Source organism: Procambarus clarkii, chromosome 11 (genome assembly GCF_040958095.1).
Source record: "Procambarus clarkii isolate CNS0578487 chromosome 11, FALCON_Pclarkii_2.0, whole genome shotgun sequence".
Lineage (NCBI taxonomy): Eukaryota > Metazoa > Arthropoda > Malacostraca > Decapoda > Cambaridae > Procambarus > Procambarus clarkii.
The window spans coordinates 6991002-7063090 of NC_091160.1; the positions used below are offsets into that span (position 1 = coordinate 6991002).

The 72089-nt window shown below is 44.4% G+C and overlaps 1 protein-coding gene across 1 annotated transcript; it reads left to right on the forward strand.

The window, feature by feature from the left end:
- Positions 1-9889: 9889 nt before the first annotated feature.
- LOC123758548 (exostosin-2-like) lies at positions 9890-26391 on the forward strand. The gene is made up of 6 exons (XM_069323164.1): positions 9890-9997; positions 12182-12280; positions 12809-12999; positions 21100-21315; positions 22781-22984; positions 25252-26391. Exons 1-6 carry the CDS (start codon positions 9995-9997, stop codon positions 25457-25459), a joined length of 921 nt encoding a protein of 306 aa, XP_069179265.1. The 5' UTR covers positions 9890-9994; the 3' UTR covers positions 25460-26391.
- The last annotated feature ends 45698 nt before the right edge of the window (positions 26392-72089 follow it).

Below are 72089 nucleotides of genomic sequence, written 5' to 3' on the forward strand. Positions count from 1 at the left end.
AACAGCGGAGGGCCGCCACTGAACACAAAAACGACACCCCCCCGGCCCGACCAATGAAGCACCAACAAACCCTGGACCCCTCCAGAATGCAGCAGCCCCACCCCGCGCCAGAAAAGATGGAGACTACTGCCACCAAACAACCAAAACGCTAAAACCGAAGGGGCACTACCAACCGAGGAGAAGACAGAGCACGGTGACCAGAGACCAGGATGGTGCAAGCGGCGCACGAACAGGCCGGAGGTGAAACGACGCACAAGACAGCTGACTAACGGTGCAGAAGCAACACCAAGACCGAAAGCAAGCTGAAGCGGCTCCGCCCGCGCCGCACGAAAAGAGGCGACAGTATGCGGCAAGATGACGGCCCCCAACCCCCACCAGAAAACCAAGCCGAGAGTAAACCAAGCCAACAAGAGTAACCACCTAAGAAGGGACAGGAAAAGGAAGGACCGCCAAAATACCCCATACTGCCGCCAAGAGAAGCACGCAGGTGGGACACCTACCACGAAGCCACCCGACCACCAACCGGAGGCGAGACCGCGAGGCAGAACATAAGCAGCCCCGACAAGGCCTCTCCGAGCCCAGGAAACAGGCGGAGCCGCGGGAAGATCTCGGGCGCAACCACCGAAACCCAGGCGGTACAAGGAGATGGAACGTCTGCCGAACAGAAAATCTCCCCAAAGCATGCAAGCCCGGCAGGAGTTCAGAAACGACGGGTCCGACGTGAGACATCGCAAGACCCCCCCCAAAAAAAAAACAACCAGCAGGGCAAGCTAGGAAACCAAAGAAGGCGGAAGGGTCGCCGCCAGAACAGTACCCGAACCAAGGGGTACGAACAACTGCAATAGACCGAGACAAAGAAGCACATCACAGGACACAGGCTGACCAACACCTAAGAACACACGCAGAATATCCCTGCTGCAGAGGAGGCAGGAAGAAAGAGCAGAAGCACAAAAACCCCAGGAGAACAACCAGGGGTGGACAATCAGGCAGGGACAGAAAAACCCCCACGCAATCCCCAGGCACAAAACGGCAGCAAAGTGCCACTCCACAACCGGACACAAGAACAAGGACACGCCACCGTGAAACACGGTACCAATGCACACGTGCAGCAGCAGCAACAGGCACCACTGCAACATGCAACATGTAAATAGCAACTCCCTTCTGCAAAGGCAGAGAACGGAGCATGCAGACCCCAGACAGGGCCAACGGAGACACAACAAAACCCTGCAGGCCCAGAAACCTGCACCAGGCGACCGACGGCGGAGAAAACCTCGCTCGATACCTGCTGGATGAGGTACTGGGACCTCTTTCACACCTCAAGCCCGGCCCAAGGCCAGGCTAGAACGGCCAGAGGGTGGCCCACCAGGCAGCTGCTAGGAGCAGTCCACCGGCCCACATACCCCTACAACCAGGACGGGCCGGAACTGCCATACAAAAACAGGCTAGTGCGCCCTGGAAGTCCACAGACGAACCAGCAAGAAAGCTTATGCTCGCAAGTAGGTCGTGTAACAAGCACAGACCTCTGATGGTAATACAGTGTTCCCCAAAAGTGCCAATAGCACCACTGCACTCCACTGGTACTATCCCGCAAGTTCTACCAGATAGGCGGGACCCAAGAGCCAGAGCTCAAATCCTGCAAGCACAGCCAGGAGCCTTACCAGGTGAATACAGAACCAACCCTACAACCCCCACAACTCACAACATTAAAAAAGGAGGGTCCCCTGAATGACTCCAGCATGGGTTGGACATGCACATGAGGGGGACAGGAAGATGTGAAAAAGGGACAGTCACTGATGTGCGAACGGTCTCAGTCGTACAAAAGATACCTAAATAAAGACAGGTAAATAAACAACACCGCATCCAGCGCCCGGCCAAAAGACGCCAGACCGCAGAAACTCACCTGGCGAATGGTGGCACGAACTTGACACGATGCAACCGTGCCCAGAAGAACCTGGGAGCACCGCCAGGTGAAGACGCCAGAGCCGGACCCTGCCGGACCCGCAGGAGAGCAGGGAGAGGCGAAGGAGGCGTCTACACCCATGACACAAGGAAAACCGCGGTGTCCTCCCCACAACTGGGAACCAGGACACCCCCGGCGCGAAGGGGCACATACCACAGCCAGGGAGAAGAACGAGAGGCGAAGCACTGTAGCAAAAAGGGCGCAAAACACCAGCACTAAAACACCGCCCAGACCAAAACAAACTCCACGGCGCATGCGCATAACACGCTGGCCGAACCGCACACCCTCCCAGCGGGAAGGCGCCAGCCAGCATCACTGCACGAGAAAAGTAGCCAAAAGAGGAAGCAGGAACAATAAAACCGGCCAAAGAAGCAAAGAGCCCAAAAAGGACCCCAACCGGCCGACAAGTAGCCCAACCGGGCGACAAGTAGCCCAACCGGGCGACAAGTAGCCCAACCGGGCGATAAGTAGCCCAACCGGGCGACAAGGAACCCAACCGGGCAACAAGTAGCCCAACCGGGCGACAAGTAGCCCAACCGGGCGACAAGTAGCCCAACAGGGCGACAAGTAGCCCAACAGGGCGACAAGTAGCCGAACAGGGCGACAAGTAGCCGAACAGGGCGACAAGTAGCCCAACAGGGCGACAAGTAGCCCAACAGGGCGACATGTACGAGGAGCCGACAGACGTTCCAATAATGCGGGAAGTAGCGAAAAATCTTCCCGTACCCTCGAGAACACAGAAAATACTCAGAACACAAGGGACACAAGGGGCAAGAACGAAGGCACCAGGTAGATAAACAAAAAGAAAAAGAAAACCCCGCAAAAGGACAGCATACCCAAGCGGAACAGAGCCGGCCGCTATGATTGGTAAAGACAAGCTGCACAGTACCCTGCGCCCCACCAGTGCAAAAACTGCCCCTTACTCTAAGGCGAACAAGGGAGACAGAACACCCGAGCACACAAAGAGCGGCCGAAAACCAAGCAGTAAACTGCCAAGCAGGGGCAGGACCCAAGGAACTTGTGGAAGGTGGCCCCAAGCCCCAAGGGCAGTACTTACAGGGCACCTAGGGAAGGGAACCCTAGGCGCATGCAGCCCGAGTACTGGAGAATCACTCCCGGCTCACGCACCACCTAGAAAACAGACACCACACTCTAGGTACAGTGCTGAAACAACCACTGGAGCCGGAGCACATAACCATTGCCTATAGCATCAGCCGAAGAACTGATGGGTGGATAGCCGGCGTGGGAGGTCTGGGGCTCCCCCTTCCCCCTCCCGGGGAGGGGGGAGCTGCGCAGACAGCGGCGCGGTGATGTATGACGTCTTGCTAGTTTCCTTGTTTTTTATTGAAGAGTTCTATCCTCTAGTTCGGCTTTAGGTAGCAATTTTCACCAGAATAGGGGTTTGTTTTGGAATGCTTACCTTTCTGGATGCTTGACCCGGTCGATGGCAGACATAGAATGCTTCCAACCACACGGGGGTTTCTATAGGCCATTGCTCCCCTTGCCTCTCTGAGGGGGCCAGGTTCTAGCTCGTGGTCCCCGGTAGGCCCTAGAACTCCATACACATGACTGATGCCAAAGTCTGACATTAGCATATCAGCCGGTTAAGCTCCGGGGAGCCGACCGGGCTCCCCCCAGAAAATAACTGAAATACAGTATTAAGTTTAGCTTTACCAACTCCTCTCATTTCTGGTAATCTCATTATCATTTATTATGGTTTCCCAAGATGCACCCCACAACAGTGTACTAACTCCATGTTACTTATTTACTCTTAAGTGAATAGAGCCATTGGATGTTAAGTAAATCTTGGATAAATTGATTATGAGCCAATATCTATGTACTCTTACAAGATAAACAGATGTGTGATATCACACTGACATTTTAAGTTGTATCCTGGAATTTTTTTGGATATTACTGTACCCTGCTCAACTGTTAATCGCTGACGAAATTGCTGCTTCAGCAAGTATCTAGTTGCAAAGTGGTTAGACCAGACCACACACTAGAAGGTGAAGGGACGACGACATTTCGGTCCGTCCTGGACCATTCTCAAGTCGATCGACTTGAGAATGGTCCAGGACGGACCGAAACGTTGTCGTCCCTTCACCTTCTAGTGTGTGGTCTGGTCAACATTCTTCAGCCACGTTATTGTTACTCATCGCCGGCAAAGTGGTTAGTTCAGTCAGCTCAAAGTTGATTTGACCTGGGTTCAATTGCTGGGCAGGCAAGAAGTTCGGACACGTTTCTTTACACCTAATGCCCCTGTTAGCCTAGCAGTAAGTCGGTACCTGGTAGAGTAGTTAGCCGACTCTTATGGGCTGCACCATAGGAAAGTTCAGTTGTTGGCTAAGGGGATCTTGATAAGCATGGCCATATTAAAGTTGTACATTACTTGGTTGCCATAAAATGCTGTACAGTTTAAGTAACACATGTACATTACTACTTGTATAATCTAAAAGTGATTATATTGCAATTTGTAAGTTTTATATGTGGTGTATTATGTTCTCATTACTTAGTAAAATAAAATCCAGCCCATCAACTGTGAAGAGCTCAGTCCCCCAGGGTACTGTGCTTGCTCCAGTACTTTTTCTCATCCTTATATTGAACATAGACAAGGACACAAGCTATGGCACTGTATCATCCTTTGCAGATGACACTAGGATCTTCATGAGAGTAGGCAACATAGAGGACACGGCACACCTCCAATCAAATGTAGACCAGGTCTTTCTATGGGCTACAGAAAATAATATGGTGTTTAACGAAGATAAGTTCCAGCTCATGCACTACGGAAAAAATTTAAATATAAAAACGGAAACCACGTACAAAACTCAGGCAAATCATAACATAGAACGAAAAGGCAATGTAAAGGATCTGGGTGTACTCATGTCGGAAGACCTTACCTTTAAAGAACACAATAAAGTAGCCGTCACAACTGCAAGAAAAAAGGCAGTTTGGATAACAAGAACTTTTCACACTAGAGATGCTGTACCGATGATGATACTTTTCAAGACGCTAGTGCTCTCTAGAGTGGAATACTGCTGCACAATGACAGCCCCTTTCAAAGCTGGAGAAATTGCTGACCTGGAGAGCGTGTAGAGATCCTTTACTGCTAGAATCCACTCAGTAAAACATCTAAACTACTGGGACTGACTAAAGAGCCTAAATCTATATTCCCTTGAGCGCAGATGGGAGAGATACATAATAATCTATACGTGGAAAATAATAGAGGGGCTGGTCCCAAACATGCACACAGAAATAACATAACATGAGACCAGAAGGCATGGCAGGATGTGCAGAATACCCCTGTTGAAGAGCAGAGGTGCAACAAGTACTCTGAGAGAGAACTCCATCAACATCAGAGACCCGAGACTGTTCAACACACTTCCACTACACATAAGGGGCATAACTAGCCGACCCCTCACAGTGTTCAAGAGAGAACTTGACAAACACCTCCAAAGAATACCTTATCAACCAGGCTGTGACTGATACGTCAGGCTGCGAGCAGCTGCGTCCAACAGCCTGGTTGATCAGTCCGGCAACCAGGAGACCTGGTCGACGACCGGGCCGCAGGGACGCTAAGCCCCGGAAGCACCTCAAGGTAACCTCAAGGTAGTTAAGCACCACTGGGTCTGACAAGCAAATGTCTGGGTGACTGCATATTAACTTGGGGACTTCAATGAGGCTTTCTGTCCCTCACAATTGTGTACCATCTTACATACGATGTACCATACCATTTCATACTGTATCACAGGGGTAGATCAGGCAATGTATTCCATAAATTTATGAGATATTAATTTGAGCTTGATTTGATTTGAATTTTGGGGAAACTTCAGGGTTATCTGAATTTGTAAAATAGTGGCAGACAAGAACATGAAATTTTGCGTTGATGTTATTGTAGGGTTATTTTATGAAAAATTTAGACCACAACAAGAGCTTTAGACCAACTAGTATGCATTTCTGTCCAGTACATACATATTTTATATTATATTATATTATATATATATATATATATATATATATATATATATATATATATATATATATATATATATATATATATATATATATATATATATATATATATATATATATGTCGTACCTAGTAGCCAGAACTCACTTCTCAGCCTACTATTCAAGGCCCGATTTGCCTAATAAGCCAAGTTTTCCTGAATTAATATATTTACTATAATTTTTTTCTTATGAAATGATAAAGCAACCCTTTTCTCTATGTATGAGGTCATTTTTTTTTATTGGAGTTAAAATTAACGTAGATATATGACCGAACCTAACCAACCCTACCTAACCTAACCTAACCTATATTTATAGGTAAGGTTAGGTTAGGTAGCCAAAAAAAGCTAGGTTAGGTTAGGTTAGGTAGGTTAGGTAGACGAAAAAACATTAATTCATGAAAACTTGGCTTATTAGGCAAATCTGGCATTGAATAGTAGGCTGAGAAGTGCGTTCTGGCTATTAGGTACGACATATATATATATATATATATATATATATATATATATATATATATATATATATATATATATATATATATATATATATATATATCTATATATATATATATATATATATATATATATATATATATATATATATATATATATATATATATATATATATATATATATATATATATATATATATATATAAAAAAGGGTACCACCTCTGGTGCCAATGTGGGGACCCATAGCCTCGGAGAAGAAAATAAAAAGTATTCAGAGGAGACCTTGTGGTCTCTCACTGAACACTAATATTATCTTCTCCATATATATATATATATATATATATATATATATATATATATATATATATATATATATATATATATATATATATATATATATCTATATATATATATATATATATATATATATATATATATGTCGTACCTAATAGCCAGAACGCACTTCTCAGCCTACTATTCAAGGCCCGATTTGCCTAATAAGCCAAGTTTTCATGAATTAATGTTTTTTCGTCTACCTAACCTACCTAACCTAACCTAACCTAGCCTTTTTTGGCTACCTAACCTAACCTTACCTATAAATATAGGTTAGGTTAGGTTAGGTAGGGTTGGTTAGGTTCGGTAAAATATCTACGTTAATTTTAACTCCAATAAAAAAAAATTGACCTCATACATAGAGAAAAGGGTAGCTTTATCATTTCATAAGAAAAAAATTATAGTAAATATATTAATTCAGGAAAACTTGGCTTATTAGGCAAATCGGGCCTTGAATAGTAGGCTGAGAAGTGAGTTCTGGCTACTAGGTACGACATATATATATATATATATATATATATATATATATATATATATATATATATATATATATGTCGTACCTAGTAGCCAGAACTCACTTCTCAGCCTACTATGCAAGGCCCGATTTGCCTAATAAGCCAAGTTTTCATGAATTAATATATTTTCTCTATTTTTTTCTTATGAAATGATAAAGCTACCCATTTCATTGTGTATGAAGTCAATTTTTTTTATTGGAGTTAAAATTAACGTAGATATATGACCGAACCTAACCAACCCTACCTAACCTAACCTATCTTAATAGGTTAGGTTAGGTTAGGTGGCCGAAAAAGTTAGGTTAGGTTAGGTTAGGTAGGTTAGGTAGTCGAAAAACAATTAATTCATGAAAACTTAGCTTATTAGGCAAATCGGGCCTTTAATAGTAGGCAGAGAAGTTCGTTCTGGCTACTAGGTACGACATATATATATATATATATATATATATATATATATATATATATATATATATATATATATATATATATATATATATATATATATATATATATATATATATGTCGTACCTAGTAGCCAGAACGCACTTTTCAGCCTACTATGCAAGGCCCGATTTGCCTAATTAGCCAAGTTTTCACGAATTAATGTTTTTCCGACTACCTAACCTACCTAACCTAACCTAACCTAACTTTTTCTGCTACCTAACCTAACCTAACCTATAAAGATATGATAGGTTAGGTTAGGTAGGGTTGGTTAGGTTCAGTCGAATATCTACGTTAATTTTAACTCCAATAAAAAAAATTGACCTAATACATAATGAAATGAGTAGCTTTATCATTTCATAAGAACAAATTTGGACAAAATTCATTAATTCGTGAAAACTTGGCTTATTAGGCAAATCGGGCCTTGCATAGTAGGCTGAGAAGTGCGTTCTGGCTACTAGGTACGACATATATATATATATATATATATATATATATATATATATATATATATATATATATATATATAAACAATCTCTTTCTGGAACCCGTAGGTGCGGGGCTCAAAATTCCACCTCCGACCGGCTCCTCGGCCGAGCGGGAGCCAGTCGGCTGAGCGGACAGCATGCTGGACTTGTGATCCTGTGGTCCCGGGTTCGATCCCGGGCGCCGGCGAGAAACAATGGGCAGAGTTTCTTTCACCCTATGCCCCTGTTACCTAGCAGTAAAATAGGTACCTGGGTGTTAGTCAGCTGTCACATGCTGCTTCCTGGGGGTGGAGGGCTGGTCGAGGACCGGGCCGCGGGGACACTAAAGCCCCAAAATCATCTCAAGATAACCTCAAGACAAGATCCTGGGGGCTCGTGCAGCCCAAGCTCTCCTTCAGGAGCCTAGGATCGTTCTTGGCCTTGCTAGGTTGGTTCTTCTCTGGCCCCAACCACTACGGTCTCCGGGTTTGGAGTCCTTGTGCCCTCTTTTCACCAACATCGAGGTAACCTCCAGAGATGGAACCCCCTAGGGCCGTTTGTTATTGCCTTCAACCTCGTTCTAACAGTTCCTGCGATGGCGCTGGAATCAATTGTATTGGCGTTTGCCTTTCCATTGGAGAGACTCGGCACCGTGGAGAGGGGGGGACGTGCTGCATGGGTGACAATCTCTTCCCATATCCACCTACCCTGGCTTTGCGCCCTGGAGAGGTCACTCCAGACCGACAATCAGAGTGCAATTCCCTAGTCTCTTGAGACTGATGGATGCCTACTACAATATATATATTACACACAAGAAGGTACACTGAGTTTGTGAGAGTACATAACATTGGTGTTTTTACATTCTTGCAAAGCCAATAACCCACATAAGTGTTTCGGCCAATTACATGGAGCAACGAGGCAGAAAGACGTACTCACCCATACTGGCGAATCAGACCTGCATTATATATGCAGTTAGATTTACAGAAGGCCCACCCTGCAGGAGTAGGGCCGTCTCCCCAGCTCCACTACTCTGCTTTGACTCCTCACCACCTTCCTTACAAGCACATACCTGCCAGTGATTAGATATATATATATATATATATATATATATATATATATATATATATATATATATATATATATATATATATATATATATATATATATATATATATATATATATATATATATATATATAACCGAGCCATGTATACGTGATAGCTTAAATATGTTTGACCATTTTATGAGTGATAAAATAAGCATTTCGGACTATTTGTGCAGGTAAACAAATATTGGGTCATTATGAAGCTTCGATCTTGTTTGACATTTTGACTCGAAACTGGTTTCATTCACTTTGGAACACATGTTTAAAGCATCAATATATAATAATATCAATGAATAGTTGATAAAATATTCTCTCAACTGGTTACTAGCTGTATTAGACAAATACTGACATTAATATCTTCGACAGTAGGTAGTCGCACAATTAGTTGTCCTATCTTGTGTGTACACAGTCAGCTGTTGGGGGGCGGAATCCAAGTCAGTTAATATTACGGATGAAACATTAATCATTACTGTTGTTCTAAAATAAGAACATTATAATGATCTAAATTGAATACAAATTTATCTAAGATTTAATTGTAGTGTTTTTGTTACGTTAAAACTGTTCTGAATTACGGTTATGGTTGTTATTGTAGGTGATGTCTTTATCCATATGAGTGGCACACTTGACCGTATATGTGTGTTTTTGGGTGTAGCGTCCCTGACCCTAAGTGAACTGTAGCATGGTATTGTGCCAGTATACTGTGTTTGTGAGGCCCTCACTATGGTAAGATGTGTCTTTCATCTATGTAACCTCTGTTACAACAAGTAGAAATGGTACAAATGCTTTAAGTGGACAAATTTTGGTTTAATCATGTTGCAGTAATCTTGCTTTTCTTTTTTGAGTATCTGTAAATTGCCCAAATTATTAAGATTAAATTTAGATTAAGTTAAGGCACCTAATTCTTTCCTAATACTGAGATGTTATGTAGTTAATGCTAGAACATTTTCTTTGCAAGATTCGCCCTATACACATCACACTGGTATTCACATGTCCTGGGCAATATGGTGACGACCTCCTCCTTGCAGGGTCAGCTTTCGATCCACAGTGGTTAAGCACTCTCTCAATAATTGTCTTGGAATTAGGCCAAGTCTCTTGTTCCATAGTAGGGCTTAACTTTGTAGTGTAGGCCCAATGGCCAACACTTATTTTTGTATCTGGATAATCATTTTGTATACTGTATGTTGTCATACATTGTAGCCTTGTGTACTTAGATGATTATTATTCGTTATTGTTTTGTAATCCTTCAGTGTGGCCACTTATGATAGTGTACCCAAATAGTGCAGTATCCAAATAACTTATATCCATGCCTTAGGTTAAGTAAATGGTACTCAGGTTTGTTTAAACTGTTACTGGTATATGCTGTTAGGAGTACCAGGCCAACTCAACATTTTATAATTACAGTGGCTTACAATTTGAGAACGTGGTGGAGGCCAAAACCGTCGGTAATTTCAAAGCTCGTCTTAATGAGTGCCTTTTCGCTCCGGCTCTTCTGCTGGATATTGGGTCGGTGACAGAGTACTGGGAAGATCATCATCCATCCCAACTAGCCTCCCTTTTCTGGTATTAGGTCATTTTGTTTGGTTAGGTGAAAATATTTTGTTAGTGCAGGTACTGTGCATGGTTAGTTTTAGTCTGGAGCGAATTGGAGTAGAGATAATGACAAACTGTGGCTATGCTTGTGTGTCCAATTTTAGCAAGACCTGATCAAATGCCATTTTTAATTGTATGAGAGGTTATAAGGCTTGTATCCTCTCATTTGTATGTACAATTAAGTGCATCATCCTGTAGTTGCTTCACAAAACAAATTTAATACTGTAGTTGCAATGAGGAGAAAGTGCAAAACAGGTATGAATATATAGCACATGAAAGGGTTACAAGGATAGAATGGGAGTTGAGATAAGGGGGACAGAATGTTGGAACAATGCCCAACCTCTTGAACCATCAGGGATCAAATGCTGACCTGCAAGTAGCGAGGCCTTTGCTGCACCGACAAGTCCAAGTGGCTTTAGGAGTGATCGAGGTATCTATATGCAAATGTCAAACCTGTCTTTGAGAAAGGCATCAATGTTCAAGCAGAACATTGCAGACCAATTACCCAAACTTCACAAATTGACAAGATCACAGAGAATCCTAAGAGAGAACACCATCACTCTTCTTGGCGCATAAACTTGTAAAAGCATCACAACATGATTTTGTTATACTGTAAATAAATCCTGCTTAACTAACTTGCTCACATTTTTGGAAACAGTAACCAACTTCACAGACAAAAACATGCAGTAGATGTAGTGTACGTGGACTTCCTAAAACTTTTGATAACGTACCACATGTAAAAGACTGGCACAGAAACTGGAAGCACATATCTTAAGGTTATCTTGAGATGATTTCGGGGCTTTAGTGTCCCCGCGGCCCGGTCCTCGACCAGGCCTCCACCCCCAGAAAGCAGCCCGTGACAACTGACTAACACCCAGGTACCTATTTTACTGCTAGGTAACAGGAGCATAGGGTGAAAGAAACTCTGCCGATTGTTTCTCGCCGGCGCCCGGGATCGAACCAGGGACCACAGGATCACAAGTCCAGCGTGCTGTCCGCTCGGCTGGCCAGCTCCCCATATGGATTACTCCATATGGATTTACTCCATACATGGAGTAAATGGAAAAAAGTACTAGAATGGTTGAAACAAAGAAATCAAATGGTCACCTTAAAATAAAAATGACTGACTGGGAAAAGCTGCAAGTTTCCATCTAAACTTAGTACGTAGGTTAAAAAAAAAAAAATACAGTACATTATCTGGATATCCAGATATAGTCTGGATTATTTTATCATATTAACTTTGAAGCCGAGTTTCATTTAGCATGTTTGAATTTATGATTAATATTTTGTATTGATTCTTCTGTGTGTCCTTTGCAGAATTCCTTCGATAATTTATTCTATCGGAAATACCGCAACTTCTTCATCTCGGTGTTGATTGTCCTTGTGTTTGCCATCATCCTTTTAGCCTGCATACAGGTGAGTCCTTTTAGCATGCATACAAGTGATTCTCTTTACCCTGCATATAGGTGAGATCCTTTAGCCTACATACAGGCAAGATCTTTAGCAGCCTTCATTCAGTCAAGCCCTTTTAGGCAAGGATGAGTCTCAAAAGCATGGTTCTTCTCCTTAAGGTGTGGCTAAGTCGACACTTGGCTCATTTTGGAGACCTACTCAGGGCTTCACCAGTAAAGGGCATTTCACTATGTTCAATGCTTAAATTTTAATTATTATTGTTATTACACAGAGTAATCACACTAACGTGATGTTTCAATGATAAAATCTGTAGGAGTGCTTGGGAACACCCACCGCATAGGTTTGAATTCTCATCACAACTCCTACGAATTTTCTCATTATTGTTATTGTTACAATACTGTATATAATGACCTAGGAAAATCTATTTAATGGTTTTAAATATACTGTACTTTAAATTTCTCCTTAGTTTATTTTGGCATAATTTAGTTAAGCATGATGTATTATTAACAAGCTGCTTCTGCCCTGCTTTAGCTGTTGACTACGGGGCTTTCTCCGGGGAGCCAAGATGCCCGCCTGAGAATAGAAGCCACCAACCACTGGGAGGAACTAGTAATGGGTGAGGAAGGAGCCCCTACCTCAACAGACACCAGGGATGACTGCCATTATTTCAACTGCTTCAATATGTATCGCTGTGGCCGTAGTGGGACCCAACGTATATCAGTGTAAGTCTTTTGGAGGGTGGTGAGATGACGTTTGCTTGAATCTTCATACAGTTTCCAAACATTAATTACATATTACATGTTTAGCAATTCCCGTGGCGAAGTGGTAAGACTGGCGTTTTGCTAGCACTTTGGCCTGGGTTCGTATCCTGGCCAGGGAGGATTGACGGGGCACCAATCCTCAACTGTTGCTTCTATTCACCCAGCAGTGAATGGGTACCTGGTTGTTAAACGATTTGGTGGGTCATATTCTGTGGAAAATTAAGATTAAGGACTTGCCCGAAACACTGTGCGTGCTAGTGGCTGTACAAGAATGTAAGAACTCTTGTATATATAAATAAAAAAAATAAAAAATAAAATTAAATTATTTGAGTACTGCATATTAAATATGAGCATTGGTTGAACAGTATTATATTACTGTAATAGTTTTTGTAAATTTAGACCTGGTAGCAGGTCTAAACCTGATATTTAATTCTCTAAGCTGAGCCTCATACATAACGAACTGAGCCTTACACATTGTGAACTGAGCCTTACACATTGTGAACTGAGCCTAACACATTGTGAACTGAGCCTTACACATTGTGAACTGAGCCTTACACATTGTGAACTGAGCCTTACACATTGTGAACTGAGCCTTACACATTGTGAACTGAGCCTTACACATTGTGAACTGAGCCTTACACATTGTGAACTGAGCCTTACACATTGTGAACTGAGCCTTACACATTGTGAACTGAGCCTTACACATTGTGAACTGAGCCTTACACACTGTGAACTGAGCCTTACACATTGTGAACTGAGCCTTACACATTGTGAACTGAGCCTTACACATTGTGAACTGAGCCTTACACATTGTGAACTGAGCCTTACACACTGTGAACTGATCCTTAGGGGCTCTCTTCAGCCTTTCCCCAAGTTTGGTTGAATCTTCCCTCTGTTTTCCTTCATCCCAATCAGCTGTTTTTTCAACAACTGATCAATGTTATTGGTATTTTGTTTACTTCAAGTGGCTGGTCCTTCTCCCTCCCCGATTTTTCTCTCCATCCGTCTTGAATCCAGGCATGGGGACATCTGTGGAATATTCCCTTGATATGCTGGGTTGTGTGTGGGGTTCTCCCCCCCCCCCCGTAGATACAACTACGATGTTTTGTCTCTTCTTCTGGCCTTGGCGAAGTATTGCAATTCCTAGTGCTGTGTGTTTTCCTGGTTCCCCAAGTTGGGTGCCATTGCCTATTAGCCATGCCTCAAATCTTGTTGGGAATATGGAATGTAACATAAAAATTGTCTTTTTCCAATTCCATAATAAAGAAGAGTATTAAAATTGATAACAAAGTTTTAATACTCTTCTTTATTATGTGATTGTTCATATAAGTTGAAATAGGCAATTTTTATAACAAAGTTTTAATACTCTTCTTTATTATGCAATTGTTCATATAAAAATTACCTGTTTCAACTTATATGAACAATTGCATAATAAAGAGGAGTATTAAAACTTTCTATTATCAGTATAACTTGTACTTCAGTAAGGAAACTCACAAATTAAGACAAATGCTGTTTAGGAAGGTTACTTTTCTGGGGGACGGAGCCCCTATGGCTCCCCGGAGCCATCCAGGCTGATAGGGATAGTCCTAACTTTTGGCATCAGTTGATGTAGGTGGAATTCTAGGCCTACCGGGGGCAGTTGCCAGAGCCTGCCCCCTCCCCCCCAGAGAGGCATGGGTAGCAATGGCCTATAGAAATGCACATATGATTTTGGAGCAGTCTGTATCAGCCATCGACTGGGACAGGCACCCAGAAAGGTGAGCGCTTCAAAACAAACTCCTATTCCGGTGAAACCAACGAAAATAACGAAACAAGTGGACAGAACTCCCCCAAGAGCAAATGAACAAACAAGCATGACGTCACACGAGCCGCGCCGCATGTCTACGCAGCTTCCCCCTCCCTGGGAGGGGGAAGGGGGAGCCCCAGACCCTCGTGCTGGCGATCCACACCTTCAGTTCCTCAGTTGTTGGGATTAGGCTTAGTCGGTGTGGCTCCAGCTCCAGATTCTCTTTGTCCTGTGCCTGGGTTCAGTACTTCTCTTCAGGGGTGTGCGAACTAGTCCCCGTCCTAGTCCTCTACCAGTCCACGTGGTGTAGTGGTAAGACACTCGCCTGGCGTTCCGCGAGCGCTTTGTCATGGGTTCGTATCCTGGCCGGGGAGGATTTACTGGGCGCAAATCCTTAACTGTAGCCTCTGTTTAACTCAACAGTAAAATGTGTACTTGGTTGTAACAACGATTCTTCGCGGCGGGGATCGTATTCCAGGGACCTGCCCGAAACGCTACGCGTACTAGTGGCTGTACAAGAATGTAACAACTCTTGTATATATCTCAAAAAAAAAAAAAAAAAAAAAAAAAAAAAAAAAAACTAGGAGTAATATTTACAGGTACTTGGGCTGCATGCGCTTAGGGCGCTCCCTTCCCTAAGTGCCCTGTAAGTACCACCCTAGGAACTTGGGGTTACCTTCCACAAGTCACCTTGGGATTACCTCTGTTGGTCTTTCGCTGCTTGGCAATTGACTGCCCCGAGTGTTTTGGGGGATTCCTCCCTTGTTTGCCTTGGGGTAAGTGGTAGTTTTTGCACTGGTCGGGGCGCGGGGTACTGCGTAGCTAGTTTTCACCTATACAAGCGGCCGGGTCTGTTCCCTCTGGGTACGCTGTCCTCTTGCAAGGTTTTTCTTTTCTTTTTCTTTTTGCCTGGCAGGGGGTCTGCCTTGGTGTCCCCTCCCCCTTTATATTTGGATTGTTTGTGTTTGGTGGTACCCCCTGCTTCGCCCTCGTGAGTGGACACGTCCCGAGGGTTCAGCTTTAGCAGTGTTGGTTGGTAGCTTGGGCGCTGGTTAGCAGTACCCTGCCTGGGTAAACCCTTAACAGACGCAGGGTAAGGGCCCGGGGAAACCCCACGGGGCGCTTGGGTCCAATGGATGTGACTCCTGAGTCTCCTTTCACTTGTGCAAGTTTGAGGGTTGCTCTGTTCCCTTGTCTCAGGGCGACGCTCTTTGTTTTTGCCTCTGTCATGCTGCCTGTTGGGTCGGTGACACATTCGACCCAGAGTCCTACGAGCTTTGTTGCTTGTATGTGACTCGGTTCACCCAATCTAATGATGATAATATTAGGGTGCAGGCACCTCGCACATTGCAGGATAGGTTTAGGTTGCTGCAGTGCGGTAGGTTAAATGCTTCCCCGGATGCCCCAGGGCTGCCTCGTTCTTTCCCTGCTGTGGTTCATTCGTTCCCCCCCCCCTCCCCCCACACTTCCATCCTAAGTGTCTGCGGGCTTCAGGGTCGGGGCAGGGTTTAGAGGTTTCTGAGACTCGGCAGTTTCGGGGGTTGCTCTTCCGGGGTAGCTGCGGAGACATTTGAGTCTCTTTCTCCAGCTGTATCTCCGGGTTCTGACCAGTGGGCCCATTCCCTTCCTGCTATTCCAGCTGCCCCGGCTTTTTCTTGTGAGGCTGGGGCTTTGGAGGACAACTCTGCCCCGGGGCCTGACTGGGAGGTTCCCGGGGTTGGGGAGGAGCTGGCCTGGGGGCCTTGGGCCCCATTGGACCCTGCCTGGGTTTTCCGACCCTCCAAGCAGGGCTTGCTGTTACAAGGAGTGGGGTTTTCCTTTCCTCCCTCAGCGTACGACTTGGATTTGGGTTCGGTTCTGTGTCCCTGCGGGTCCTTCGTTTCTGTCCTTATGGAGGTTTTCAGCTTCCCGCATCTCTCCGGTTAAGGTGCGGGCGGCCATTGCAGCTTACCTCCTGCGCGACCTGGATTATGCCTCTATAATGGATCCGTCTTCCTTCAGGTTTGGGTCTTCGTCTCCATACTGGGTTGATTATGAGGTTCCAGAGTCGTCCTGGCTAGTGGACTGCTCTTTGTTTTCGCTGGATGCTTGGGACACCTTCTGTCGTACCCGCACGCTTGAGTGGCGTGAAGCATTGACTGTGGTTCAGGTTTACCTGGGGGGCGACTTTGCTCACCTTAATGAGTGGTTTTTTTGCTCCAGCTCTTCTGCAGGATGTTCACGCGGTTCAGCTTCATGTGCAGGTTCCCTCCTTGTCGGCAGTGCTTGTTGCTGAGGACTTGCACGCCCAGGGCTCGTTGGCTTCGGTCCTGCGTTTCTTTTCCCTCCTTGAGCTGTCTTCGGATTGACTTGCGGAGGATGTAGAGGCACTTGCGGCTGTTCTTGGGTCTAGCGCCTTGGCCTTGGCTGCTCGTGCATCGTCTGCCCTTTTGAAGCTGTTTGCGCCGGTCCTGCGGGATGCGCTGTTTCAATTTTTCGCTGTGCACCTCGCATGTTGGCAGGTGGTGCTCACTTCTTCCTTGGAATCCGCTTGGGCCCTGGCTCTTAGATTGTCTTCGCCCTTTTGTCCTTTGCTGTTTGCTGCTTCTGCGGTCGAACAGTACCTGTATATCCAGGCGGCCTCTTCCAGCTGCCTCCCGATGTCTGACCTGTTGGTTCTCTGGGGGTCCAGGGTGGGTTCCTCCCGGAGGGGGTCATGCCAGGGCCAACGGTTCCACCCATCAAGGTGAGCCACAGGTGCCAGTTTCGGAGCCGGTGCAGCCATCGGTCCTGGCTGCGCCTGGTCGGCGCAGTGCTCGCTCTGTGTGCAGGTCAGGTTTTCGTAAGGGGCATCGGCCCATTTGCAGTTCGCCCCATTGATGGGGTGATTGGGGGGGGGAGGCTTTCTCTGTTCGCTCACGTCTGGTCCCACGATTAGTGGGCTTTTCGGGTTGTTTCTTGTGGTCTTCGGTGGCGTTAGGTGGCTAATCCTTTGGTGGGGGGGATCAGGGCTGACAGGGCAGACCTCTTCTCCTGCGCTCTTTCGGGTTGTCATGGAGTGGGTGCACTTGGGCGTGGTTGAAACGACAATGTCCCTCAGGTGGGTTTCCCATCTGTTTCCAGTCCCGAAACGGGGCTGTGTGGACCTGCAGTTCATTCTGAACTTGTCCCATTTGAACCCCTGGGTTTTTTGTCCCTCCTTTCGGATGACCACTCGGTCCCAGGTCTTGCTTCTTTTGGAGCCGGGCGGTTGAATGGTGTCCCTGGACCTCAAGGACGCGTATTGGCACGTCCCGATTCATCTGAGGTTCAAGGACTGGCTCAGTTTTGATGTGGGGTGTCAGAGTTACCGCTTTCGTTGTCTCCTGTTGGGGTTGAACCTGGCATCTCGCGGATTCACACGTCTTACCCCCGGTCATTGTGGCCCGTCTGTGTCTGTTAGGTGTTCGGGGTGTTGGCTTACCTCGACGACTGGCTGGTTTGGGCTCCCAGTCGGTCCGTGTGTCTGCTAGCCAGGGGTGTGGTGCTTTCCCAGCTAGCTGGGTTCGGGTTCCTGGTGGACTGGCGGAAGTCCCATCTGGTTCCCTGCCAGGTTCGGGCCTGGCTGGGCCTCGTGTGGGACTTTCGGACTGCTTCCTTGTCTCTTCCTGAACTTTGCGATTATGGTCTACCCGCCGGGTCGGGTTTGGCTTCATCGGCTGTTCTGGTTCCTTCGGGGATGTCCCTTCTTCCTCTTTCGCCATCACTGGATTCGGCCCCTGGGGGCGTTATGTCGGCTGCTGCGTTGCCGGCTTCCTCTTCAAGTTTTTCGGGTTTCAGTATCATAGCGCCTACCCAAGCTCTCACTGGATGCGTTCAGGGATGAGTCGTCTCTTGGCTGCGGCTTTGTGACCAGGCCAGCCAGGGGCGGTGGGGTCCGTCCTTTCATCGGGCCCACAGCATGGTGCAGGAGTTTGCGGCAGTGTGGTTTGCACTTCGGAGGGTTCAGGTCGCCAGTGGATCGACGATCCAGCTCCATTTGGACTGCTCCCCGGTGGTTGATTGTCTGAACCGAAGGGGGTTCGATGCAGTCCTTGGCTCTTTTGGGTTGGTCGCTTCGGGTGACTCGTCTGCTGAGTTCTCAGGGTTTGGTTCTCCTGGTGGAATTCCTTTCCTTTCCACAGAATGGACGATCGATGCCGATTCTTTCAGTTGGCTCTGCCAGACGTTCGGGCACCCGGAGGTGGACCTCTTCGCGTCGGTGTGATCAAGGCGTCTTCTGATATATATGGCGCCCTTCCCCGACCACGAGGCTGTCGGGATCGACGCCTTTCTGCAGGACTGGTCTAGGTGGGGGTTCCTGTACCTCTTTCCTCCGGTTCAGCTGTTGCTCCAGGTCCTGGCTTGCTTGGAAACTTGCTAGGGGCGAGTTGTCCTCTTGGCCCTGTGGTGGCCGGCCCAGCTTTGGTTTCAGGTGCTGCTTGCCCAGTGTCCGAACCCGGGGTTTTTTCCGCAACTCCACCTCTTCCAGAAGGTCGGCCCGGTCTGTTACGAGCTTGGTTCGCTCTTCTCCTCGAGTCCTTGTATTTGGTATTTTTGACTCGAGTTTATCACCATTTGTATGGTGATCAGGTGGCTTCGTCGATGGTGTCCCACCTGTGGGCTTCGTCTTGGCATTAGTATGAAGTTTCCTGGCGGTCCTTCCGTTTCTTTCTGACTCTTCGTCATTGTACTTCGCTTTCGGTTCGGGTGATGGTGTCCTTTCTCTCATGGTTATTCCAGGACCGTCATCTTATGCAGAATACTGTCGCCTCATATCGTGCGGTGCTGGCGGAGCCGCTTCAGCTCGCTTTTGGTATAGATGTTACTTCTGCGCCGTTTTGCAAGCTGTCTCGTGCGTTGTTTCACTTCCGGCCTGCTCATGCGCTGCCTGAGCCGTCCAGGTCTTTGGACAGAGTGCTCTCCTATCTTTCTTCTCCTCGGTTTGTTGTGGCCCCTACGGTTCAGGATTGTTTTTCGAAGGCTCTTTTTTTCCTGTTGGCATTGGCCCCCAAGGGTTGGGTCGGGGAGCTTCATGCTCTCCTCTGGCACAGGAGTTTCTGCTCTTTCGGTCCGGCAGATAGGTTGTTCGTCTGCAGCCGTCTTCTTTATTTCTTGCGAAGAATGAGACTGCTGCTTTCCGGAGGGGTCCTTGGGTTATTGATGCTTGGTTGGTCAGGCCGGGGGTGCATCATGTTTTGTGTCCGGTTGGGGCTCTCCGCCATTATTTGCGCGCCACGGCTTCTGTGTTCTTGGACGTACTTTGGGTTGATCCGGTTTCCCTTCTTCCTTGTTTGTGGGTACGGGTCTCTCAGATTGTCCGCAGGGTTATTAAGCCTAGCCAGCCTGCGGTCTATCCCCGTGCCCATGACGTTCGTTAGTTCGCTGCTCTTGCTGTCATTTTTGGGAACATGTCCTGGGTTGACATTCGGGCACGGGGTTTTTGGCGGTTAAAACAGGGTCCTGGCTGCACGCTACCTCGTGAACGTTCCTGGGCCTAGTCTGGCCTGTGTTGCTTTTGGTCGGCGTCTGCAGCCTGTCTCGACTTCGAGTTGAGGTGTGGAGCACTGACCGCCTCCCGGGTAAGTCCCCTTTTTCCTCAGTCTTTGGTGAAATAGCTCCAGGGAGCCATAAGGGCTCCCCCCAGAAAACCAGCGTTGAATGTAATAAAACGTAATTTTCTGGGTGAGTCCCGGAGGCTCCCCAGCAACCCTCCCTCCTTCCAGTCGACAGTTTTCACGTCTTTTGATAGCTAGTCTCGGAATTGGAGGTATGGATCGCCGGCGCGGTTCTGGGGCTCCCCTTTCCCCCTCCCAAGGAGGGGGGAGCTGCGCAGACATGCGGCGCAGGTCATGTGACGTCATGCTTGTTTGCTCTTTTCCCTTGGGGGAGTTCTGTCCACTTGTTTTGTTATTTTTATTGGTTTCACCAGAATAGGGGTTTGCTTTGAGGCGCTTACCTTTCTGGGTGCCTGTCTGGGTCGAAGGCAGATATAGAATGTTCCAAAATCTCATGTGCATTTCTATAGGCCATTGCTCCTTGTGCCTCTCTGAAGGGGCCAGGTTCTGGCCGTGGTTCCCGGTAGGCCTAGAACTCCACCAACATCGACTGATGCCAAAAGTTAGGACTATCCCTATCAGCCTGGATAGCTCCGGGGAGCCTCTGGGACTCTCACAGAAAATGACGTTTCATTACATTCAGCACTGTTTTTTTCGGGTACTGTATCATATTACTATAGTACAGGTACAAAATTCTGTAATTGGTGTCCATATCAACAGATACGTTTATCCCATGACTCGCTACGTGGATGAAGACCACATAGCCATCAAGCCAATGTCTCGCGAGTTCTTTGAAATCATCGACACCATACTCAACTCCGAGTATTATACTCCCAATCCTCACGATGCGTGCATCCTCGTTCCTCCAGTAGACACATTGAATGAAAATAACCTGAGGAAGGATAAGATCGCTCAGACACTGGCCATGCTTCCTTAGTAAGTGAATTTTGCTTTTATCACTATTCAGTGCCAATATGTGTTTTCTTAGCACCATTAAAAAGACCATGTAACATGAACACTTCATTATCATACAAAATCTTATTTTGACACCATCTTCTGTTAATGAAATACAGTACTTGCCACCATCTTGGCTGTCATTTCTTTGAGAATGTATAAATATTGCTGCTGGTTACCATTGGCTGTTTACAAAAATATACTTGACTATGACAGTAAATGTTGGTGGAAAGCCTGAATATAGAGAACTAAGGAATTTACAGCATTGCAATAAGGGGAGGCATTAAGAGTTTATAAGGTTAATGGAGAGATGAAGGAAGTGATGTGATGTTCCATTGAGTTTGGTTGGGTACAAATAGGGGTTGCTGTACATAAGCCAATTGCCCTTCTGCATTGTTATGTTCTCTTGCGTGTGGATTGTCGAGGGGCATAGCCATTTGAGTGTAGGGTCAGCCGTGTGTCGTGGATTGTGTTGGTCAGATGCATAGTCGCTCAGTACCAAGTATGTTAGCATATGTTAGCATTAACATTGGTGTGCTCATTAACAAAGACCCGGGGGGAAGCAAACACGGGGTCTACTCGGGAGGAGCATTTCTTTCCAATTGATGCTCTATTTTTACTCTAGGAAAAAATCTGATTATTATTTGAGTGTGGAAACAAGCAAAAATATATATATTCATAATTTTTATTAAGAAAAGTGATACCAAACTTCATGAAAGGTTCAGAATGCTACTGAGCTGAATTTCAAGGTTATATTGTACAGTATGTAGTATTTGGGTCTTGTACTGTACTTATTTTAACCCATGATTTAATTTTAGATTTTTTCCATTATTTTTTATATTTTTTATATTATGTAAGGTCTTTCATGTCTGGTAGACAGTTCTAGTTAAAGCGTATACAACCAAACTGCAGATGCCAATATATATAATGACAAATATTTTAAAACTGCAGTACAGTAGTGTAATTACAAAGATACACCCAACATTACAAAGGCTGCTTACCAAATGTTAGCGAGAGAGGTAAACTAATGTGTTTTTGGCTAACTTTTGAGCCAGTACAGTAATTGCTTGAGGCCAAGACAGAAATGGTTGGGCACATTTTCTTTCACCTAATGTCTCTGTTGCCCTAGTAGTAAGTATACCCGAGAGTCGAGCAACTGTTGTGGGTTGCATCGAGGGGGAAGGTCAGTATATTTATATACATATACAGGCTTTCTATCCCCAACAACATGAATTATTATATACATTAAAGCCATGTACACCCTCCACTAGTTTAGACTGTAATTTGCTTAGCTAATTGAATTTTTGGGTTCAGTTCCTGAACCTATTATATGCCTTTATAATTTTGGGAATAGGTTTGGGATGCATAATAATAAATGAACTAAACTAGAGTACAGTCATATTGATTTTTTTATACTGTTGAATATAATTTTGGTTATATTCCACAGCTGGTCAGAGGGTGAAAACCATCTCCTCTTCACCATGTTGCCGGGAACACCTCCAATATTTGACACAACACTGAACTTGGCACGTGGCAAGGCACTCATGGCTGGCGGAGGATTTTCCTCGTTTACATATCGTCGGGGATATGACGTCTCCCTACCCGTGTATAACCCAGCCCACCAAGACTCCCCTGTAGGAAGAAAGCCAGTGTAAGCCTGGCGATTTCCAAATCATTGGGTTTTCCCTTGTGCCCAAATACAGAAGCGCCACTCTAAGGCTTAGTCGTGATAAACTTATGGAGCAGATGTGTAAATTTGTGGCTCTCAGATAGTGTACTTTTTTTTATCAAAGTTGAATATTACAGTAAGCTCTTGATTACATACCTGGTTTTGATTCATTATTAGAGTTGTATCTTTTATGTGTTAAGTTTTGAAGAATATATATTATACTAGGAGGGGTCCCTGGGATAGTCTCTCCTCACACCCCTCCATTCCAACTTTCTTCTTTCCTCCTCTTCCCTCCCCTCATTACCCCTCTTACTCCCCTTTTCTTGCCCTTTCCCTTCTCCTCCTCTTCCCTTTTGTCTCCCCCTTCACCCTCATCTCCCTTCCATCTTGAAACAGATTGAAATTTTAATTCATATACTGTATATATAAAGTAAATCATTACAGTGCATGGGTAAGTGGCAGGAATAATGTTAGAGAGAATGGACCACAAATGTTAACCCTTGTGTTGCTCAGGGCTAATTAGCATTTGTCACCCACAGGCATATACCAAAAAAAAAAAAATTATTTTTTCTTCTAAACCTGTAATTTGTGTTCTCTGATCATGTGAAAAATAATAAAAAAGTCGTAAGTGGCATATATTGCCCGCTATAGGGCGGGGAAGTCTGGCAAAAAACAGGCGCTGACTCAGCGTGCGTCCTAGATGGTCTGTTGCTCCCAGCTGTCAGGCAGGAGTGGCCACAAAGAGATAATTACCTAATTATTTCAATGTCTCTGATTTTTTGTTGTTTTTGCTGTAATATTACTCAATAGTGTGTAGTGTGATATATTTATATAATAAAATGAGTGAATCATCGATGTACTCAAAAATATGGTGTGCATATTGCTGATTCAATTATTATGTTCATCAAACAGTGAACAAATACTTTGTCGGTTATTACACTATATACACAGGTTATATGTATCTGCATGTTTTGTTCACCATAACGAACCACTAAGTTGGTATTGTGAGTCAAATCAGGATACGAACTTTTCATTGGGATACGAGTTTGTTGATACGCGTACGGCCGACCTAGAGCGTGGTGGCATGGCGATCGCGCCTCAGTTTACCAGTGCCTCACGCCCAGTGACTATCCCGCCTGATTTCTTCACAAGAATTACAGTTTTTTGTCAGATTTTTGGCCATTTGAGCATAAAAGTTGTTATTGTATATCTCGTCATGGGGTCCCAAGAAAGCCAGTGGTAAGGTTCAAAGCAAGAAATCACATGTGAAAATGAGCATAGAGGAAAAGCGAGATCATTCATAAGCATGAAAATAGTACTCGTGTTGTTGAATTAGCTACGAAGTACAACAAATCTTCAGGAAAGGAAGAGGAGGCAGTAGAGAATGTGAATGTCCCTTCCTCATTAATTAAGAAAATGTGTGCAATATGGGAAGGACTGCAAAGTTTTGCTGAAAAGAATCACCCAGATAAAGCTGTAGTAGGCCATTGCATTGATCTTTTTAATGACAATGTGATGCCTCACTACAGACAAGTGTTGCAAAGAAGGGAAAAACAATCTTCAATGGAATGTTTCCTTGTGAGAAAAGTGAGAAAATCAAGCCACAACCAACCACAACCAGGATCTAGTTGAGCCACAACCAGGACCTAGTGGAGCCACAACCAGGACCTAGTGGTATGCAGACAAAATGTGCCAGAGAGTGCACCCCAGAAAAATCATCACTGTCTGATGTTATAATGGAAGGGGACTCCCCTTCCAAACAGTAACACCTCTCCTCCTCCCCTCCTCACCATCTTCCATACGTCAACAGGAGTCATCTGCAAGGGTAAGTAATAACTTGAACATACTTTTATAGTGAAGATTTGGGTGAATTAGGTATAAAATTTACTTTGAAGTGAAGTTTTTGGGGAGTCAGGAATGGAATAATTCATTTCCCATTATTTCTTATGAGGAATTTTGCTTCGATTTATGAATTTTCGGGTTACGAACCGTCTACAGGAATGGATTAAATTCTTAAACCGAGGTACCCCCTGTATTATATTTATAATAGACCTACAAAAGTGAGGCTCATTAGGAAGTGGTGTTTAGGTATTACATCAGACGATTGTCTCGGTTTCTCTCTCAACAGCTCACACACGAAAAAATGGCATAATTATCATTAAGTACTGTATATGATTGTTCTGTATTTCATATTTGCTACTGCAAGCAAGAAGCGCATGAATTTTAAATTGTTTGTGTACACACAACAGGGCGTCCCGTCGCTGGTTTGTGGTATCATCACAGATCAACCTACATCGAGACTACCGTGAGGATCTGGAGGGCCAGCATAAGAACAAACAGATGCAGCATAATGATTTGCTCATCTTGGACAAGTGTCAGCCCTTCACTAACCTCACAGTCAGGTGTCATGGGTCGAAGATATTTTCCTACCCAGAGGTGCTAAGGGTAAGAGCTTGAGGATGCGCACAAATTATTTCATGTTTGCATTCAGTAAAACATTTTTACTTATACTTATTAGTGGATAATTTTGGATTTTGGATAGCTGGTTACATCCTCTCGTCTAATACATTACATTTGTTAACGAATCAACAATCCCTTAAAAATGCGATGTACAGTACTGTATTGGTGAAAGTCAAAGCACTGTAATATTGATGTTTTCTGTTCCTTGGCCATGATAAGTGTGCTTCAGGCCGGGCTCGGGGAGTAGAACAACTCCAAGAGCCTTCGCCAGGTATGCTCCAGATAGGATAGGTGGATTGCTTGGGTTCATTTGTTTCTGGTAAGGCTTGTTTGTTTTTTTTTTTTTTTTAGCAAATGTAGAGAACAGACTGGGTTTACTTCCTCTAGAATGTAAAACAGCTTTTGTATGTTACTTGTAAGAAGCCTGTTCATGAAATTAAAGAATGGTGATACCTGCTTGATTGGGTTCTGGGAGTTGTTCTACTCCCCAGGCCTGGCCTGAGGCCATGCTTGACTTGTGAGAGTTTGGCTATTATATATTATATAAGTATATTATAAAAGGCTATTATATAATATATAAAAGATTAATGACAATGACACATGCCAGTTAATTTGTAAAAAAAAGGATGAAGGAATAAAGAGCATAAGGAATGAGAGACTATAAATGCTAGAAAAGTGGGGGTTTCCCCCTCCAATATCTCTCTCAAGTAGTATTAAGCAATCAGTGAAGTAGATTTAGCTTTAATCTTCAAGACATGACAAAATATATAGATTTAATTATAAAAGAATAAAATATATTAAATATATCTCGCTACAATTCTGGAGAATTTTAAAAGTGAGCATGAGCAAGGGGATGAAAAATAAACTTATATTTGTGTAAAAGGAAGATCATTGAAGAGACATGAAAATACATTGAATCATTGAGCAGTTATTGTAATTTTGTTCATTAAATTAACCATGTGTTTGCTACTAACAAATTTGCATAAGGTAGAAATTTAAAAAAAAAAAAAAAGGCACTGAATGTAATGAAATGCTTCTTTCTGGAGGAGCCTCAGTGGTTCCATGTAGCTATCTTGCTGATCGCAAATGGAGCAATAGATTGCTCCATTCTAAAAGGTCCTGTTAGTTGAAGAAATTTTGTTTGGTCCACAGGGACTAGAGCCAGAACCTATTCCCCTTATAGAGGCACAGGGTGGAGTGAGAGTTCTCTACCTCATTGGAAAAAAAGCCTCTTGAAAGTTAGTGAAGCTTTAAAGACAGCCGGAAGGTTCACAGAAAATGAAGCCTTGAAACTGCCCAGTAACTCTGCAAATAATTCACACAGAACTAAAACCAGCTTTAAACTCGTTAGTACTGATTAACACCACCAGGTAGCCAAGCCTCGGCCAACAGCTGACTCCCCAGCTTGGTCCAGGAGCTAATGATCAACAACTCCATGATGAAGCAACAATCCTGGAGGGAGGGAGGAGGAAGAATGAGGGAGTCACCAGGGCTTCTCCAGAAAGAGGCATTTCATAATACTGGTATTCTATGGTGATTTTCTGGGGGGAGCTCCCCAGTGGCTCCCTGAAGCTAAGAAGAAAAATGGGTCTTCCCAGGGAGGAGGAGAGGCAGGAGACACCATGATGAACAGAATCCAGGCTAGGAAACACTGTCCAAGTAATATAACCAATTGAGATCAGGAACAGTGACTAAATACTGATCCATAAGAATCCTGTTAGAATGCCAAAACCAATGAGCCCAAATATCAACCCAGAACATGTGAGAAAAGACTGCAACCAAAGCCTCATTCTTGTGAATATCTTGGGCGATCAGAACATGATATTTGTGGAGGGTAGACCACAAACTGGCTAGACTTGATGACACTGTGGACAACCTGAGTGTGTGTGAAGTGTGACAACACTTCAAAAACTCCAGATGTGAAGAGCAGAGCAGTTCAAACTAGTGAAGTACCTGTACATCGCTGGGCCAATCTGGTGATAAGAGACTGAGCCAAGGAAAAAAGCTCGGGTTTGGACACAGGACCAGAAGAGCCAGAAACGAAGGCTGGGCTGGCCACCAAAGAACCCAGAAGGATCACCTTCCCCAAGTATGACTCCAGACTGGACAGCACCCTGAGCAACAATTGAATGCGGAAAAGGTAAATGCACCTCGACCAGTCCATTCACAAGGCATCCACCATGAGAGCCTCATGATTGGAGATTGAGGCCACGTAAGGGAGAAGGTGCTGGTTCCATGCTGATGTGAAGAAGTTCACCTCGGGGCAACTGAACATCTCACAGAGACAACAGAAGATACAGCATCGATGGTCCATTCCATAGAAATGGGGCAAAAACAAGATCACCAGTCCACAAGAACATTAGATGCACCCCGCATGTGAACACACTGAGAACCAAGCCCAGGGAATCCAGAAGCCAAGTTACTTAAACATCCAGCTCCACAGGGCAATGAAATGAAGCATCTTCCAACAGTTCAAGCAATGAACCATTGGGGAGCAGTCAGAAAGAAGCCGGAGTACAGAGCCTGGAGGAAGCCGAATACTCCTCAGGGCATGCCACACAGCCACAAACTTGTGCCCCTGAAGTAATAGGCCCGACCGCTGATGCTGGGCAGCCTGGTGAGCATTGGTCACATAATGGGGGGGGATGGCACCTTGGAACTGAACCCCGACAAACCCAAAGGGGAAACTAGAGAAGCAAGAGCTTACTTGAACAATATTACAACACTGGTGATCTGTTATCTTATGTGCAATCAAATCTTCTTAAGCTAACGCTTGAGCGAAAAGGCATTTACGATCAAATAATTCAAACTTTCCATAATGGGTTTGGAGAAATCATTTTAGATGCGTCAGGAGGATCTGTAAAACCTTTCTAATTAGATTGATTTTGGCAGCATTTCGATCTTAAAATGGCATTACCTTAGCTCTTGCATCGTCCGGAATAGCTGCGACATTGCTACCAGGTGGAAGAACTGCTACTTCGGCTTTGAAATTGCCATTGAACATGCGATTCATTGAAACTTCCACGTGCAACATTTTCAAAGCATCCGGCATGGGAAAAGTATTGCAGAAATGTAAACTTATTGTTTGGGATGAAAGCACAATGGCCCATAAAAAAATCGCTCGAGACTCTTGACCGATCATTGCAAGATTTGCGTGGTAACATCAGACAATTTGGGAATGCATTAATATTACTTGCAGGAGATTTCATGCAAACATTACCTGTAATTCTTAGATCAACACTAGTGGACGAAATAAATGCTTGCCTGAAATACTCTACTTTGTGGCGCCACGTAAAGATGTTAAAATAAACTACAAATATGCATGTCCAACTGCAAAACGACTCATCAGCTGAGATATTCTCATATCATTTTCTGGAAATTGGGAACGGAAACGTGCTGGTTGACCTGACCTCAGGACGAATTTCATTGCCTCATAACTTCTACAATTTAGTGACGTCAAAAGAAGAATTGGTTGAAAAAGTATTTCCAAATATTCAAGCCAATTATAAGAATCACGATTGGCTGAGTGAACAAGCTATTCTTGAGGCCAAGAACAAAGACGTCTAAGAACTTTACAATATTTTTCAGTCTAACGTACAAAGCAAGGCAGTCACATACAAGTCCGTCGACACTGTGGTGGAAGTAGATGAAGCGATTAATTATCCAACAGAATTTTTTAATTCACTCGATCTGCCAGGAATACCACCACTGCACGAACTGCAATTAAAATTCGGCGTGCCAATTATCATGTTACGAAATATCAACCAGCGAAAGCTTAGCAACGGCACGCGGCTTGCAGTAAAAAGTTATTCAGCAACGTCGTAGAAGCAACAATCTTGGCAGGACCTTTCAAAGGTGAAGATGTCCTCATTCCTCACATTCCTATGATTCCAACGGATTTGCCATTTCAATTTAAGAGATTGTAATTTCCCAATTCGATTGGCGTTTGCAATCAACATCAACAAAGCTCAGGACCAATCTTTAGAATTGTGCGGTTTAGATCTAGACACTGATTGCTTCTCACATGGACATTTATATATTTCCTGTTCTACAGTCGGCAATCAGAAAATCTCTATATCTTCACAGACAGTGGAACAAGAAAAATATGTTATATACACACAAACATTGTGAAATTAAACAAGTTAGAAACATGAATTTTCTGTTTTCTTTCTTTTTCATTTAACCAGAGAGAGCCACAGCAACGCGTGGCAGGTACAGCTTGTATATGTATATGTCGTACCTAGTAGCCAGAACGCACTTCTCAGCCTACTATGCAAGGCCCGATTTGCCTAATAAGCCAAGTTTTCCTGAATTAATATATTTTCTATAATTTTTTTCTTATGAAATGATAAAGCTACCCATTTCATTATGTATGAGGTAAAATTTTTTTTATTGGGGTTAAAATTAAGGTAGATATATGACCGAACCTAACCAACCCCACCTAACCTAACCTATCTTTATAGGTGAGGTTAGGTTAGGTAGCCGAAAAAGTTAGGTTAGGTTAGGTTATATATATATATATATATATATATATATATATATATATATATATATATATATATATATATATATATATATATATATATATATATATATATATATAACTGAAAACTCACACCCCAGAAGTGACTCGAACCCATACTCCCAGAAGCAACGCAACTGGTATGTACAAGACGCCTTAATCCACTTGACCATCACGACCGGACATAATGAGGTGATAGCCGAGGCTATTTGAACCACCCCACCGCCGGCACTCGGATAGTAATCTTGGGCATAGCATTTTACCAAATCACCTCATTCTTTGGGGCACACGTGAGGAACACAAATGCGAACAAGCCTGAATGGTCCCCAGGACAATATGCAACTGAAAACTCACACCCCAGAAGTGACTCGAACCCATACTCCCAGAAGCAACGCAACTGGTATGTACAAGACGCCTTAATCCACTTGACCATCACGACCGGACATAATGAGGTGATAGCCGAGGCTATTTGAACCACCCCACCGCCGGCACTCGGATAGTAATCTTGGGCATAGCATTTTACCAAATCACCTCATTCTTTGGGGCACACGTGAGGAACACAAATGCGAACAAGCCTGAATGGTCCCCAGGACAATATGCAACTGAAAACTCACACCCCAGAAGTGACTCGAACCCATACTCCCAGAAGCAACGCAACTGGTATGTACAAGACGCCTTAATCCACTTGACCATCACGACCGGACATAATGAGGTGATAGCCGAGGCTATTTGAACCACCCCACCGCCGGCACTCGGATAGTAATCTTGGGCATAGCATTTTACCAAATCACCTCATTCTTTGGGGCACACGTGAGGAACACAAATGCGAACAAGCCTGAATATTGCTTGTTCTGGGGACCATATTGTCCTGGGGACCATTCAGGCTTGTTCGCATTTGTGTTCCTCACGTGTGCCCCAAAGAATGAGGTGATTTGGTAAAATGCTATGCCCAAGATTACTATCCGAGTGCCGGCGGTGGGGTGGTTCAAATAGCCTCGGCTATCACCTCATTATGTCCGGTCGTGATGGTCAAGTGGATTAAGGCGTCTTGTACATACCAGTTGCGTTGCTTCTGGGAGTATGGGTTCGAGTCACTTCTGGGGTGTGAGTTTTCAGTTGCATATTGTCCTGGGGACCATTCAGGCTTGTTCGCATTTGTGTTCCTCACGTGTGCCCCAAAGAATGAGGTGATTTGGTAAAATGCTATGCCCAAGATTACTATCCGAGTGCCGGCGGTGGGGTGGTTCAAATAGCCTCGGCTATCACCTCATTATGTCCGGTCGTGATGGTCAAGTGGATTAAGGCGTCTTGTACATACCAGTTGCGTTGCTTCTGGGAGTATGGGTTCGAGTCACTTCTGGGGTGTGAGTTTTCAGTTGCATATTGTCCTGGGGACCATTCAGGCTTGTTCGCATATATATATATATATATATATATATATATATATATATATATATATATATATATATATATATATATATATATGTCATACCTAGTAGCCAGAATGCACTTCTCACCCTACTATGCAAGGCCCGATTTGCCTAATAAGCCAAGTTTTCCTGAATTAATATATTTTCTCTATTTTTTTTTCCTATGAAATGATAGAGGTACCCATTTTATTATGTATGAGGTCAATTTTTTTTTATTCGAGTTAAAATTAACGTAGATATATGACCGAACCTAACCAACCCTACCTAACCTAACATTTGCCGACCCTACCTATTTGCAGTTGCAACACATTCTTTTGATAACTTTGCATTACAGTATCTGTAATGTCTCATACAGGAGGAAAACAATATCCTTGCATACACTACTGAAATTAAGTTGCTTTGTCGTCTACAATTTCAAGTCAAAGCTTTAGAATGTAAATTCAATACAATGCAGGATATATAGTATCATACACAAATTTTACACCTTGAATAATGCAGGCAATATGAAAATAAAGGAATTTTAGTAATGAACAAATTTACAAAATTTTTATATATGTCGTACCTAGTAGCTAGAACGTCGTACTCGGCCTACTATGCAAGGGCCGATTTGCGTAATAAACCAAGTTTTCCTGAATTATTATATTTTCTAAATTTTTTTTTATGAAATGATAAAGCTGCCCATTTCTTTATGTATGAGGTAAAAAAATTTTATTGGAGTTAAAATTAACGTAGATATATGACCGAATCTAACCAACCCTACCTAACCTAACCTAACCTATCTTTAAAGGTTAGGTTAGGTTAGGTAGCCGAAAAAGTTAGGTTAGGTTAGGTAGGTTAGGTGGTCGAAAAATCATTAGTTCATGAAAACTTGGCTTATTAGGCAAATCGGGCCTATATATATGTATATATATATGTATATATATATATATATATATATATATATATATATATATATATATATATATATATATATATATATAAATATATATATAAATATATATATAAATATATATATAAATATATATATAAATATATATATAAATATATATATAAATATATATATATATATATATATATATATATATATATATATATATATATATATATATCTTCTTAATATATTTCCTATGTTCCTATTGTGTTCCTCACGTGTGCCCCAAAGAATGAGGTGATTTGGTAAAATGCTATGCCCAAGATTACTATCCGAGTGCCGGCGGTGGGGTGGTTCAAATAGCTTAGGCTATCACCTCATTAGTCCGGTCGTGATGGTCAAGTGGATTAAGGCGTCTTGTACATACCAGTTGCGTTGCTTCTGGGAGTATGGGTTCGAGTCACTTCTGGGGTGTGAGTTTTCAGTTGCATATTGTCCTGGGGACCATTCAGGCTTGTTCGCATTTGTGTTCCTCACGTGTGCCCCAAAGAATGAGGTGATTTGGTAAAATGCTATGCCCAAGATTACTATCCGAGTGCCGGCGGTGGGGTGGTTCAAATAGCTTAGGCTATCACCTCATTAGTCCGGTCGTGATGGTCAAGTGGATTAAGGCGTCTTGTACATACCAGTTGCGTTGCTTCTGGGAGTATGGGTTCGAGTCACTTCTGGGGTGTGAGTTTTCAGTTATATATATATATATATATATATATATATATATATATATATATATATATATATATATATATATATAGGGAGAGGAGAGGCCTAGGGGACGAACGTATGGCGGAGGAGCTGCTGCCTTCTCAGCCATTACCCTGAGACATCTTGGCCTCACCGTGCCAAGACTCAACCATATTCACCGTGAATACACCAAGCAGACGTGGGAGTGGCCGGAAGTGCCTACGGTGTACCATCTATGTGAAAACTTATCAAAACAGGTGTGTTGGCAGTGTGGAGTCATGGAGGCTGTAGTGAGGGGCCAGGATGGACCCTGCAGGCCTCCCATAGTGAGGGGAGGTGGGGGGGTGAGTGAGGGGTGTTGTGTTGTCAGGAGAGAGAGGTGGGGGTTACGCGTGTGCCAAATAAATAGTGTTTTGTGTTTTTCTTTTTTGAAAGTTTTGTTGAACAAGTTGCGTTGTCAGCGATAATTGGCGCAACATATCTATCATATTGTGAGTACATCACACGTGCAGTGAGTCAGATTACAAGTGTGTGATTCATTCATTATTGTGCAGTGATATACGGGGAAATTATACCAGTGTTAGTGTCGCCCTGACCCCCGCCCCCACCCAGCGCCCAGGCCGGGAAGTACCTGCTCTCCCCCTCCTACCCACCCCACCACGTCGCCTCCCCACCCACGAGGCCACCTTGCCACCCGCCCATAGAAGCCGGGAGGCTCCCATGTGTGTCTACGCTACCCACCCACCCAATGTATACCCACATATTGTGTAGTGGGTGTATACCCCACACTTTGTATAGAGGAGGTATATGTATTACCACTCACCTGAGTAGTAAGTGCCACGGCCAGCTGATCACCCCCCCAGCCTCCAACCGCCGCCCACCCTCCAGTCTCCACCCGCCGTCCACCTTCCCGCCCAGCGCCCGCCCAGCGCCCGCCCATGTCGCAGCTCTCAACAGATAGCCAGGCTTCTCCAAGCCAAGATGAGCCATCAAACAGGGGTAGACAAGGTAGATGTCAGACGTGTGACCGGGTATGCTATATCCGGTTGAGTGACGATAATGTGCGCCTTCATTACCACAACGGAGCCAGGTGTTTGGGTTCTGGGCGCCCTCCCAGGAGAACACCAATCAACAGCCCACACCGCCCGTAAGGCAAAACACCTCCCAGACCTTCATTCCCACAGAAAATTTATTAGAAGCTATCAAAGCAACATCGGCCAGAACCTTGCAACACATCCCTAAAGCAGCCCGCCCCCATGCAGCAGCCAAATTATCTGCCCTCCTGAGAAAGGTCAACGACTCTCCTGGAACGACCCAAGCATGGCACAACCTCCTAATGTTTGGCAACATATGTCTAGCCAACCCTGCAAGGAGAGACAAAACCTTAGCTGCCTCAATCATCAAAGCTATAAATGATTTTCCCAGGGAGGACAACCAGGTGCGCCTTCCCACTCGCGCGAGAAACACCCACGGCAGGAAGAGCAACAGTGGCATATCCGAGACATCAAAAATCAGAACATCAGTCACCAAGAAAATAGAAGAAGGAAACACTATTGGCGCAATACGAGTCATCACCAGTGAGGACTCAATTGCCGACAGAGATGTCGCAACAGCTCAAGCCCTAAGGGAGAAACACCCACCCAGGGCTCCGCGTGAGGACGACATTGTACAAGTGGGGGCTACCGGAGCAGAACCTCTCTGGGTGGCTGAATCTGTGGTCCATAAAGCAGCCATGTCCTTCCCTACAGGATCAGCAGGTGGGTTCACAGGACTAAAACCCAACCACCTCAAGCAAATGCTCAACCCTGCACTGGGTGATATTGCAAAGAACCTCTTGGTGGAACTAATCAGATTCACCAACACATGTCTAGCTGGCAACATACCAGCGTTCATAAGACCTATCTTTTTTGGAGCATCTCTCTGTGCTCTAAAGAAAAAGGATGGAGGGATCAGGCCAATAGCTGTGGGCAATTCTCTCCGGCGTCTCGTCGCAAAGGCAGCTGCAAGAACAGTTAGTGATGCAGCGGCCAACATGCTGAAGCCAAAACAGCTCGGGTTTGGCATTCCACAAGGGTGTGAGGCGGCAGCCCATGCAGCTCGAGCCTTCATCGCCAACATCACAGACGAAAAGGCCCTTATCAAGCTAGATTTCAAAAATGCCTTCAATTTGGTGCGGAGGGATGCTGTACTCCGTGCGGTTCATAGTCATTTCCCTTCCCTCTACCCTTTTGTACATTCATGCTACAGTATGGACCTTAAGCTACTTTTTGGCGAACATGAAATTGACTCGCGAGAAGGAGCTCCTAGGAGCTCCCCTGGGGTTGAAATTCATCGATGAGGTCCTTGATAAGAAAATCGCCGACCTTAAGAGGATGGATGGGAGGATTGAGGATATTGATGCTCATGATGCACTCTACCTCATCACCAGATGTCTGTCCCTCCCCAGGTTAACCTACTTTCTGAGGTGTTCACCATCTTACAGTAGCCAAAAACTAAGTGAGTATGACCGGTTACTGAAATCAATGCTAGAAAAAGCCCTTAACCTCTCTCTCGATGACCTACAGTGGAAACAAGCCTCTCTTCCCATAAGACTTGGGGGCCTCGGAGTTCGAACAGCAACGCAAATCGCTGTTCCAGCCTTCCTGTCCTCCTTATCAGCATCCGACGACCTTGTGAAGGAAATTCTACCTGCCCACTTACATCAGCTGGCAGGTGTACATGATCCCAATTTTATACGCTGTGCCACAGAGTGGGCCTCTCGTGCAGGCCAATCACCTAAACCACCATCCCCAAAAGCCCACAAGCAATCCAGCTGGGATGGTCCCATTGTAGACCAAGTTGCTGCAGAGTGCCTGGGTGCTGCAACAACACAACACGACATTGCTCGCCTCACAGCAGTAGCAGCACCACATGCAGGGGATTCCCTGTTAGCAACCCCAATGTCGGCAACTGGCACGCGTCTCACACCACATGCCCTCCGAATTGCTGTGGCCCTCCGCCTTGCTGCCCCAATCCACACCAGATATAGGTGTATTTGCGGCGAGGTGGTGGCTGACAGGTATGGCCACCATGGCCTACTCTGCCAAAGCACAGGGGGATGGCACTCGAGGCACAGTGAAGTTAACGACATCATCAAGAGGAGCCTCACCACAGCTGGATGCCCAGCTGAAAGAGAGCCCCGTTACCTAAAGCCACATATCTCTGATGCTCTTATTGGTCGCCCGGATGGTATCACAGTGAACCCCTGGAAGAATGGCAAGCAGTTGGTATGGGACTACACGTGCGTATCAACCCTGGCTAACACCTACATTAACCTCAGTGTTGCACAACCAGGTGGCGCTGCCACCCACAGGGAAGCAGCCAAATCCCGTAAGTATAGAGAACTGGATCACCACTACAATTTTGTCCCCATTGCTTCTGAGACACTCAGCGCCTGGGGTAAAAGTGCTACCAGTTTTTTGAAGGAACTGGGTTCTAGGCTCATTGAAACAACAAGGGACCCGAGAGCTGCAAGCTTTCTTTTCCAGCGCCTCAGTGTGGCGATACAGAGGGGAAATGCGCACTGCATCCAGGGTTCCTGTCCGCCATCTGAGGAGCTGGAGGAACTCGACAACCTATGATAACCATCTTTGTAACCCATATGTAACTCCTTTTTTGTAACAAAGTTCAAATAAAGTAAATATATATGTGTACATACAAAAGAATGGGGGTGGTAGGAGAAGATAATATTGGTGTTCAGTGAGAAACCACAAGGTCTCCTCTGAATACTTTTTATTTTCTTCTCCGAGGCTATGGGTCCCCACATTGGCACCAGAGGTGGTACCCTCACAAATTTTTATATATATATATTTATATATATATATATATGTCGTTCCTAGTAGCCAGAACGCACTTTTTGGCCTACTATGCAAGGCCTGATTTGCCTAATAAGCCAAATTTTCCTGAAATAATATATTTTCTCTAATTTTTTTCTTATGAAATGATAAAGCTACCCATTTCATTATGTATGAGGTCAATTTTTTTTTATTGGAGTTAAAATTAACGTAGATATATGACCGAACCTAACCAACCCTACCTAACCTAACCTAACCTAACCAATCTTTATAGGTTATCTTTATGTCGCACCTAGTAGCCAGAATGCACCTCTCAGCCTACTATGCAAGGCCCAATTTGCCTAATGAGCCAAGTTTTCATTAATTGTTTTTCGACTACCTAACCTACCTAACCTAACCTAACTTTTTCGGCTATTTCCCCAAAAAATAAAAAAAAAACATGTAAAGACATAAACAGGGAAATACAGAGATAACAAACACAACAATGCCACACACCTCATAAAGCAATGTCACAAGGACAAGATAATAAACACACACACACAAGCGACATACACAACAACACCGCCCGCCACCCCAACACAATACACAGGGCGAGCGCAACGACACGAAAGAAATAACACCAAACGCCCACAACCGCACACAAACACACACACCAAATGCAAAGCACAAAACATACAAGAAAACAAGCCACGCAGGGGCAAGAACAACACCCACACCACCCACACGCACAGACAAGGACACCCACCTGTGCACGCAGGCACCGGGGAAACATCACACACAACACAGACAGAAATCAAACACACCAATAAACCAATCACTCATACTTCTCTGGGTACTCCTGAGCAGGAAACCATAAACAATAAGCCTCCCAAACAAGTTGGTCACTTTCAGGAATTGGGCACCCAGGAGCTGCAGTAGGCCGAGGCATCGAATTTGGCACTCCCGTGACAAAACATTGCGCTCGTGGAACCCAGATGGTAGAAGGGCACCAGGGAACAGGACGCACCAAGTCAGTACACTTAAAAGTCGTAGTTGCTGTAGATCCGTCGAGCACCTCGCCGGTCGAGAGGACAAAAGGGACGGGTTTCCCCCGAGGACGCTGGACACACGGGCGCACACTGGGAAGCACATCTGACTGCACGGCAGGGCACACACCGGCCCGCCCACTAGGGCGTGCACACCGTTTGGTGTCAGGAACCGCACCGAGACCCGTGGAGGGTGGGTCTGCAGGGGCCCCAGAGCCCCTACCAACCGGAACAGGAGCAGAGGCCCCCCGCCTCACATCATTCGTCAACACCACCACAAGGTCGCTCTTACCATGGGCAACAGCCCACTGAGGGGGAGCCACCAGCAGGAGGCACAGCATCCAACTCAGAAGGCACCACAGGAGGCAACACAGCGTCGGCCATATCATCATCCTTCATTGCATCACGCTCCTCTGCCCACGACCGGCTAGGTGACGCACCCCGAGCCGAGCGACGGCGCTTAAAAGGAGGCTGCTGATCGTCGGAGCTGTCACCCCCAACAAGCGGTGTCCCAGAAGAACCATCGACAGGCGGCCCCAATTCGGGGCAGCACGGTCACGCAGAACAGCAGCCTCAACAACACGGAGCAAAAAGCCACCACCAGGAACGGAGACCGGAGTCGGAGAAGGAAGAGACAACAGGCGGGAGGGAAGACGTCAGCACACGTGAGGTATCCAGGGAGGGCGACAGAACATGCAGAATAGAAGAGGTACTCGTCAACGAGGAAACTCCCAGAGGCGACACACATACCACCGCACCGTCAGCCCCGGGAATCACATTGCCTCCAGCAGGAGGCGCAGGCACCATCCCTACAGCATCCCCCAAGGCCATCGGATGCGGATGCACCTCCACAGTCACCGAACGATGAAGGTCCGAAACAGGCGCCTCCAGGTCCCCCGAGTTCACCGGCGGGGCAGACACATCCGGTCCAGACGTAGCGACATCCGGAACCGCCGCGGGATCCACACCAGGCACCTGCACAGAGCGAGAAACCGCCGGGGAGTCCACACGCACAGGAGCGTCACAACCGGCCACGACGTGGCCCTCAGCACCACACCGGAAACACGTTCGGGTCTGCCCCTGATAGAAAGTCCTCAGAGACAGCCCACGATACGAGACCCTGGACAGTATAGGGCTCGTGAGCCGCATGACAAGCGTGCGTGAACCCAGCCGGACCCCCTTCAGTCGGCCCGCACTCAAAGTGTTGAACCGGTGCTTCACCACCGACCCAAACTGCGTAAACAAGGCCATGAGGGCCGCCTCGGGGAAGGTCACCGGCACGCTGTGAATACTCACAAACGTCAAGGGCCCCCAGGGATCCGAGATCTCTACAGACACAGCCGAGGCCGGGAGAGGAAGCGTGCAGCCATTCCAGCGGGCCACAAACTCCCGGTATACATGTGACGTGGTGAATGACACCGCAACATGGGCGGGCGACAAATTCTCTGAGCGCAGGAGCTCGGGGACGTCAACACGGAGGACGTCGAGGAGGGCAACTTCAACAACGGGCCAGTCCACATTAGTAGAAAAATCCAACCGCACTGTGTCTATTCTTCGAATACGGCTAGTACCAGCCCCGTCCATATTGGCAGGTGGGGCCCCGACCAGCGGGAGCTCCACACCCCCCCACAGCATCCACCACTAAGCAATGGCAGACGACCACTGACAGCCAGAGCTCGACGTCTGCACCCTCTAGTGGCGCAGCCAGCACTCATGCAAGCCGAGTTGGTAGCGATCAGACGTCTGGAAGTAGTTGTTGTTGTTGTTCTTGGCTGCAGTTCTTGATTATATAGATTTGAATGAGTAGAATAGGTGATAATGGAGTAGGCCGAATCTCTTCCCAGAGATTTTACCATGACAATATAAACTGCATAATTCTAAAGATTGCCTCTGAGCTTTGTTGATTGCAAACGCCAATCGAATTGGAAATTACAATATCTTAAATTGAAATGCCATATATGTTGGAATCATAGAAATGCGAGGAGTGAGGACATCTTCACCTTTCAAAGGTCCTTTCAAGAGTGTTGCTTCTGCGACGTTGCTGGTAAATTTTTTTACTTCAGGGCACAAGGCGTTGCAAAGCTTTAGCTTATTGATATTTTGCAACATGATAATTGGCACGCAAATTTTCAATTGCCGTACGTGTGATGGTATCCCTGGCAGATCGAGTGAATTAAAAAAACCTGTTGGATAACTAACCGCTTCATCTGCTTCCTTATCAGTGTCGACGGACTTGTATCGAGAAATTACAGGTAATGTTTGCCTGAAATCTCCTGCAAGCAATATTAATGCATTCCCAAATGGTCTGATGTTTCCACGCAAATCTTGCAATGATCGGTCAAGAGCCTCGAGCGATTTTTTGTGGGCCATTGTGCATTCATCTCAAACAATAAGTTTACATTAGTGCAATACTTTTCCCACGCCGGATGCTTTGGAAATGTTGCACGTGGGAGTTTCAATGAATTACATGTTCAATGGCAGTTTCATAGCCGAAGTAGCAGTACTTCCACCTGGTAACAATGTCGCGGTTATTCCGGATGATGCAAGAGTTAAGGTTATGCCATTTTGGGATCGAAATGCTGCCAGAATCAATCTAATTAGGACGGATTTACAGTTCCTCCTGGCGCATCTAAGAAGATTTCTCCAAACCCGTTATTGACCGTTTGAATTATTTGATTGTTAATGACTTTTCGCTTAAGCGTTAGCTTAGGAATATTTGATTGCACATACGACAACAGATCACTCATGTAATAATTTGGTTCACAACGCAATTCTACATTGAATGAAGCAGCAGCAGATCGATTCGGTGATGGCATTTTCAATTGATTTAGAACCTTGTTCGCGATTTCTAAGCACAAATATTCAATCATTATCAATGCTTCGTTGTAGATTTCTGCTGTGAAATCCATGTTCATATTTGAATTTTTCTTGTGTATTTGACGGATAATATCTTCAGCCATGTGCGATTTATATTTCTCCCATAACTCTGTTCGAGATGAAGGAGTACAGGCGGTCAATATGATTGCAAACAATGAAATAATTTGATTTGGATGTGACGTGTTGGACGCATCATTAATGCATACATCTCAGTGTCAGTCGATCTCCAATAAGTTCAGAGCTTGTCATGTACTACGGAAAGTGGCATGTGTTACGTCGTTGACACATCTCAGTGGCTGGACAGACGTTGGACCGGGCGTATTTATCTACCTTTCGTAGTTTATTTGAATAAGACAGGTTGTCCGTCGAACCACACTCCTCGTTTGGGTCGTTAAAATGATTTTCTACTGACATTCCATGTGTAATATGTAGGCACTTCCGAATACAGCAGTGTTTTCGCAAACCCATCATTTTGACATAATGTGAAGAAAGCAGTTAACGTTGTTGTAGCTGGTGGATTCTGTGACGGTGTTCCCCCCCTTATATTTCTCCTACGCCTGCTGTAAGAGTCATGTCCACTTTACCCGAGCGTTCTCTACGTCGCAGGCATCAGTTTGATATATGTGGGAGAGTGTAGTGTTCTCGAGGTGGCGAGAAATTCGTGAAAGAAAAGTATTTTGGCCTGTGGTATAGGCCCTTTAGGATGCCAATTTGGCGCGGGCTCCTCCGTTTTGCCGCCAAAACTGTGTGACGTCAGTGGCACCAGATTGGTCACAGACAGCGATGTGGCACAGGGAGCCAATGAAAACCTCCCTTGGCAAATATGACGTCACGAAGGCAGGGGGGTCCGGTCATAGCGCCACGGCGGCGCCATCAGTCTGACACGACATGTCAAGGTGGACGGATGTGTGAAGGCTGATCCTGTCGATCTGAAAGCAATACGCCACTCCCGTGGATCTTACGCGTCACCCGTAGTCTGCCAGTACGCCGGGAAGTCTTCCTTCATTCCATGTGTGGACCGAAGAGGGAATTGATGGAATATTGAGCATCAAGTGCTCCAGGGTCGAGTGCTGTGCAGGTGAAGTCTAGGCAGTATCGTCTGGGACGTCTGATAGCTTCACAGTGATGACGTAGCGGCTGGGCCAGTCCACTGGGAAGCAGTGAAAGAAGACACTAATTGGGAATCCGAACGACTGCAGCCGAGACGTAGGTAGGCAGCCGTAGGTGGGAGGAGAAGTTGACGGCCGGGAGACCGACTCCAACCCTACAAGACGTGGAAGAGGAGCAGGGACCCGCGGAGGACAGAACACGGAGACGACGCGTTTATTTTGGGACGTTGATTGAGTTCCTGGAGGACACGACAGGGTGTGTGTGGGGGCATTCCCTACACGAGGCAGGAGCCTGGACCAGGAGCTACAACTCAACTCTCACCGGAGGATAGGTGGAAGTAGGTGATTCTAGTTTCCCTCCCAATTCCCCTTTAGTCAGCTATATTATTTAGCCAGAGTATTTTGTATGTCGTGAGCAAGGCTCACCTATGTCACAGTAAGGCATAAGCAGAGTGGGGCTACATAGAGCACTCACGGTATTTATTATTATTATTGGTGTGTGCAGTCACCCGGAGTAATTGATGAATTTACTGTGTTGATAATGTCTTTCATGAGACTTTAATATGATCATTTAGTGAGAGAATATATATATATATATATATATATATATATATATAAATGTACCAGTATTTGGTGTTAGGCTATGTGCCCAGTAACTATATTATTACCATTATTCATATCTATGATTTATCTATATATATATATATATATATATATATATATATATATATATATATATATATATATATATATATATATATATATATATATGTCTATGCTTGTGTATTGAATAACCATTCATGTGTGCAGTGATCAATTGAATATTCGCCCACAAAAGGAATTACTGAGACCTCCAGTAATATATATTTGCATGCGTTATCATTAAATGGGGTGCAGTGTGTTTTACCATGATAGTGAATTATTGTGTCCATTAATATAGAAATGTTTGATTGAGCTCAAGATCAGTGCAGCAGAGTATTTACGTTCTATTGCTATTGATATTGTGTTGTTTGAACATTTAGTGATCCTTGAGAATTTAAAGAAACAGGCACCTCACGCCAGGCAAACAGATAAACGAACATTCGCGCGGTGGGAGTCGCCCAGCTGATTTTGACATTGACGTGAGGGGGAGCATTGCCAGCTTGGCGTTTTCATGATTATTTGTGAGAACGAGCGACTTCCGCATGAAATAGCTGTTTGCTTATTGATATAATTATGTGATGTCTTGAGTTTTAAGTAAAACACAAAATACATTGGCGTTTGTATCATCCCCTCCATGTTTCTTGTGGCTATATAATACATGAAAGGAAATAGAGTGATAGGAATAAATACCTGCCTGATATCAGATCTATTGAGTGTCTTCTTGCACTGCTACCACAATTCAACAAAACCACTGACGTGTTACTGGACACAGGAAACACCAATTGGCGACCTTGTGGTTAGTAGTAGAGCCTAGTGTCGGGGCGGGCACACAGCTGTAAAGAGAACAAGCAGTGTTCTCACTCATTCTCGATCAGAGGCCGGTTGGGATTGACTGGGATACTCTCCTGGCGTACAGTGGCGCCGCGAGGATAGAGTGAAGACCCGCAGGGCTACGGTGAGTGACCTTGGTTATACTGTTACTCGCCCCTCTTATGGTGAACCCCGACAATTCATAGCTGTTTGTTGTACATTTGCAGCTATGAAATATAACGTGTTTTTCATTTTCTTGTTTTCAAAACATAAACAAAAAATACATACAAAATATTTCAATTCAAATGCAGATCAATCGAAACAGTTCAATTTCACCACCAATTGCACTAAAAAATAAGAAGAACAGTTAAAAAACGAAATAAAAAACAATGAAAAAAGAAACAAATAAGCTATACTCACGAAATGAACAGCATGTTAAACAACACAGCTCAATTCCAACGCAACGTCACATAAAATAATTAAATCAAAATGAAAATAAATCAAAATCTATGAAAATTCAATTTATCAATGCAATCAGAATCATTGAAATGGAATCGTAACATATTTTGTACTTCGTGTGTTGCTCTTACGTCCTAAAGGTAACGCCGTTTTTTAAAAAAAACATGTTTTTTCCTGTCACAGATGAGACATGTATAGCAGGTATATAAAAACTCTCGACTATTCGAATGCAATGTTGTGTCAAAATTTCAAAGCAATCAGTAAAGAGGTTTCGAAGATTTCGTTCGCATAAACAACACACGAAAAACACAGTTTTTTAAAAAAGCATGTTTTTTCCCGATGATGATTTTTTTTTATCACATCTGTGATATCTATTATATAGATATCACAGATGTGATATCTATATAATATGTATGTAAAAATCCGCTCGGATGCAAAGGGAAGGTTGTGTGAAAATTTCAAGGCAATCAGTGAAGAACTTTCGGAGATTAGCGATTTTAAATTTTGAACAAACGAACATTTCCATTTATTTATATATATATATATATATATATATATATATATATATATATATATATATATATATATATATATATATATATATATATATATGCGAACAAGCCTGAATGGTCCCCAGGACAATATGCAACTGAAAACTCACACCCCAGAAGTGACTCGAACCCATACTCCCAGATGCCACGCAACTGGTATGTACAAGACGCCTTAATCCACTTGACCATCACGACCGGACATAATGAGGTGATAGCCGAGGCTATTTGAACCACCCCACCGCCGGCACTCGGATAGTAATCTTGGGCATAGCATTTTACCAAATTACCTCATTCTTTGGGGCACACGTGAGGAACACAAATGCGAACAAGCCTGAATGGTCCCCAGGACAATATGCAACTGAAAACTCACACCCCAGAAGTGACTCGAACCCATACTCCCAGATGCCACGCAACTGGTATGTACAAGACGCCTTAATCCACTTGACCATCACGACCGGACATAATGAGGTGATAGCCGAGGCTATTTGAACCACCCCACCGCCGGCACTCGGATAGTAATCTTGGGCATAGCATTTTACCAAATCACCTCATTCTTTGGGGCACACGTGAGGAACACAAATGCGAACAAGCCTGAATGGTCCCCAGGACAATATGCAACTGAAAACTCACACCCCAGAAGTGACTCGAACCCATACTCCCAGATGCCACGCAACTGGTATGTACAAGACGCCTTAATCCACTTGACCATCACGACCGGACATAATGAGGTGATAGCCGAGGCTATTTGAACCACCCCACCGCCGGCACTCGGATAGTAATCTTGGGCATAGCATTTTACCAAATCACCTCATTCTTTGGGGCACACGTGAGGAACACAAATGCGAACAAGCCTGAATGGTCCCCAGGACAATATGCAACTGAAAACTCACACCCCAGAAGTGACTCGAACCCATACTCCCAGATGCCACGCAACTGGTATGTACAAGACGCCTTAATCCACTTGACCATCACGACCGGATTACTATCCGAGTGCCGGCGGTGGGGTGGTTCAAATAGCCTCGGCTATCACCTCATTATGTCCGGTCGTGATGGTCAAGTGGATTAAGGCGTCTTGTCCATACCAGTTGCGTGGCATCTGGGAGTATGGGTTCGAGTCACTTCTGGGGTGTGAGTTTTCAGTTGCATATTGTCCTGGGGACCATTCAGGCTTGTTCGCATTTGTGTTCCTCACGTGTGCCCCAAAGAATGAGGTGATTTGGTAAAATGCTATGCCCAAGATTACTATCCGAGTGCCGGCGGTGGGGTGGTTCAAATAGCCTCGGCTATCACCTCATTATGTCCGGTCGTGATGGTCAAGTGGATTAAGGCGTCTTGTACATACCAGTTGCGTGGCATCTGGGAGTATGGGTTCGAGTCACTTCTGGGGTGTGAGTTTTCAGTTATATATATATATATATATATATATATATATATATATATATATATATATATATATATATATATATATATATATTGTGACGATAATCTCTTTCAAGAGAGATTGAGCCTGCTCTTCCCTACTCAAGTTACGTCCAGTTAACAAGTATAAGATGCTACATTCAAGATACGTCACCGGTAACACAAAACGTTTTGACCAGGAGGCAAAACGTACCCAAGATCCCCCCTACTCCACACACCCTCCTCGCCGGCTTGTCGTCAACCAGCAAACTACCGATTCCAGCCTGCCTTGCTCCTGATTGGTGACTCGCCGCCCGCGCACCTGCACACTGCACCTCCGCGCCATCTACCTGAATCGACGTCGGAGCTCTGACCAGCTATCAACTTCAGAATAATCTTTGTGCTCTTAGAGTTGACATCTCTCTCTGGCATACTAAGCTCACTGGCTTGTATACGAAGGGAGGTTTCAGCCATAGCCAATATTCTCCGCACCATTTCACCCTTTCACCTTTATACTATTATGTCTCACATTGTCTTTGCATTTATCTTTGTTATTTAATTGTATTTTTCATTCACCCGAGATTTTTATTTTCATTTATTTTCATTTATGTTTAAAGTAAATATATTAAAGTTTCATTGTTCATACTTTGTGTTTTACTTGTTCCTCCCTCTCACTTACCAGACAACAGGCAAGCAGTCTATCTTTCTGCTTTATGTGTGACCAGGCATTGACACTTGCCATTGGAGGACTGCCGAACATCTACGAACATCTACACTCCAACACTTTCCCGTCACAATATATATATATATATATATATATATTGTGACGGGAAATATACAGGCCGGATCACGATACACTCTGTCCGCTATCATCCCGATTGTTTCATCCACAGGTACGTTGGTAAACAGTGATTCTACGTCCAACGAGGCTCTTATCCCTGTAGCCCATGTTCCCCGCAGTAAGTCAACAAATTCCTTTGGAGACTTCAGGCTGAAGGCACAAGGTACATAAGGAGTCAGCAAGCCGTTGAGTCGCTTCGCCAGTCTGTACGTGGGTGTGGGTATCTGGCTGATGATTGGCCGAAGTGGGTTTCCAGGTTTGTGTTTCTTGACATTTCCATACGCATACCCAGGTTTGTATTCCCCAATAATCTTTGGCAGGTGGAGTCCGGATTTCTTGGCGTTCACAGTTTTGATCAATCTGTTTACCTTTGCTTTCAATTCGGCTGTAGTGTCCTTCGTTATCCTTTGGAATTGAGTTTGGTCAGAGAGTATGAGGTTCATTTTCGCCAGATATTCGTCTTTTTTAAGAATGATGTATATTGGCGACTTGTCACCTCTCCTGATGACTATCTCCTTGTTCTCACGAAGGTTCTTAGCTGCCGCTTTGAGCTCGAGGTCTCGAGGTCGAATATGTCGTCCAACAGGATCTCCTACTTCACTTTCCGGGCCATCTCACTTGGTCTGGACATAACGTGACAGTTTATAACCAGATTTAGGAGAGTGACTTGGTCCTCAGTGAGATTGATTCCAGCAAGGTTCAGGAAGCCATCTCTTGGTCGTGGAATCACCATAGGTCCTCCATATAATGTTGTTAGATTCTTGATTATCCACAGCACCGAAACCAGGATAATCAAGAAACTAACAACATTATATGGAGGACCTATGGCAATTCACACCCCAGCAGTGACTCGAACCCATACTGCCAGGAACAACAATGCAACTGGTGTGTACAGGACACCTTAATCCACTCGACCATCACGACCGGTCAAAAGCTGATGGTAGCCGAGGCTATTTTGCCCATCAACCTGCCGGCACTCTGATGGTAATCTTGGGCATAGTATTTTATCAAATCACAGTTTTCAGTTGCATATGTGCCTGTGCATAAGTTTTCAGTTGCATATGTGCCTGGAGACCATTCAGGCTTGTTTGCATTTGTGTTCTTCACGTGTGCCCCAAAGAATGAGGTGATTTGATAAAATGCTATGCCCAAGATTACCATCCGAGTGCTGGCGGGGAAGTGGTTCAAATAGCTTCGGCTATCACTTCCTTATGTACGGTCGTGATGGTCAAGTGGATTAAGGCATCCCTGTACATACCAGTTGCGTTGCTGCTGGCAGTATGGGTTCGAGTCACTTCTGGGGTGTGAGTTTTCAGTTATATATATATATATATATATATATATATATATATATATATATATATATATATATATATATATATATTTATTTATTTCAGCGTCTCAGTGTGGCGATCCAGAGGGGAAATGCTTGCTGCGTCCTCGGTTCCTGTCCAGAAGCGGAGGAGCTTCAAGAGATCCATAACCTTTAGGCATTTGTCTTGTATGTTTTGTAACCTTTAAATACACAATAAAGGAAAAAAAAAAAAAAGGGAAGGGGGTGGTAGGAGAAAAGCACACAGAAACTGTATTGGAGGGGACCTACATTCCCTCCAATGCGTTATGTGTGGTTTCCTCCGAGGCTATGGGTCCCCCTTCTTCCAGCCAGAGGTGGTACTCTCTTCCCTATTTAAAAAAAAAAAAAAAAAATATATATATATATATATATATATATATATATATATATATATATATATATATATATATATATATATATATATATATATATATATATATATATATATATATATATAAGGGGGGTACCACCTCTGGTGCAATTATAGGGACCCACAGCCTCAGAGAAGGGAACACAGAGCATTCAGGGAAAAACTTGCCATTTAACTCTGAATACGTACGAGTGTTCGCTTCTCCTATCACCTCCCTTTTTTTATAATGTACACTTTATTATGCAAATTTATACAGTTACATATCTGATTTTATACAAAAAAATTAGCATTAAGAGGACACAAAAAAAAGTTCGCTTCCTAGAGGCTGTAGATTTCCTCAAACTCCTCCGACGCCGGGCAGGAACCGAGGATGCAGCGAGCATTCCCTCTCTGGATCGCGACACTGAAGCGCTGAAAGAGAAAACTCGCTGCTCTAGGGTCTCTTGTAGTGTCAATGAGCTTGGAACCAAGATCCAAAAGAAACCTTCTTGCACTCTCTCCCCATGGGCCTAGGGTCTCAGACCCTATTGGAACGAAGTTGTACCGATGATCTAATTGCCTGTACTTGGCTGACTTATCTCTTTCTCTGCGTGTCGCCGCGGCTCCTGCTGTGCCGGCAGAGAGGTTGATGTATGTGGTTGCCAGGGTGGATGCACAAGTATAGTCCTATGCCAACTGTCTGCCACCCTTCCACGGTCGCAGTGTGATTCCGTCTGGTCGGCTGGCAAAGCTAACAGAGTCACGGTTCAGTAGGTTTCGGGGCTCTCTCTCCGCTGGACACTGAGCAGAGGCAAGGCTTCTCTTAATGATGTCATTGAATTCGTCGTGTCTAGTGTGTCAACCACCAGATTTTCCATAGTGCAGGCCATGCAATCCATATTCGTCAGCATCTGCCTCGCCGCAAATACACCTATGAACAGTGTGGATAGGGGCAGCAAGACGGAGAGCGACTGCAATACGGAGCTCCTGCAGATCAAGACGTGTGCCTGTCGCAGACATAGGGACTGCCAAAAGGAAGTCCCCTGCATGGGGAGCCTGCACAGCTGTGAGGCGTGCACGATCACTGGGGGTTGTTGCTGCCTCCAGCAAAGCTGTGGCTTCTTTGTCTACAATGGGACTGTCCCAGCTGGATTGTTTCTTGGCTTTCGGCATGGCTGGTCTGAGTGCTGGGTCTGCCATAGAACCCTATTTCGTGTCGCATTCCGTGTAGTAGGGGTCCTGTATCCCCGCTACATCACTCAAAGTGTTAGGTAGAATTTCCTTAACCAGGTCATCTGATGCTGAGGAGGAAGACAGGAAGGCTGGGACAACAATTTGGGTAGCAGTGCGGACACCCAAGCCACCGAGCCTAACAGGAAGAGTGACTTGTTTCCACTGGCATTCGTTGAGGGAGAGGTTAACAACTTTTTCCAGCATGGTCTTCAGTAAGAGGTCATACTCTTCAAGCTTTCGGCTGTCGTAAGATGGGGCGCATCCCAGAAAGTAGGTTAGCCTCGGAAGGGATAGGCATTTGATGAGGAGATAAAAAGCATCGTGGGCATCGATGTCACCTATTCTGTCTTCCATCCTCCTGAGGTCTGCGATTTTCTTGACAAGGATCTCCTCAATGGCGTTAGACCCGAGGGGGGCTCCAAGGAGGGTGCTGTTCTCGGCCCTAATGACATGGGCTCCAGGCAAGGCAGACCTTATTCTAGCTACGATGTCTGGGTTGGAGGAGACTACTTCACACTTGGAAGGGTTCAGGACAAGACCCAGGCTTACTACTTGCTTCCTTATTTTCCTGATATCTGCCAAGAGATGGTCTACGGTGCCAGCTATAGTGCCATCATCCAAAAACCAGATGTTGAACTCGCTGGACAAGCTTTCTGTGATTTCTTTTAAGACTAAATATATTTTAAGACTTTTAAGAGCCCATGACATGGGCTCCAGGCAAGGCAGACCTTATTCTAGCTACGATGTCTGGGTTGGAGGAGACTACTTCACACTTGGAAGGGTTCAGGACAAGACCCAGGCTTACTTCTTGCTTCCTTATTTTCCTGATATCTGCCAAGAGATGGTCTACGGTGCCAGCTATAGTGCCATCATCCAAAAACCAGATGTTGAACTCGCTGGACAAGCTTTCTGTGATTTCTTTTAAGACTAAGCAGAAAATAAGGGGAGCAAGTGGATCACCTTGCTGAACACCTTCACATGATCTGATTTCATGTTCACCAAAGAGCAGTTTTGACTCACCACTGTAGCACGATAGTATGAACGGGTAGAGGGGCCGGAAATGGCGATGTACGGCACAAAGTACTGCATCTCTTCTGACCATGTTGAAGGCATTCTTAAAATCCAGTTTGAGCAGGGCCTTTTCATCAGAAATGTTGGTGATGTATGCTCGTGCTGCATGGACAGCCGCTTCACAGCCTTGGGGGATTCAAGTGGATGGATTGGGAGCAAGTGGATGGATTATGTTACGGCCCTCTCGGGTCGCAACCAGGTTCTTACTCTGATGTTGTTAGAGGAAGGGTATCCGGCCCCAAGCCAGTAGTGGCTTTCAAGCGATGTGATCCGTAACGCAAGTAAATTAAAGGGGAAGGGAAATAGTCAAAAACTTAATATAATATAATTATCACCGTCACCAATAAATAAGATATAAACGATTACACGGGGGGGGAGGGGTATAAACACTATAATACACGATGTAGTCTTCCTCTGAAGACCCTGGACGTTCACGGTGCCAAGCTCTTGGTGCTCTCGTGGCCTCACGACGAATCCTTCGAGAATCTTGAGTCTACCTCGGCCACAGGCCAGCCAAAACACAGTTCCACTGGGGGCACTGTCGTGGAGGCCGTCAACCACAAGCCCACAAGTTGATGAGGAGATAAAAAGCATCGTGGGCATCGATGTCACCTATTCTGTCTTCCATCCTCCTGAGGTCTGCGATTTTCTTGTCAAGGATCTCCTCAATGGCGTTAGACCCGAGGGGGGCTCCAAGGAGGGTGCTGTTCTCGGCCCTAATGACATGGGCTCCAGGCAAGGCACACCTTATTCTAGCTACGATGTCTGGGTTGGAGGAGACTACTTCACACTTGGAAGGGTTCAGGACAAGACCCAGGCTTACTTCTTGCTTCCTTATTTTCCTGATATCTGCCAAGAAATGGTCTACGGTACCAGCTATAGTGCCATCATCCAAAAACCAGATGTTGAACTCGCTGGACAAGCTTTCTGTGATTTCTTTTAGGACTAAGCAGAAAAGAAGGGGAGCAAGTGGATCACCTTGCTGAACACCTTCACATGATCTGATTTCATGTTCACCAAAGAGCAGTTTTGACTCACCACTGTATCACGATAGTATGAACGGGTAGAGGGGCCGGAAATGGCCCCTTTCTGTGAGTTACGGACCTGAATCCAGCGTCCGAGCCTGGAGCAGTGACGATCACGCCATCTGTGGGTCAGCTCCCGAAACCCCCTCCAAATGGACGACGACACCTGGGGAGGATGAGGTGTACTGGCCACAAGGGCTAGTTTCCACTCCTGATTAGCTCATAACACAGCTGCTGCTGACCTCTGGTGAGGTGGAGCTCAGACAGCAACGCCATCTAGGGAGTGGATAGGTGGGCGTTTGGGTCTGAGCCGGTAAGTGACGTGCCCTAGTGTGTAATCGTTACTGATGACGTGTCTGATTACAGAGTCGACCTGGGACTGCTGTAACGAACGTTTAGTCAGTCTACCCAAGGCAGTCGTCTCGTCTCCAAGTGTTTGCTGCAGCAGCCGTGAGTCGCCCCCGGATGAACACTGTGGTGTTGACCTGCCTGTGAAGTGGCAGTTGAGGGATTGTCATATCCGGGACTGACTGGAGGAGACGCTTAACCACTGGGGAGTGGTGGCAAGGAGAGTGACCTGTGGTATCACACGAGGCTCCTGACTAGGGTTTCGCTACCTTAGTATCGACCGTGGAGTGGCCTAACTAGCGTCGCTGATTTGGAACCTGCCAGCTATCTGCTGGACTTGTGGTTGACGGCCTCCACGACGGTGCCCCCAGTGGAACTGTGTTTTGGCTGGCCTGTGGCCGGGGTAGACTCAAGATTCTCGAAGGATTCGTCGTGAGGCCACAAGAGCACCAAGGGCTTGGCATCGTGAGCACCGTGAAGATCAAGAGTTTTCAGAAGACAACAGTGTATATAATAGTGTTTATACCCCCCCCCCCCTGTGTAATCTTCTTATATATATTTATTGGTGATGGTAATAATTATAGTATTAAGTTTTTGACTTTATTTCCCTTCCCCCTTTAATTTACTTGCGTTACGGATTTCATCCCTTGAAATCCACTACTGGCTTGGGGCCGGATACCCTTCCTCTAACAACATCAGAGTAAGAACCCGGTTGCGACCCGAGAGTGCCGTAACATAATTGGCATCCCCAGCGGGATTCGACCCCTTGTCAAGTATGTTTGACAGGGGTGGTGAAGTGGCGTAATCCCTGTAAATAATTCCCCCTGTGTGTGACTATTAGGACGTTATACGTCCTGTGCGGTGCTCGGAGGGACTAAGTGCAATATTGTGCAGTGCGGTGCTCGCTGTGATTAAGTGCAATATTGCATAGTGCGGTGCTCGGTGTGATTCAGTGCAATATTGTAGAGCGATGTGCTCGCTGTGATTAAGTGCAATATTGTGTAGCGCGGTGCCCGGTGTAATTACGTGCAATATTGGCAAGTGCAGTGTTTGGTGGGATAAAGTGCAATATTGATGTAGAACAGTGCTCGGTGCGTTAAGTGCTAACGTGAAAGCGGTGTGTTAAGTGCTAGTGCTCCATCTGTGACAATGGCAGAAAAAGCTACCATCGATGATCTGGACGATGTTCAGGCTTTTCTGAACAGAGAGGACTGTCTTGCCAGATTAAAATATCTGAGCAAACAGGAACTTGTACTAGTTAGTGCCTACCTGGAGATAAAGATACGTGCCAGTGATTCCCGTGTGGAGATCTTGTCCAAGGTTCACCGGCATTTGAAGGCCGAAGAAAAACAGGAAGGTGAGGCACAAGGTACAAAAGAAGGTGAGGAAATGGCTTCCACTGAAAAGGAAGATAAATGCAGTGACATTGACAGCGATGCAGGTGAGCTGAATATTAGCTTTCTTACTGTCAAAATGCGTGCCTTAGAGATAAATCGCGAGATAGAATGGAAGAAGTTAGAATTTGAACGAGAATTAAAAGATAAAGAAATGGAGATGAAAGATAAAGAATTGGCGATGAGGCGTTTAGAATTAGAACGAGAAGAAAGAAGAGAAGAGCGAGAAAGAGAAGAGAAACGAGAAAGAGAACAGCGAGAGAGAGAGAAGAAAAGGAAAGAGAGAGACAACATTTTATACTATTTATTTAGACAATTTTATAACTGCTGCTGATAATGTCAACTGGGAGTCCGAGTTAGGTAACATAGTGGACATCAACCTAGCAGTGCAATCTTTTCTTCAAAAAACTCTTAGCCTTTATAATACCCACTGTCCTATGCTTACAAAACAAGTCACAACCAAAAGGCTTAACAATCCCTGGCTTACAAAGGGAATACTTAAATCTATTAATAAAAAACATGACCTTGAGAAGAAGTATAGGTTAGGAATTGTCTCCAAAGAATTCTCAAAGAATTACTCATTATTGCTGTCTAAGATAATTAGACGAGCCAAAACTAAATACTACGAAGATAAATTTACCCAAATAAAGAGCAACATTAAACAAACTTGGAGAACAATTTCTCAAATATTGGGATCAAAGAAGTCTTTAAATAACAAACCGACTCTCCTGTCTAATAACGATGGTCAGCTTTCAGCCTCTGATTCTGCTACTGAGTTCAATAGGTTCTTCTCTTCCATTGGTTCATCCCTTGCAAATGATATTCCATCTTCCAGTACAGACATTAATGACTATCTTTCAGGTAACTATCCACAGTCTCTGTACCTAAAGCCTATTAATTCCACTGACGTCAATGAGATAATCCTTTCCCTTAAAACCAAGTCTGGTGCCCTTGAGGAGATACCAACTTTAATTTACAAAAAAGCCTCCAGATCTTTAGCCCCTGCTATTGCTTTGCTCTTCAACAAGTCACTTGAACTCCAAACCTTCCCAGATATTCTAAAAAAAGCGAGAGTAACGCCTGTCCACAAATGTGGTAATCTCACAGATGTTAACAACTACAGACCTATATCTATCCTGCCAAACTTGTCAAAAATTTTTGAAAAACTAATCTATAAGCAGCTTTACTCATATCTAGCCAAACTCAATATACTTAGCCCTTGCCAATATGGCTTCAGACCCAAAAAAAGCACTAACGATGCACTTATTAGTATGATTAACTCGATTCATACAGCTCTTGATAAAAATGAGTTCTCTGTTGGGTTGTTTGTGGACCTGCGTAAAGCTTTTGACACTGTCAACCACCAAAACCTTCTTCTTAAATTACATCATTATGGAGTCAGAGGACACTCCCTACAATACCTCAAATCCTACCTTACTGACAGGCTCCAATATGTTTCTGTGAATAATACAATTTCTCCCACCCTACCCATCAACATTGGTGTTCCCCAGGGCAGCATACTTGGCCCTCTCCTCTTTCTCATCTACATTAATGACCTTCCAAATGCCTCCCAACACCTCAAACCAATTCTATTTGCTGACGACACAACCTTCATTTACTCCAGTCCTGATCCCCTTGCTCTAAATGCCACAGTAAATACTGAGCTAAATAAAGTCCATCTGTGGCTAACTGCCAACAAACTCACCCTTAACATTGACAAAACCTTTTATATTCTGTTTGGCAATAAATCCTCTAATCAAATAAATCTCAAAATAAACAATACCCAAATTTGTAACAAATTAGATGGCAAATTCCTTGGCATTCTCATTGACCACAAGCTTAATTTCCAGGGACACATTCTAAACATATCAAAAAAAGTTTCAAAAACTGTGGGCATTCTTTCTAAGATCAGATATTATGTACCACGCCCTGCCCTGGTGACTCTCTATTACTCCCTTATCTATCCATATCTCAACTATGGTATTTGTGCTTGGGGCTCTACTACCCAAAATCACTTACGTCCTCTAATTACTCAACACAAAGCTGCTATTAGGACAATATCCAATTCTGACCCCAGACATCACTCGGTACCCCTACTTAAATCTCTGAATATGTTAGACATTAAGTCACTGCACATTCTCTCATGTGTATTATACATATATAAAACGCTAAACTATAATGCCAATCCTGATCTCAAAAGCTTCATAGAAGGTTGTATCAGAACCCATGAGCATCACACCAGAAATAAATACAGTTTTGATATTCCTAGAGTACGACTTAATCAAACTAGAAATGCTCTACAAATCAAGGGGCCCAGAATGTGGAATGACCTTCCCAACCATGTTAAAGACTGTACCTCTCTCAACCAGTTTAAGTTAAAAGCGAAGCTATACCTAATAAATTCCCTGTAACCTACCTTACCCTTCTATTGTCAACCAATGTCTGTTTTTTTCTTTAAAGAGCGCTGTTTGTCGACATAATTGTATTTGTGCTGCTTTTTCATCTATGTTTTCATTTCTTGTTTTCATTCTACTCATTATGCTCAATTAGTATTAAGCTTGTCATTTAAGTTTATCATGCCCGAAACGCTTTGCGTAATAGTGGCTTTAGGCATTGTATGTACTAGCTATACCTATAAGTCAAACAATCCTTGTAAATATTTATTGTATGTATGTACCTTACCTAAATAAAATTGTATTGTATTGTAACATGAGCTAGAAGTATTGCGGTTAGGTGGTGGGAGGCAAAGAATGGAAACAAGTAGTTTCGATCCGGTGAGGAACATCAAAATGGTCCCGAAGTTCAACGAGAAGGAAGTTTCAAAGTTCTTCGCGGCCTTCGAGAAAGTCGCTGCCTCTTTGGAGTGGCCAAGGGAGAATTGGGCCATCATGATACAGTCAGTCTTGACTGGGAAGTCCCAAATCGCCTACTCCACGTTATCCCTTGACGACTCCGGCGATTATGACACGGTGAAGAAGGTCGTGCTCATGGCGTACCAATTGGTACCTGAGGCTTACAGGCAGAAGTTCAGGAACCTGAAAAAGACCTCAGAGCACACTTTCACCGAATTCGCCACAATCAAGGAGCGACTTTTCCAGGAATGGTGTGCCTCTCGGAAGGTGGAGACCAAAGAAGACCTCGAGCAGCTCATACTGTTAGAGGACTTCAAGGATTGTTTGTCTGGAGACCTGAAGACGTACTTAGAGGAACAGCAGGTAGAGACCTTGAGTGCGGCAGCCACAATGGCTGAGGAATACATTCTGACGCATAGGCCTTCTGCTAAGTACGTCCCGAGGAATTATCAACGCCGGTTTGACAAACCTCATGACGAAGAGGAGACCCCCGTCCCACGAAGCGCTAAGAAGACGCCCCCAAGTAGCCCTCGAAGGACCAGTCCTAGCAGTCCGAAACACCGGAGTCCGAGGAGGAATATGGTGTGCTGGACTTGTGGGCAGAAAGGGCATGTAGCTGCTATGTGCCGAGGCAGAAGAGGTAGCTGCCCACGTAGGGAGGTGATGTTGATGAGCTGTGTGACACCACCAGCAGGAAGCCAGTCGACGACGACGCAGGAAGGACCAAGTTTGTTCGCCCCTCACACTTCAAGCGGGTATGTAACGAGTGATCACACTGGTAGATCTGTTGTAGTGCTCAGAGATAGTGGAGCAGCCCAGTCCCTGATCGTGAAAAACTCGTTGCCCGAGGGAGTAAGTGTGGACGGGAGACAACAGGTTGTCCTGGTTGGGTTTCCTAGGACGCAGTATGTCGCCCCCTTAGTGCCGGTACATCTCGACTCGCCTTACTTCAGTGGCACATGTGCGTTGGCAGTAGTCGATACCCTCCCTATAGCTGGGATTGACGTAGTACTAGCCAACGACTTGGTGACAGATTGGAGCCACAATCTTCCCAAGGTCGCGGACGAGTCAGACGGAACAGCAAGGTCAGAGGTAATAGCAGGCAGTGGTAATATCCAGGTACAAACAGACCCGGATTTAAATATGTTTAATCCTTCCTCTCGCCTACAGATTGACGACTGAGTCTACAGCATTCTAGTAGAGTCTCCCGATTCTTCTCCCGATAAGGAACATGAGGTTACGATAGCAGAAGCGACTGAGCGAGAAGAGAGGCTTCGTGTGCAAGTACCCACGGATACCAAAGAGTCTGGAGCGAAGGCGGATGTGTACTTGCAGTATGGCAAGGTACAACGTTCATTGAACCGGCCAGAGATTCCCCAGACGACAGAGGTATGTGAGGTATGTTCGAAAGGTCTAGTGCCCTCTTTGGTCCAAACCAGGCTAGTGGATATATATATACATAATATATATATATATATATATATATATATATATATATATATATATATATATATATATATATATATATATATATATATATGCATATATATATATATATATATATATATATATATATATATATATATATATATATATATATGCATATATATTATGCATATATATATATATATATATATATATATATATATATATATATATATATATATATATATATATGCATATATATTATGCATATATATATATGTATATATATATATATATATATACATAATATATATATATATATATATATATATATATATATATATATATATATATATATATATATATATATATATATATATATATATATATATATATATATATATATATATGCATAATATATATGCATATATATATATATATATATATATATATATATATATATATATATATATATATATATATATATGCATATATATATATATATATATATATATATATATATATATGCATATATATATATATATATATATATATATATATAATATATAATGTATATTATATATAATGTATATTAAATCCAACTTCAGAGGAATTCGAAGAAGTGTTTGACTTGCAACAATGATCGAACCCGTCTGTGACATTCATCAATGTTTCCCATTGTTGTGTTTTTCAAGAGATCCATAACCTTTAAGCACCTTTTTGCATTATTATTTTTGTATCAACAGATGTATATCTTGTAACCATCAAATGCATGTGTATATATATATATATATATATATATATATATATATATATATATATATATATATATATATATATATATATTATTAAATATGACCGAAAAAGTAAGATTAATAATTCTAACACGAATTTTCTCAATCTTTCGTACATTACGCTTCACTGTTGGAGGTAAATAAAAAATCACTTCTCCAAAATTCATTTTTATTTCTAGTCTGACGCGACACGGGCGCGTTTCGTAAAACTTATTACATTTTCAAAGACTTCACAAATACACAACTGATTAGAACTTACGTCTCTCTGATATTATATCTACATTTGAGTGAGGTGGGAAGGATGATGTGGCATTAACACAAGACAGAACAGGGGATATTAATAGGGTATTAAAAGTATCAACACAAGACAGAACAGAAAACAATGGGTATTGAATAGAAGTGTTTGTAGAAAGCCTATTGGTCCATATTTCTTGATGCTTCTATATTGGAGCGGAGTCTTGAGGTGGGTAGAATATAGTTGTGCAATAATTGGCTGTTGATTGCTGGTGTTGACTTCTTGATGTGTAGTGCCTCGCAAACGTCAAGCCGCCTGCTATCGCTGTATCTATCGATGATTTCTGTGTTGTTTACTAGGATTTCTCTGGCGATGGTTTGGTTATGGGAAGAGATTATATGTTCCTTAATGGAGCCCTGTTGCATAACATATAATCTCTTCCCATAACCAAACCATCGCCAGAGAAATCCTAGTAAACAACACAGAAATCATCGATAGATACAGCGATAGCAGGCGGCTTGACGTTTGCGAGGCACTACACATCAAGAAGTCAACACCAGCAATCAACAGCCAATTATTGCACAACTATATTCTACCCACCTCAAGACTCCGCTCCAATATAGAAGCATCAAGAAATATGGACCAATAGGCTTTCTACAAACACTTCTATTCAATACCCATTGTTTTCTGTTCTGTCTTGTGTTGATACTTTTAATACCCTATTAATATCCCCTGTTCTGTCTTGTGTTAATGCCACATCATCCTTCCCACCTCACTCAAATGTAGATATAATATCAGAGAGACGTAAGTTCTAATCAGTTGTGTACCAAAATATACTAATATATATATATATATATATATAAATATATATATATATATATATATATATATATATATATATATATATATATAGATATATATATATATATATATATATATATAATATATATGCATATATATACATATAACCCAGCATAAGGTTTCCTGGAGACATCCCCGGTCTAAGCATTGACACCAACTCGATCTGGTGCTTACGGGGCATAACAATCTGAGAAATGTCAAACTAAGACGCAGCTTCCAGAGCGCAGATTGTGACACCGATCACTCTTTCGTCGTTTGCAGAGTAAAGTTCCAGCCCCGGAAAATCCACAGAGCAAAGGAGGGAAGACCACGCATTAACGTAAACAAGACTCGTGACCTTCACAAGTTGGAGGAATTTTTTTTTTGAGATATATACAAGAGTTGTTACATTCTTGTACAGCCACTAGTACGCGTAGCGTTTCGGGCAGGTCCTTAATCCTATGGTCCCTGGAATACGATCCCTGCCGCGAAGAATCGTTTTTTCATCCAAGTACACATTTTACTGTTGCGTTAAACAGAGGCTACAGTTAAGGAATTGCGCCCAGTAAATCGTCCCCGGCCAGGATACGAACCCATGACATAGCGCTCGCGGAACGCCAGGCGAGTGTCTTACCACTACACCACGGAGACTGTAAATTCACTGCGGCGCTGGTAAATGCCCTTCCTGTACCACCCTGCGATAGTGCAAGTGAGAGGTGGTCACATCTCAGGGGCACTATTTTCGACACAGCCATGTCCACCTTCGGTAAGAGGCAGAACAACTCAGCAGATTGGTTCGAGGCCAGTGCAGAGGAACTGTTACCCCTCGTAGAGGAAAAGAGACGAGCTCTCTCATCCTACAAGAACCTGCCCTCAGAAAGGAACCTACAGGCCCTCCATACTGCCCACAGTAGAGTTCAACAAACTTCGAGGCGTTGTGCTAACTATTACTGGCTTCGACTCTGTTCCAGCATACAGACTGCGGCCACTGTCGGCAGCATAAGAGGCATGTACAAAGGGATCAAACAGGCAACAGGCCCTACACAAAATCGGACGGTTCCTCTAAAGTCAGTCACTGGAGAGATCATTAAAGACTGTGATCAACAGATGAATCGCTGGGTGGAACATTACTCCGAACTCTACTGTAGAGTGAACTTGGTCAGCGTGGAGGCTTTGGATGCAATCGAATGCCTGCCCATCTTGGAAGAACTTGATCTTGAACCAACTGTGGAAGAAGTTGAGAAAGCAGTGGATTCATTTTCCTCAGGAAAGGCCCCAGGAGACGACGGGATTACGCCTGAAGTTTTCAAGTGCACTTAAGTGTTCTCAAGAACACTTAAATCTAAGCTTCGTGAACTTCTGTGCCAGTGGTGGAGGGAGGGCTCGGTGCCACAAGACATGAGAGATACAAACATCATCACTCTCTACAAAAATAATGGTGACAGAAGCGATGTAAACAACTATCGCGGCATATCCCTCCTCAGCGTCGTTGGCAAACTCTTCGCTAGGGTCGTCTTGGTCAGGCTTCAGATTCTTGCCGAAAGAGTGTACCCCGGGTCACAGTGTGATTTCCGAGCAGAGAGGTCGACCACTGACATGGTGTTCTCCCTGAGACAGCTTCAAGAAAAGTGCAAGGGAGCACAGAAAATCCTTGTACATTGCCTTCATTGACCTTACAAAGGCCTTCGACCTCGTGAGTAGGGACGGATACTTCAAGATCTTGGCCAAAATTGGCTGCCCACTCACCCTACTCAGCATGATACAATCGTTCCACAAGGACATGAAGAGGACAGTCGTGTACGGCGGCTCAACTTCTGAACCATTCAACATTAACAGTGGTGTTAAACAGGGGTGTGTTCTTGCTCCAACCCTGTTCGGCATCTTCTTTGCGATCCTCGTCAAGCATGCATTTGGAACAACCACAGAAGACATCTATCTCCGTAAAAGATCTGATGGAAAGCTCTATAATCTATCCAGACTCCGAGCAAAGACGAAAGTACAGATGCGAATCCTCAGGGAGTTCCTCTTCGCCGACGACGCAGCGATTACCACACACACACAAGACGGCCTGCAGCAGCTACTCAACCGCAACCGCAGCCTGTTCCGCATTCGGCCTGACAATCAGCCTGAAGACACAGGTGATGGGACAAGGTCAATGAGCTATCCTGTATAAATATAGCAGACTATGTGCTGAAGGCAGTTCACGAGTTTGTGTACCTGGGCTCCACAATTTCAGACACCCTTTCTCTGGACACTGAGCTCAACAGGTGTATCGGGAAGGCCGCAACAACACTGGCCAGGCTCACAAAGCGCGTTTGGTAAAATGCCAAACTGACAGTGCACACCAAGGCACAAGTCTACATGGCATGTGTGGTGAGTACACTTTTCTACGGCTCGGAATCCTGGACCCTGCGCTCTCGCCAGGAGAGACGGCTCAATACCTTTCACATGCGGAACCTGAGACGCATCCTTGACATCACGTGGAAAGACCACGTCACCAACTACACAGTACTCGAGAGAACAGGAGTCCCTTCAATGTTCACTCTTCTGAAACAGAGACGCATGCGATGGCTGGGACATGTCACACGCATGGTCGATGGCCGCAAACCGAAGGACCTCTTGTATGGAGAACTGGCATCAGGAAGGAGACCCACCGGAAGTCCTCTGCTGCGTTTCAAAGATGCCTGCAAAGGCGACATCAAGCAGATGAACATCGACATCAACACTTGGGAGGCAGTAGCTGCAGACAGATCTGCCTGGTGATGCAAACTGAAGAAAGGGACTCCAGCAATTCGAGGATGAATTTAAGAAGCAGGCAGAGGATAATAGACTTCAGAGGAGGTCACGACCACTGTCAGACGCATCCGCTTCGGCGTTTATCTGCGCTTGCTGTAGTCGGGACTGTCATTCTCGGGTTGGCCTTCACAGCCACAGCAGCATCCAACTAGACTACAACTAGACACCCAGGGCACAACTCCATAACCCCACGGGATTGACGGATGCCTACATACATATATATATAATGCAACCCAAGATGCGAGAGGATCATGCAGATGCTGATCTGCAAATGTCAGCGTGATAGAAGCCCTAAACAAGAAAATAATCAATACAGAATGTGCAAGAATATTCAATAAAACATGTATAAATGAAATCCTGCTGCCAGTATACACCCACAAGACCCAGAGTACCCAGTATAGGTATTTATAGGTATGCGGAGTTTACCTATATACCTATATGCATCTACGAAGAGGATGCATCAAGCAAGATGATGTAAGTTTTCAACTCAATTCTATTTCGCATCAACTTAATACGAACATTAATCAATGTAAATCATTGAACATTGAACAATGTAAATCCTTACAGAGCAGGCTAATCAGCAGTTAAATAAATGGACCCAGTACAAGATCCCTATCCAACTCAAGCAAACAATCAAAAGTGAAATAAGTAGTGAAGTTCAGGACGTAGAGCATATGCGACAAACTGGCCAGGTGAGCCAGGGTCAACAGGGTGAGTGTTAAACCACCCAGACAGTTAAGCCAAGATCAGCAGTCACATCCCACCCAGGCAGTGAAGCCAAGGTCAGCAGTCACATCCCACCCAGACAGTTAAACCAAGGTCAGCAGTCACATCCCACCCAGACAGATAAGCCAAGATCAGCAGTCACATCCCACCCAGGCAGTGAAGCCAAGATGCGTACATGCGTTAAGTAAGCCACATACGTACATCGCACGCAAACTGCTAATGTCAGCAGTCACATCCCACCCAGGCAGTTAAGCCAAGGTCAGCACACACGCACATCATGCACGAACTACTAATGTCAGCAGTCACATCCCACCCAGGCAGTTAAGCCAAGGTCAGCACACACGCACGTCATACACGAACTACTAATGTCAGCAGTCACATCCCACCCAGGCAGTTAAGCCAAGGTCAGCACACACGCACATCATGCACGAACTGCTAATGTCAGCAGGCACCCAGACACTTAATTCCACCCATGCAGTTAAGCCAAGGTCAGCAACAAGGTCATCCCACACAGACATCATTGGGCCTGTCTGAGGCGGGGTTTGACCCGGCCGCCTCAGAGCCAGACTGACAACTAAGACAATCAAGCCACCGAGGAACGGCCAGTTGTGTTAGATTTGGAAGTTATATTTATATTTAACATGTTAACACACATGTTTTCAGCATTTGCGTTTTCAATCATTGTTGTGACAGTCGTTTCCATTATGGGGCTATCCCAATGGGCCGGCTTGTGGTCTTCTGAGGCTTGTAGACGGGATAGAGGGTGTGCAATGATGTTCCATTGTCTGGTTGCTTCCATGAACCTTTGCTGCGTTCCTGCTGTGTTTCTCATATGTTCTGGTAGGATCTGTCTTACTAATTCGTTGGCTGTTGCACATGAGGATAAGAATGCTGGAAATGCTACCTCAGTTGCCTTTCGTATGCCTATCCCCCAAATCTCACTGGTAGTGTTGTTAGGTCCCACTGTCTGTCATCTAAATTCTAGGTCGAGTGCCTTCCTAAATGTTGACCTGAGGAGCTCATCATATTGACTTAGAAGTGGGATGCCAGAAGTGGGTGCACACCTTAAAAAGTACACGAGTCTGGGCAATGAAAGACACTTTGTGAGAAAGTAAAGGGCATCATGGGAGTCAAAGACCCTTATATCTCTCTCCCATCCTCTTTGGGCGTTAAACTTTTCGTCAAGGACTGCAGCAATGACATTGTGGCCCAGAGGTGTTCCAAGTACTGAGCTGTCGGTGGGTTTAATGGCTGAGGCTTCTGGTAAAACTGATTTCACTGCATTAATGACTACCTCACTGGATGCAATAATTTCGGACTTCGAGGGGTTAAGAACGAGACCCAGGGTCTCCTCTTAAGACTTCACACGCTGCAGGTCTTCCAGCAAGGAATTTTGTGTGCCTGCCAGTGTCTCATCATCCAGAAAGTAGAAGTTGAGCTCACTAGACAGACTGCTTGTGATTTCTCGAACCGCTATGCAAAAGAGGAAGGGTGCAAGGAGGTCTTCTTGATGAATTCCCTCTGCTGAGGTGACTTCGTGCTCGCCAAACAGGAGGGTTGAATCCATGCTCTAACCTGCCGACACAAATGGGAGAATACTTGGGCAATGTTCCGGGAGTGCGGTGAGGACTACTTCCATTTTGACCAAGTTGAAGGCGTTTTTTAAATCAAATTTTACAACTGCCTGGTCTTCAGTAAGATAACTAAAGTAGGCTCGTGCTGCATGGGCTGCTGCTTCATAACCTTGGGGGACTCCAAACCCCAGCTGGTTTAGTTGCAGCATGGTGGCTGCTTCCATTTGGATTCTTCTGACAGAAGCCCTTGCAACTAGGCGGCAAAGGGTTTTACCAACGAGAATGGGTCTGATCCTTACCCCCCTTTTTTTCATGGCACATAGGGATTGCACCAAAGAAATATGGTTTGATTTCATCAGGGATTAACCCAACGAGACAGTTGCTGACAAAGATTGTGATTTCTCCCAGGAGCGCCTCTGCAACTGGGCCCAGAACAGGGTTCACTATTTCCTTCACCTGTGTAGGTCTTACCCCTGTGTAACCTCCTGAGGAGCCGGGGGAAATGAAACGATAGCTCTATAAACGACTCTCGGAAGAGGAGAGGTTCCTGGTTAGGAGGGGGGCCTCCGTATTTAATAATATATCCTTTAGAAGAATGAGTTAGAAGTAAAAAGATATGGACCTATATAGGCAGGAGAAAGGTGAAGTGAAGTGAGGAACAATGATTAAAAAATAATGATTGGGATTGGGTGGGTATGAATAGGAACAGCATCCTATAGGCCTTCTGTAGTTACCTTTGTTCTTATGTTCTTATGGCCCGTACATGGATAATATTAATAGCATAAGAATTCTTGTGGGAAAATCCTAGCAGTTTTAATGGTTTTTTATTCAGTGAATATTCAAATATTTGCTTTATTTTTATTTTTAATTGACTTTAATATTATATTATTTTTATTTGGTTATTTTTAGTTAGTAAGTTAGTAATAAGTTAGTTAGTAAGTAAGTGGGGTATAAAAAGTTTGTAAGTAAGAATGTATATATTCTGATTCAGCTGCTAGAATTTATCACACACAATTCAGGGGACAATTTGTAGCATAAACCACTTGGAAGTGGATCCTTCATAAACCACAAATTGTTTACTTAGTCTTTGATATATAAATAATAAATCATACCACATATTGTGGTCTAATCTACTATTATTCTACACCAAATTAGATTAATAACTACTAATACTATATCTACAGCATTAAACACAAAAAGGCCTTAGCTGCTACTGTTGATGGGGCCTGCTAAGGCTGTGTAAATGTAGCATCAGATTTGGGTGTGGCCCTGTGCCTCAGAGTGCCATGTAATGGTGGCTATCTGGAGGCCTGCAAGGCTTTATGTTCAGCAGGTAACTATTTCTAATAATGCTGGAAGCCAGCTTCCTGCTTCACTAACTTCCCTCACAATTACCTGTTTGGGATGTAAGGAATTAATAATGGTTCCCTAAACATATAAGTACAGGTATGACATGGAATATGAGTGTGTGTGTGTGTAAAGCTGAGTAAATTTCCTTGGTTGTGGCTTTTCTCATGCTAATAACCGGCCACCAATCTATATTAAATGATGCATCAATTAAAACAGAATACTAGTTAGTCGGATACTCAAGTGCCCCAGTTGTGTGGTAGAGGTGTTACTGTGGTAGTTCTCTTGGGACAGAGTAGGTCTATCGTGCCAGATTCTCTCTGGAGCACTCTTATGTTGTTTGTTATGATTCTGGTCTACATGACGACGCCCCCAGGTGAGCCGTCCCAAAATATTTGGTGGTTCTATTTATGTTTAAGGAATAGAAAGTTAAGCTATATTCCTGTTGTTGAAAATTATATTAAGTCCTAGTGAACACTTTTTTATTAAGTTTAAACACTAGACTGTTGTTTAAAAGAAATATAGAGTTGATAAAATACGTGGCATTGATGACGTCACAGAATCACCCATTCTCTTTTACTTTATGGGGTAACTTATGTTATTTAGTGTGTAGGATTTCCGACATAATTCCAGGGGGGGGGGGGGGAGAGAAGCACGTGTCGAAGTCCCGGTAAGGACTGTGATCACTTTATTCCTCTCCTTCAGAATTATAGTGCTGCTTTAATTTGAGGTTGCATTGTTGTACTGCAGTCCTTTTGGGACGGATATCCCGTACTGGCGTTTCGAGTGCTGGAAGTCGTTGAACATCTTCTTTTCCTGCCAATTCTAAAGGAACTAATTTCTCTAATGTTTTGAGAGTAGTGTTGCCTCGGCATTTTACTTTCACTATTCTCAAGTTGCCCTGGCTGTCTGGATGAACAGAGACTATTTGGCCTATAGGCCACTCTGAGCGTAGCCCATTGCTGGCCACCAGAACTATGTCACCAGGGTTCAAGTTAATTCTGTTATAAGGGTTGTTTGCCCCATAATGATACTCCCTCAGAGCAGTAAGGTATTCTCGAGTTTATACGTCATTCCACCGACTTATCACCCCCGATAGATGTTTGAAACGTTGAACCAAATCACTCTCTTGGACATATGAAGGATCCTCTGGTTCCTCGTCCATAAGGGACACTAGTTTGCTGAGAGGTCTCCCATACATCAGATGAGCTGGACTTAATGGTTGACGCTGCAAAACATCATCAGAGAGGTAGGTAAGTGGTTGGCTATTAACTTGTGCTTCTATCTCTATGGCTACAGTTTGGAGCTCCTGTAGGGCAATCGTTTGGCAGTGTAGGGTTTTCCGTAGAAAACATCTCACCATACCAATCATGCGTTCATACAAGCCTCCGTGCCATTGTGCTCTGGGAAGTATGAATTTCCAGTGGCACTGCCGTTGATTTATGGCCGTGCGTACCTTTGGGTGTGTCCCTATTTTCCTCAGACATGCTTCTCCAGCCACTAAGTTGGACCCATTGTCTGAGATCATTAATTTAGGACAGGATCTACATGACGCAAACCTGCAGAAAGCCTGTGAGAATCCCTCGGCACTCATATCGGGAGTCACTTCTAAATGGACTGCCCCTGTTGTGGCACAAGTGAAAAGACAGATATATGCCTTTACTGGTTTTTTGTCCTTGGTGTCTGTTAGTGTTAGTGCTCCTGTGAAAACTACTCCTGTAGTTTCAAAGGGACGAATATGTACAACTCGTTCCTTTGGAAGTGGAGGAGAGCCTGAATATAGACACACTCTGGCATGTATCTCCAGCAATTAACACAAGATTTAATTACTGATTTTACAGTCTGCCTACCTTGAGGTAGCCAGTACTGTTGTCTTAAGTCTGTGAGAGTATCTAATACCCCACCATGCAGAGTGTTGTATTTGTGTATGTGTAACACAATTAGTTTACTTACTATGTGGTGATGAGGAAGCAATATTGGATTTTTTGCTTCGAGATCCATGTCCGTATGCTGCAAGGAGCCTCCGCATCTTATTATGTTATAATTATTGGTATCTACCAAGAGTCCCAGATCATTTTGTAGCTTCTTAGGAACATTATTAAATTCTGTCCCGAATGTGTCTGTCTGAGCTCTTTTGACCCAGTACCTTAGGGCACCAGGGAATTTATGCTTGATTCCTATTTTCTTTAGAAAATCAAACACTACTTAGGTGACACCTATTAGTTGGTTCAGTTCAGAGTACCGATTAGGAACAATTACCAAAGTCCGCGGTAGTTCTGGATTCTCAGTGGGAACAGCGACATTGGTCACAATAACTTGTGGCTTTTGTTCAGGCCACTGGTCGTTGATTAGCCACTGAGGTCCATTGAACCACATCTCTGCCTTTGTTAATTACCATAAAGTTAGGCCTCGGGAGAGATAGTCAGCTGGAGTGTCTTTGGTGGGTACATATCTCAGTTTGTACCCTGCCAACAACTCTCATATTTCCTTAAAGCGGTTACTGACGTAAGGATTTTTACTATTATTGTTTTTAACCCACTGTAGCACTGCCTCATTATCTTACCATACCACTGTTTCTTCAAAGTGGATGTTGCTTAAGGCCTTGATCAGATAATGAGCCAATCTTACACCTAGCAGTAAGGCTGTTAATTCCAGTTGTGGCAATGATCGTTTCTTTTACGATGCCACTCTGGCCTTTGATGTGAGCAAATTGGCTTGCCCATTTGAGACCAGGAAAGCCACTGTGCCATAAGCCTTTCCTGAGGCATCACAAAATACATGTAGCTTAATTTGTTCTTTTTCATTTACTGTGTTCCGAGGGAACTTGACAAATTCTGGGATACTTAAATCTTTCACTAGCCCTTGCCATTTTTCCTATAAGGTAGGTGTTAGAAGGTCATCCCAGCCTATCTTTTGTTGCCAACATTCCTGCATTATCAACTTTCCATTAATTAGGATTGGACTTAAAAGTCCCACTGTCCACTGTCTTGCCTTACACCATCAACAATGTTCACTGTCTTGCCTTATACCATCAACAATGTTCACTGTCTTGCCTTACACCATCAACACTGTCCACTGTCTTGCCTTATACCATCAACAATGTCCACTGTCTTGCCTTATACCATCAACAATGTCCACTGTCTTGCCTTACACCATCAATACTGTCCTCTGTCTTGCCTTACACCATCAACAATGTCCACTGTCTTGCCTTATACCATCAACAATGTCCACTGTCTTGCCTTGTACCATCAACAATGTTCACTGTCTTGCCTTATACCATCAACAATGTCCACTGTTTTGCCTTATACCATCAACAATGTCCACTGTCTTGCCTTATACCATCAACAATGTCCACTGTCTTGCCTTACACCATCAACAATGTTCACTGTCTTGTCTTCACCATCAACAATGTTCACTTTCTTGTCTTCATCATCATCAATGTCCACTGTCTTGCCTTATACCATCAACAATGTTCACTGTCTTGTCTTCACCATCAACAATGTTCACTGTCTTGTCTTCATCATCATCAATGTCCACTGTATGGCCTTACACCGTCATCAATAACAGCCTTACGAATTACAGCATTAACTATGACCGATGCTCCTTGCAACATGAACAATGCCACTGTATGGCCTTACATCAACAGGTGCTGCTCTACGGCATTACATCAACAGATGCTGCTCTACGGCATTACATCAACAGATGCTGCTCTACGGCATTACAGCTTCAGGAATGCTTCTTATACTACCTTATAGCATCAACGGTGGCCACTGTAGAGGCCTAGAGCACAAACAATGGCCACTGTATATGCGTAGAGCACCAAAAATTGGACCCTTTAGAGGCGAACAGCACCAACAATGGCCACTGTAGATGCGAACAGCACCAACAATGGCCACTGTAGAGGCGTACAATACAAACAATGGCCACAGTAAAGGCATAGAACACCAACTATGGCCACTGTAGAGGCGTACAGCACCGACAATGGCCACGGTACAGGCGTAGAGCACCAACAATGGCCACTGTAGAGGCGTAGAGCACCAACAATGGCCACTGTAGAGGCCTAGAACACTAACAATTGCTACTGTAGAGGCGAACAGCACCAACAATGGCCACTGTAGAGGCGTAGAGCACCAACAATGGCCACTGTAGAGGCGTAGAGCACCAACAATGGCCACTGTAGAGGCGTAGAGCACCGACAATGGCCACGGTACAGGCGTAGAGCACCAACAATGGCCACTGTAGAGGCGTAGAGCACCAACAATGGCCACTGTAGAGGCCTAGAACACTAACAATTGCTACTGTAGAGGCGAACAGCACCAACAATGGCCACTGTAGAGGCGTAGAGCACCAACAATGGCCACTGTAGAGGCGTAAAGCAGCAACAATGACCTTTTTAGAAGCGTGGAGCACCAACAATGGCCACTGTAAAGGCCTAGAACACTAACAATTGCTACTGTAGAGGCGTAGAGCACCAACAATGGCCACTGTAGAGGCCTACAACACTAACAATTGCTACTGTAGAGGCGTAGAGCACCAACAATGGTCGCGGACGGTTTTAAAGCATTAACAATAGTCATGTCTGGCTCTACAGCATCAATGACAACTGTATTGTCTAACTACTTCAATGATGGCAGATGTACGGCCGTACAGCATCAACAATGACCCTGTACGGCATTACAGCATCAACAATGACCCTGTACGGCACTACAGCATCAACAATGACCCTGTACGGCATTACGGCATCAACAATGATCCTGTACGGCACTACAGCATCAACAATGACCCAGTACGGCATTACAGCATCAACGATGACCCAGTACGGCATTACAGCATCAACAATGACCCTGTACGGCATTACAGCATCTACAATGACCCAGTACGGCATTACAGCATCAACAATGACCCTGTACGGCATTACAGCATCAACAATGACCCTGTACGGCATTACAGCATCAACAATGACCCTGTACGGCATTACAGCATCAACAATGACCCTGTACGGCACTACAGCATCAACAATGACCCTGTACGGCACTACAGTATCAACAATGACCCTGTACTGACTTACAAGTTTAACAATTACCCTGTTCTGCATTACAGGATCAACAATAGCCATATCCGGCATTACTGGATGATCAATACTCCCTAAACCGCTTACAACAATGATCCCTCAACGGCCTTACTACATCAATAATATCCCTATCATTTATATACTTACAAATTATAAAATTTTTCTTGTTAAACATATCTTGGTAATGTAATCGTGTGAGGAGATGGAGTTCCCAGCTAGTTTTTCTTGATTATGTTAGAGTGTATGGCTGCACTCTAGCATTCTATCTTGAGGCTGTCTTGAGATGATTTCGGGGCTTTAGTGTCCCCGCAGCCCGGTCCTCGACCAGGCCTCCACCCCCAGGAAGCAGCCCGTGACAGCTGACTAACTCCCAGGTATCTATTTACTGCTAGGTAACAGGGGCATTTAGGGTGAAAGAAACTTTGCCCATTTGTTTCTGCCTCGTGCGGGAATCGAACCCGCGCCACAGAATTACGAGTCCTGCGCGCTATCCACCAGGCTACGAGGCCCCTTCCACCAGGCTACGAGGCCCCAAGTAGTAGTTCTCACACAACATATCCATATGTGGAGTCTGAAGAAAGCCCAAGCTTAGGGCTGTTCATCAAGACTTCAAAAATGTGTGTAACTGCTCTGTGAAAGGAGTTACAGAATTTTACATGTTTTATTTGAAAATGTTTGCAGAGGAGTGCGAGGGACTTGAGGGAGAGCAGCCAACGGATCAGGGGAACAGGGGGCACTTGTTGCCACCCGGTTGGTTGACGTGGTGTCATCCCAGGCCTGCCTCGCCTACGTCACAGAGCATCAGCTGGTGAGGGGAAGAACCCCTCATCTGTCGTGGCACGCCTAGGCCTGCCGGCTTCTATCAGATTGGTGGAAGTCAAACACTGAGGGAAGAAGCGTGCCCCATGCTGCCTACGCCCGCCAAAAGTCAGTCAAGGGTCGGTGTGGTCTGAGAAAGGAGACTCCAGGGGGGGAATGGTGACTGACTCAGGTCACCACCCCCACCGTATCGCCGTGTTAATCATCAATTTCCTTATCCCTATGATGTCTCGCTATCGTGGATTGTGCCTGGATCCAAATTGCG

Excerpts from the sequence above, each read along its gene's own strand:
- LOC123758548 (XM_069323164.1), top strand. Across the intron at positions 13,000-21,099 it reads GGGACCCAACGTATATCAGT|ATACGTTTATCCCATGACTC; the intron begins GTAAGTCTTTTG and ends CCATATCAACAG. Across the intron at positions 22,985-25,251 it reads CCTGTAGGAAGAAAGCCAGT|GGCGTCCCGTCGCTGGTTTG; the intron begins GTAAGCCTGGCG and ends TACACACAACAG.